General features: G+C 41.9%; 9 non-coding genes across 9 annotated transcripts; 3 read left to right on the top strand and 6 right to left on the bottom strand.

Moving 5' to 3' along the window:
- Positions 1-2,115: 2,115 nt before the first annotated feature.
- LOC140317142 (U2 spliceosomal RNA) lies at positions 2,116-2,299 on the bottom strand. The gene has a single exon (XR_011917485.1). It is a non-coding gene; the product is annotated as a U2 spliceosomal RNA (small nuclear RNA).
- Positions 2,300-2,607: 308 nt separating this feature from the next.
- Positions 2,608-2,721, bottom strand: LOC140317376 (U5 spliceosomal RNA). The gene has a single exon (XR_011917696.1). It is a non-coding gene; the product is annotated as a U5 spliceosomal RNA (small nuclear RNA).
- A 16,874-nt stretch (positions 2,722-19,595) lies between these two features.
- Positions 19,596-19,709, top strand: LOC140317249 (U5 spliceosomal RNA). Its single transcript, XR_011917579.1, has one exon. It is a non-coding gene; the product is annotated as a U5 spliceosomal RNA (small nuclear RNA).
- Positions 19,710-22,956: 3,247 nt separating this feature from the next.
- Positions 22,957-23,140, bottom strand: LOC140317150 (U2 spliceosomal RNA). The gene has a single exon (XR_011917492.1). It is a non-coding gene; the product is annotated as a U2 spliceosomal RNA (small nuclear RNA).
- Positions 23,141-23,448: 308 nt separating this feature from the next.
- Positions 23,449-23,562, bottom strand: LOC140317239 (U5 spliceosomal RNA). Its single transcript, XR_011917570.1, has one exon. It is a non-coding gene; the product is annotated as a U5 spliceosomal RNA (small nuclear RNA).
- Positions 23,563-34,862: 11,300 nt separating this feature from the next.
- LOC140317229 (U5 spliceosomal RNA) lies at positions 34,863-34,976 on the top strand. The gene has a single exon (XR_011917561.1). It is a non-coding gene; the product is annotated as a U5 spliceosomal RNA (small nuclear RNA).
- Positions 34,977-35,284: 308 nt separating this feature from the next.
- On the top strand, positions 35,285-35,468 carry LOC140317155 (U2 spliceosomal RNA). The gene has a single exon (XR_011917497.1). It is a non-coding gene; the product is annotated as a U2 spliceosomal RNA (small nuclear RNA).
- A 3,249-nt stretch (positions 35,469-38,717) lies between these two features.
- On the bottom strand, positions 38,718-38,831 carry LOC140317251 (U5 spliceosomal RNA). The gene has a single exon (XR_011917581.1). It is a non-coding gene; the product is annotated as a U5 spliceosomal RNA (small nuclear RNA).
- Positions 38,832-56,920: 18,089 nt separating this feature from the next.
- On the bottom strand, positions 56,921-57,034 carry LOC140317252 (U5 spliceosomal RNA). Its single transcript, XR_011917582.1, has one exon. It is a non-coding gene; the product is annotated as a U5 spliceosomal RNA (small nuclear RNA).
- Between the last annotated feature and the right edge of the window lie 15,055 nt (positions 57,035-72,089).

Genomic DNA, 72,089 nt, shown 5'->3' on the forward strand with positions numbered 1-72,089 from the left:
GCTTTTAATGGTTCTCACCTTCTCAACACTAAATGTGAGAAGTGTGAAATCAAAGACAAGAGCCCAGAGTATTTTATCCTTCTTAGACTCCATAAAATCAGATGTGTTTTTAATACAAGAATGTGGACTACCTTCTTTAAAAAACCATAGACAATGGGAGGAAATGTGGCCCCATTTATCGATATGGAGTGGCTCAAATCAAAATAAAAATGATGGTGTGGCCATTCTAATTAAAAATCCGCATGTTCTGGTGAAAGGTAGCACAGTGGTGAGAGACGGACGGGCACTTTTAGCACACTTGAATTTTATGGGGCAAGACTTTAACCTCTTAAATATTTATGGTTTCAATGGAAAAAATGAAAGGTATGACCTTTTAGAAGATATACAGCTTTACATGCTAGGGCAAGTACCTTTAGTTGTAGGAGGGGATTTTAACTGTATCTTGAGCAGGAAAGATAGAAAAAGAGCAGGGGTAGATTTTAAAGTGGATAAGACTTCGATTTTACTTCAGGGCATATGCAGGGATTTTAAGCTTACTGACTGTTTTAAAACCATGCATCCCAAAGAGGAGGGCGTCACCTGGTTTAGTCATGATGGCACCAGAGCCTCTCGCATTGATTATTTCTTTACTAGAGATTGCCCATCCACTGATGTTAGATTAACCCCTGTTTTCTTTTCAGACCACCTTATGCTCTCCTGCACCCTTTCACCCCCTTCTGGTGTGACGGTAGGAAGTGGTCTGTGGAAACTCAACTGTCAGTACAGGGAATGTTATAAAGAGTGGCAGACCCTTCAAGACCTCTACGAAACACATGCACAATGGTGGGAAATGGTGAAGCAAGGTAAACGTAAAAAAAAGGAAAGAGAATAGATGTATGATGGGACTACATAAACGCTTACAGCGCTACTTTAAACTAAATCAGTGTGGCATAGACTTTAAAGAAGAAATCAAAGATGTCAAAAAGGAAATGTCAGTTTTAGCAGAAATAAAGAGTAAAGGAATTTTTGTAAGAAGCAGGGATCAGGAAATTGAGGAAGGTGAAAAAGAAAGAAAGTTATAAATAAAAAGGAGTGTATTCAAAATCTAAAAAGAGAAGATGGGTTTTTAACAAAATCCACACAAGAGATGATTGAAACTGTACATACCTTTTATAGTAACATGTACAAAGAGAAACCAGTGCACTTGGAAACATCGGCAGAAATCTTAAAATTCGTTGACAAAACCGTAAAAGAGAATGCACACTTGACACAGAATTTTACTGCTTTAGAGTTAAAAAAATGCCTAACAGGTTTTAAGAGAAGTCGAGCTCCGGGTTTAGACGGGCTTCCTGCAGAATTCTATCTGACCTATTGGGACCTTTTATCATCAGACATTTTAGATGTTTTTAAAGATTTTGAAAAACTCGACCGACTGCCTGACAGTTTTAGAGTGGGAATAGTGACTCTACTTTATAAAAAAAAATGATAAGACTGACCTAAAGAATTGGAGGCCCATCACACTTTTAAACTTTGACTGTAAACTTTTTAGCAAGGTTTTAGCGACACGGATGTCCTCTGTTTTAGAGGAGGTAATTCACCCAGACCAAGCTTGTGCCATCTCAGGGAGACAACTCACCGACAGCCTCGTACTGATTCGAGACATCATTGATTACGCTAGAGACAGAAACACCCGGCTTGTCATCTTAAATTTAGACTTTGAAAAAGCATTTGATCGGATCTCGCATCAATATCTCTTTCAGGTGTTGCAGCCATCGAAAAGGGCCCGATTGTTCCTACTTGGTGAGCTTTGCTTGGTTGAGACGCTTGCCCCCCCCCCCTGCTCCTCGGCTGACCAAGTAGAAACAATCTATTCGATGGCTGCCTTGTCTTTTACTCTGTGCAAAAGACAAGGCAGCCACAAACACCACGGGAACACCGTATTGAGGCTTTGTTCTGACCACTCATTCGGTGTCGCGTTTCTTTCAAGCAGTTCTCCCGCACTCGGCTCGCTCCCAGAGCCGTGTTAAAAATCACTTCGCATTCACTCTCTTTTCTCAGCAGATTAAAAGAAAGTTTCATCTTGGGCTCCCTGAAACTTCCATCCTGCACCGCTGTTTGCTTTTTCACAAGAGCAGAGGAGAGCGCACCGTTCCCAGCGGCCCTGCAGTACCGGGTCGAGGCTTGGAGTGAACGGAGCAAGCTTCTTTTTCAACTCCTATTCTTAAAAATCCATTTAATATGTTGTCCTCGTATAGAGGACATATTAAACTGATAAGAACAGATACTACACTTGATCTTAGCCAAAAGGCCGAGAAGCGATAACTGTCCACTGTTTCAGGTCCGAGGGCCCTTGCTGGCACAATGCGCACTTGTAGCAGTGTTCTTTTTATGGCCATAGGTGGCCAGAGTGTCACGTTGCACCTCCGCCCACCCGCTGCACTGAGCACTCTTCAGCCCTTTTAAATGGTATAACTTTGCACTCCCGCATGCTCCAGCAAGCACCATTCAAGCAACAACTTTGCACTCCAGCTTCGAACATCGGCACAGTCGCAACAAGTAAGGCGACTCTACTCAGAGAAGTCACTCTGCAAAGTAGCAAGATTTCTTTTGCACAGACAGAAAGGGCTTCACCCGCAAAGGTAAAGCCTGGCAATAATAGAAACAACTCATTAGTGCTGCTCTCCACGGAAGTCTTTAGTAAAAGGCGAAAGACTTGTATGTTATGAAGAGAAACCAGAGTACGATTATCCGTCACTGCGGGAGCAGGGCATCAGGCTAGTTGGTATAGCCACCTTCCCCATGGTGAGCTTTGCTTGGTTGAGACGCTTGCCCCCCTCCCTTGCTCCTCGGCTGACCAAGTAGGAACAATCGGGCCCTATTCGATGGCTGCCTTGTCTTTTACTCTATGCAAAAGACAAGGCAGCAACAAAAACACCACGAGAATCCCGTATTGAGGCTTTGTTCTGACCGCTCATTCGGTGTCGCGTTTCTTTCAAGCAATTCTCCCGGTTAGCCGACACTCGGCTCGCTCCCATAGCCGTGTTAAAGTCTACTTCGCATTCACTCTCTTTTCTCTGCAGACTCTTGGGATTTTATCTATAAAATGAATTCCTTCACTCAAACTATGTTAAAACTGCTTTGTCGTTCATATTTACCATGTCTAGAAAGATTTAAACAAAAAAAACAACGTTGTACTTTGCAGTAAAAGAAAGAGCAAATCTAAAGTTTCAGGAATCCGAGAATAAGCTTACTTTCATGAGTGCTTCACGATTTCGGATTTTGCTATAAAATGAATTCCTTCACTCAAACTAAATTAAAACTGCTAAACCGCTAATCTGTTACATGTAAGGCAGATGTCAAATTCACCGAAATAGGATCTAAGGGTATTCGGCCAATCGAGCTGTAGCAGCTTCGGTAAAAGAGTATAAGTTGAAGAGTTTGTGAATAAAGGTGTGCGCACACATAGTGAGCTGTAGGAAAATAGGCAGGGAGCAATGCCGGCTGGGGTATATGTTCTTGTATGTTGTCTGACTGTTTGATTTGAATGTGTTGTGTAAGTGTCCTGTTGAATGTTTGGGCTTTGACACTTCACTGTGGTTGTTAACTGTGTGGTGTGTCCTGAAATGTTATATGTTTGGGCTGTGTGACATGCTTAATGCTTGTCAGTAGCTACCCACTTATTCATATATAGCAACTGACAACATAAGAAGTCTGGACATACTTTGATAGTAGTTGTAGAAGTATCCTTATTGATAATAGATAAACTAATTCATAGTGATAGAACAGTAGATGAACAGGTGCCTGCACGTCTCACGAAAATAAAATGGGTGTATGATTGCTGACGGCAGAGCAATACTGCCAAACTTATGAGTTCTTGTGGCAAACTTGATTCAGTGTCTTGACGTGTATACGCTGTTTCGCTGACTTGATTGTCACAAGAAACAAAGTGTGTTTGATAAGATCCGACCATTTTATTACGGGAGGATCAGTATGTATGGATTCTGATGTGACTGATAAACCCATTCGTATCTTAAGCATAATCTAATACGTGAGACAACGCCCTGGCACACAATCAAAAAAAAAAAGAGAGAGCGGTTTTGTGTCCCCACAGTCCATAATGTAGAAAAGACAGAAAAAAGCCTTTCTGATTTGGTGTGTGTGCTCATAGTGCAGAGTGTAGAGAAAAGAGAGAAAAGAAAGCCGTTTTGGTGTCACGGGTGTTGTGACTTACACACACACATTTCTGAATTGAGAAAAGAAATTATTTTAGAGGAAGCAGTAGAGTTTAGATCCCACATTTGTTGATAGGCATTCATTTATTTCTTCACTTCTGATGAAGTTTCAACAATAAACAACAAACTTTGTATTATGAGAAAGAACCAGACTCATTCTTCAGGAATCCGAAAATAAGCACGAATTCGGATTCTCCTATAAAACGAATTAATTAACTCAAACCAAGTTAAGACTGCTTTGTCCTTCATATTTATTCATGTCTAATCAAGTTTCAACGATAAACAACGTTGTACTTTGTAGAATGAGAAAGAACTTCTTCAGCAATAAGCATCTCTCGACATATGACGAAATACAGATTTTGCTATAAAATTAATTTCTTCTATCAGCGTGACTTAAAACTGTTTGTCCTCCTTATTTATCCACTTCAAATCAAGTTTCAACAATTAAAAAAAAATTGTAGTTTGAGAAAGAACAACTTAATCTTCAGCAATCAGTATAAAAAGAGGGTAACAAAAGGTGCAAATGCCAACCATACATCACTAAAAGGTGGAGCGGAAGTATTCAGCTGCAAGTAGGTGTGAATGTTCGACCATAATTTGTAAAAAGTGGGTAAGAAAAGGTTCGAATGCCCGACTAAATATTAACAAAAGCGGGAGGAGAGGTCTTCGGATGAGAGTGGGTGAGAATTTCCTACCATACAAGTATGGTGGAGAGGAAGCTGTGATTGGCCGACAATAGTAAAAAGCAGGTGAGAAAAGGTGCGAATGTCAAAACATACATGATCAAAACAGGGAGCGGAGGTGTTTGGCTGCGACAAGGTGTGAATGTCCACCCATAATTAATGAAAAACGGGCAACAAGTAGGTTCGAATGCCCAACCATACATCATCAAAAGCAGGAGTGGATGTGTTCGGCTTCAAGAAGGTATGAATGTCCATCAATAATTGCTATAAAACATGAAAGAAAATTTTCGAATATCAAACCGCACATAATCATAAGCGGGAGAGGAGGTGTTCCGCTGCAAGAAGGTGTGAATATCCACCCATAATTACTGAAAAATGGGTAAGAAAAGGTGCGAATGCCCAACCATACATCATCAAAAGCAGGAGTGGATGTGTTCGGCTACAAGAAGGTTTGAATGTCCGACCATAGTTTGTAAAAAGCGGGTAAGAACAGGTTTGTATGCCCGACTGTACACAATCAAAAGAGGGAGCGGAGTTGTTCAGCTACAAGAAGGTGTGAAAGTCCGACCATGGTTTGTAAAAAGCGGGTAAGAACAGGTTCGTATGCCCGAATATACACCATCAAATGCGGGAGCGGAGGTGTTCGGCTGTGAGTAGGTGTGAATCTCCAACCATAATTGCTGAAAAATGTGTTAGAAAAGGTAAGAATGCCGGTCCATACATCATCAAAAGCGGGAGAGGTGGTGTTCGGCTGCAAGTAGGTGTGAATGTCCAGCCATAATTACTCACAAATGGGTAAGAAAAGGTAGTATTGCCAGACCATACATGATCAAAACAGGGAGCGGAGGTGGTTAAGCTGCAAGAAGGTGTTAATGTCCGACTAAAGTTTGTAAAAAGCGGGTAAGAAAAGGTGCAAATGCCCGACAATGTATGATCAAAAGAGGGAGCGGAGGTTTTCGGCTGAAAGAAGGTCTGAATGTCCAACCATAATTTGTAAAAACCGGGGAAGAAAAGGCTCGAAAGCCCGACTATACACCATCAAAAGCTGGAGCGGAGGTGTTCAGCTGCAAGAAGGTCTGAATGTCCATCAATAATTGCTAGAAAACATGAAAGAGAATTTTCGAATATCAAACCGCACATGATAAAAAGCGGGAGAGGAGGTGTTCAGCTGCAAGAAGGTGTGAATGTCCACCCATAATTACTGAAAAATGGGTAAGAAAAGGTGCGAATTCCCAACCATACATAATCAAATGCACGAGTGGATGTGTTCGGCTACAAGAAGGTTTGAATGTCCTACCATAGTTTGTAAAAAGCGGGTAAGAAAAGGATCGAATGCCCAAACATACACCATCAAAAGAGGGAGCGGAGGTGTTCCGCTGTAAGAAGGTGTGAATGTCCGACCATAGTTGGTAAAAAGCGGGTAAGAAAAGGTTAAAATACCCGACTGTACACAATCAATAGCGGGAGCGGAGTTGTTCGGCTACTAAAAGGTGTGAAAGTCCGACCCTGGTTTTAAAAAGCGGGTAAGAAAAGGTTCGAATGCCCGAACATACACCATCAAAAGAGGTAGCGGAGGTGTTCCGCTGTAAGACGGTGTGAATGTCCGATCATAGTTGGTAAAAAGCGGGTAAGAAAAGGTTAAAATACCCGACTGTACACAATCAAAAGAGGGAGCGGAGTTGTTCAGCTAAGAGAAGGTGTGAAAGTCCGACCATGGTTTGTAAAAAGCGGGTAAGAAAAGGTTCGTATGCCCCAATATACACTATCAAAAGCGGGAGCAGAGCTGTTCGACTGCAAGTAGGTGTGAATGTCAGAGAATAATTTGCAAAAAGCTGATGAGAAAGGGTGAGAAATCCCGACTATACACCATCAAATGCGGTAGCGGAGTTGTTCGGCTGTGAGTAGGTGTGATTCTCCAACCATAATTGCTGAAAAATGTGTTAGAAAAGGTAAGAATGCCGGTCCATACATCATCAAAAGCGGGAGAGGTGGTGTTCGGCTGCAAGTAGGTGTGAATGTCCATTAATAATTGCTTTAAAACATGAAAGAAAATTTTCGAATATCAAACCTTACATGATCATTAGCGGGAGAGGAGGTGTTCAGCTGCAAGAAGGTGTGAATATCCACCCATAATTACTGAAAAATGGGTAGGAAAAGATGCGAATGTCCAACCATAAATCATCAAAAGCAGGAGTGGAGTTGTTCAGCTACAAGAAGGTATGAAAGTCCAACCATGGTTTGTAAAAAGCGGGTAAGAGAAGGTTCGAATACCCGAATATATACCATCAAAAGCGGAAGCGGAGGTGTTCGGCTGCAAGAAGGTGTGAACGTCCGACCAAAGTTTGTAAAAAGCAGTTAAGAAAAGGTTTGAATATCCAATCGAACATAATCAAAAGCGGGAGCAGAGCTGTTCGACTGCAAGTAGGTGTGAATGTCAGATCATAATTGCTGAAAAATGTGATAGAAAAGACTAGAATGCCGGACAATACATCATCAAAAGCGGGAGAGGTGGTTTTTCGGCTGCAAGTAGGTGTGAATGTCCAGCCATAATTACTCACAAACGGGGGAAGAAAAGGTAGTATTTCCAGACCACACATGATCAAAACAGGGAATGGAGGTGGTTCTGCTGCAAGGTGTGAATTTCTGACTAAAGTTTGTAAAAACCGTGTAAGACAAGGGGCGAATGCCCGACAATGTATGATCAAAAGAGGGAGCGGAGGTTTTCGGCTGCAAGGTCTGAATGTCCAACCACAATTTGTAAAAATCGGGGAAGAAAAGGCTCGAAAGCTCGACTATACACCATCAAAAGCGGGAGCAGAGGTGTTCAGCTGCAAGAAGGTCTGAATGTCCGACCAAAAATTACTGAAAAATGGGTAAGAAAAGGTGCGAATGCCAAATCATACATCATCAAAAGCAGGAGCGGATGTGTTCGGCTACAAGAAGGTTTGAATGTCCAACCATAGTAAGTAATAGGCGGGTAAGAAAAGGCTCGAATGCCCGACTATATACCATCAAAAGCGGAAGCGGAGGTGTTCGGCTGCAAGACGGTGTGAACGTCCGACCAAAGTTTGTAAAAAGCAGTTAAGAAAATCTTCGAATATCCAACCAAACATAATCAAAAGCGGGAGCAGAGCTGTTCGACTGCAAGTAGGTGTGAATATCAGATCATAATTTGCAAAAAGCTGATGAGAAAGGGTGAGAATGCCCGACTATACATCATCAAATGCGGGAGCGGAGTTGTTCGGCTGTGAGTAGGTGTGAATCTCCGACCATAATTGCTGAAAAATGTGTTAGAAAAGGTAAGAATGCCGGACCATATATCATCAAAAGCGGGAGAGGTGGTGTTCGGCTGCAAGTAGGTGTGAATGTCCAGCCATAATTACTCACAAACGGGTAAGAAAAGGTACTATTATCAGACCATATATGATCAAAACAGGGAGCGGAGGTGGTTCAGCTGCAAGAAGGTTTGAATGTCCGACTAAAGTTTGTAAAAAGCGGGTAAGACAAGGTGTGAATGCCCGACAATGTATGATCAAAAGAGGAGCGGAGGTTTTCGGCTGCAAGAAGGTCTGAATGTCCACCCATAATTACTGAAAAATGGGTAAGAAAAGGTGCGAAAGCCCAACCGCACATGATCATAAGTGGATGAGAAGGTGTTCGACTGCAAGTAGGTGTGAATGTAAGATCATAATTTGTAAAAAGCGGGCAAGAAAAGGTAAGAATGCCCAACCATAAATTATCAAAAGCGGCAGCAGAGTTTCGGCTGGTATTTATCAATGTCTAGATAGATTTCAACAAAAAACAACGTTGTACTTTGCAGTAAAAGAAAGTGCAAATCAAAAGTTTTAGGAATCCGAGAATAAGCTTCTTTTCATGAGTTCTGCACGGTTTCGGATTTTATGTATAAAATGAATTCCTTCACGCAAACTAAGTTAACACTGCTTTGTCCTTCATATGTACCCATTTCTACATATATTTCAAGCATAAACTTCCTCATACTACCCTGAATGAGAAAGAGCCACACTTGTGATTAAGCCATAAGCCCCTTTTGAGGAGTTCTGCATGGTTTGGGATTTTATCTATAAAATTAATTCCTTCACTCAAACTATGTTAAAACGGCTTTTACCTTAATATTTATCAATGTCTCGATAGATTTAAACAAAAAAACAACGTTGTACTTTGCAGTAGAAGAAAGAGCAAAACTGAAGGATCAGGAATCCGAGAATAAGCTTCTTTTCATGAGTTCTGCACGATTTCGGATTTTATGTATAAAATGAATTCATTCACTCAAACCAAGTAAAAACTGCTTTTTCCTTCATATTTATCAATGTCTAGATCGACTTCAACAAAGAACAACATTGTATTTTGCAGTAGAAGAAAGAGCAAAACTGAAGGATCAGGAATCCGAGAATAAGCTTCTTTTCATACGTTCTGCATTATTTGGGATTTTATGTATAAAATGAATTCCTTCACTCAAACTAAGTTAACACTGCTTTGTCCTTCATATGTACCCATTTCTACATATATTTCAAGCATAAACTTCCTCATACTACCCTGAATGAGAAAGAGCCACACTTGTGATTAAGCCATACGCCCCTTTTGAGGAGTTCTGCATGATTTGGGATTTTATCTATAAAATCAATTCCTTCACTCAAACTATGTTAAAACGGCTTTTACCTTCATATTTATCAATGTCTCGATAGATTTAAACAAAAAAACAACGTTGTACTTTGCAGTAAAAGAAAGAGCCAATCAAAAGTTTTAGGAATCCGAGAATAAGCGTATTTTCATGAGTTCTGCACGATTTCGGATTTTATGTATAAAATGAATTCATTCACTCAAACCAAGTTAAAACTGCTTTTTCCTTCATATTTATCAATGTCTAGATCGACTTCAACAAAGAACAACATTGTATTTTGCAGTAGAAGAAAGAGCAAAACTGAAGGATCAGGAATCCGAGAATAAGCTTATTTTCTTATGGGCAAGTGGGAACTGCTTTGTCCTTCATATTTATCAATGTGTAGATGGATTTCAACTTCTTCTACTGCAAAGTCCAATGTTTTTCTTTGTTGAAGTCGATCTAGACATTGATGAATATGGAAGGACAAAGCAGTTTTAACTTGGTTTGAGCAAAGCAATTCATTTTATAGCAAAATCCGAAATCGTGCAGAACTCATGAAAGCAGGCTTATACTCGGATTCCTGAAACTTTAGATTTGCTCTTTCTTTTACTGCAAAGTACAACGTTGTTTTTTTGTTTAAATCTTTCTAGACATGGTAAATATGAAGGACAAATCAGTTTTAACATAGTTAAACAGAGTGAAGTAATGCATTTTATAAGCAAAATCCCAAATCATGCAGAGCTCACGAAAAGCTTTTTCTCGCTTTTCACTGTTTTTTACAAACTTTGGTCGGACGTTCACACCTTCTTGCATCCGAACACCTCCGCTTCCGCTTTTGATGATGTATATTCGGGCATTCGAACCTTTTATTACCCGCTTTTTACAAACCATTGTCGGACTTTTACACCTTCTTGCAGCCGAACACCACCTCTCCCGCTTTTGATGATGTATGGTCCAGTATTCTTACCTTTTCTAACACATTTTTCAGCAATTATGGTCGGACATTCACACCGTCTTACAGCGGAACACCTCTGCTCCCGCTTTTGATGGTGTATAGTTGGGCTTTCGAGCCTTTTCTTACCCGGTTTTTACAAATTATGGTTGGACATTCAGACCTTGCAGCCGAACACTTCCGCTCTCTCTTTTGATCATACATTGTCGGGCATTCGCACCTTGTCTTACCCGCTTTTTACAAACTATAGTCAGACATTCACACCTTGCAGCTGAACCTCCGCTCCCTATTTTGATCATGTATGGTCTGGCAATACTACCTTTTCTTCCCCCGTTTGTGAGTAATTATGGCTGGACATTCACACCTACTTGCAGTCGAACAGCTCTGCTCCCGCTTTTGATTATGTTTGGTTGGATATTCGAACCTTTTCTTAACTGCTTTTTACAAACCATGGTCGGACTTTCACACCTTCTTGTAGCCGAACAACTCCGCTCCCGCTATTGATTTTGTACAGTCGGGTATTTTAACCTTTTCTTACCCGCTTTTTACCAACTATGGTCGGACATTCACACCGTCTTACAGCGGAACACCTCCGCTCCCGCTTTTGATGGTGTATAGTCGGGCATTCGAACCTTTTCTTACCCGCTATTTACAAACTATGGTAGGACATTCAAACTTTCGTGTATCCGAAAACCTCCGCTCTCTCTTTTGATCATACATTGTCGGACATTCGCACCTTTTCTTACCCGCTTTTTACAAACCATGGTCGGACTGTCACACCTTCTTGTAGCCGAACACATCCGCTCCCGCTATTGATTGTGTACAGTCGGGTATATTAACCTTTTCTTACCCGCTTTTTACCAAGTATGGTTGGACATTCACACCTTCGTACAGCGGAACACCTCCGCTCCCTCTTTTGATGGTGTATGTTCGGGCATTCAAACCTTTTCTTACCCGCTTTTTCCAAACTATGGTCGGCTATTCACAGCTTCCTCTCCACCATACTTGTATGGTGGGATATTCACACCCACTTGCATCCGAAGACCTCCGCCCCAAATTTTGTTGATATTTAGTCAGACATTCGCACCTTACCCGCTTTTGGCAAACTATGGCCTTCTTGCAGCCAAACAACTCTGATCTTGCTTTTGATGATGTAAGGTTGGGCATTCAGACCTTGCTTCACCTGCTTTTCACCAAATATAGTCGGACATTCACACCTTCTTGCAGCCGAACACTTCCGCTCCACCTTTTAGTGTTCTATCACACCTTTTTTTTCACCGCATTTTATACATTATGGTTGGAAATTTTCAACCACTCTCATCCGAAGACCTCTCCTCCCGCTTTTGTTAATATATTTGAACTTTAGTTTGACATTCAAACCTTCTTGCAGCTGAACCACCTCCGCTCCCTGTTTTGATCATATATGGTCTGACTACTACCTTTTCTTACCCGTTTGTGAGTAATTATGGCTGGACATTCACACCTACTTGCAGTCGAACACAACCTCTCTCGCTTTTGATGATGTATGGACCGGCATTTTTACTTTTTCTAACACATTTTTCAGCAATTATGGTCGGAGATTCACACCTACTCACAGCCGAACAACTCCGCTACCGCATTTGATGGTGTATAGTCGGGTATTTTAACCTTTTCTTACCCGCTTTTTACCAACTATGCTCGGACATTCACACCGTCTTACAGCGGAACACCTCTGCTCCCGCTTTTGATGGTGTATAGTCGGGCATTCGAACCTTTTCTTACCCGCTTTTTACAAACTATGGTGGGACATTCAAACCTTCTTGTATCCGAAAACCTCCGCTCTCTCTTTTGATCATACATTGTCGGACATTCGCACCTTTTCTTACCCGCTTTTTACAAACCATGGTCGGACTTTCACATCTTCTTGTAGCCGAACACATCCGCTCCCGCTATTGATTGTGTACAGTCGGGTATTTTAACCTTTTCTTAACCGCTTTTTACCAAGTATGGTCGGACATTCACACCTTCGTACAGCGGAACACCTCCGCTCCCTCTTTTGATGGTGTATGTTCGGGCATTCAAACCTTTTCTTACCCGCTTTTTCCAAACTATGGTCGGCTATTCACAGCTTCCTCTCCACCATACTTGTATGGTGGGATATTCACACCCACTTGCATCCGAAGACCTCCGCCCCAAATTTTGTTGATATTTAGTCGGACATTCGCACCTTACCCGCTTTTGGCAAACTATGGCCTTCTTGCAGCCAAACACCTCTGATCTCGCTTTTGATGATGTAAGGTTGGGCATTCAGACCTTGCTTCACCTGCTTTTCACCAAATATAGTCGGACATTCACACCTTCTTGCAGCCAAACACTTCCGCTCCACCTTTTAGTGTTCTATCACACCTTTTTTTCACCGCATTTTATACATTATGGTTGGAAATTTTCAACCACTCTCATCCGAAGACCTCTCCTCCCGCTTTTGTTAATATATTTGATCTTTAGTTGGACATTCAAACCTTCTTGCAGCTGAACCACCTCCGCTCCCTGTTTTGATCATATATGGTCTGGCAATACTACCTTTTCTTACCCGTTTGTGAGTAATTATGGCTGGACATTCACACCTACTTGCAGCCGAACACAACCTCTCTCGCTTTTGATGATGTATGGACCGGCATTCTTACCTTTTCTAACACATTTTTCAGCAATTATGGTCGGAGATTCACACCTACTCACAGCCGAACAACTCCGCTCCCGCATTTGATGGTGTATAGTCGGGCATTCTCACCCTTTCTCATCAGCTTTTTGCAAATTATGATCTGACATTCACACCTACTTGCAGTCGAACAGCTCTGCTCCCGCTTTTGATTATGTATGGTTGGATATTCGAACCTTTTCTTAACTGCTTTTTACAAACTTTGGTTGGACGTTCACACCTTCTTGTAGCCGAACACATGCACTCCTGCTTTTGATGATGTATGGTTGGGCATTCGCACCTTTTTTTTTACCCATTTTTCAGGTATTATGGGTGGACATTCACACCTTCTTGCAGCTGAACACCTCCTCTCCCACTTATGATCATGTGTGGTTTGATTTTCGAAAATTTTCTTTCATGTTTTCTAGCAATTATTGATGGACATTTAGACCTTCTTGCAGCTGAACACCTTCTCTCCCGATTTTGATTATGTATGGACCGGCATTTTTACCTTTTCTAACACATTTTTCAGCAATTATGGTTGGAGATTCACACCTACTCACAGCCGAACAACTCCGCTACCGCATTTGATGGTGTATAGTCGGGCATTCTCACCCTTTCTCATCAGCTTTTTGCAAATTATGATCTGACATTCACACCTACTTCTAGTCGAACAGCTCTGCTCCTGCTTTTGATTATGTTTGGTTAGATATTCGAACCTTTTCTTAACTGCTTTTTACAAACTTTGGTCGGACGTTCACAATATCTTGCAGCCGAACACCTCCGCTTCCGCTTTTGATGGTGTATATTCGGGCATACGAACCTTTTATTACCCGCTTTTTACAAACCAAGGTCGGACTTTCACACCTTCTCTTAGCTGAACAACTCCGCTCCCTCTTTTGATTGTGTACAGTCGGGTAATTTAACCTTTTCTTACCCGCTTTTTACCATCTATGGTCGGACATTCACACCGTCTTACAGCGGAACACCTCCGCTCCCTCTTTTGATGATGTATGGTTAGGCATTCGCACCTTTTCTTACCCATTTTTCAGTAATTATGGGTAGACATTCACACCTTCTTGCAGCTGAACACCTCCTCTCCCACTTATGATCATGTGCAGTTTGATATTCGAACATTTTCTTTCATGTTTTCTAGCAATTATTGATGGACATTCAGACCGTCTTGCAGCTGAACACCTCCGCTCCCACTTTTGATGGTGTATAGTCGGGCTTTCGAGCCTTTTCTTCCCCGGTTTTTACAAATTATGGTTGGACATTCAGACCTTCTTGCAGCCGAAAACCTCCACTCCCTCTTTTGATCATACATTGTCGGGCATTCGCACTTTTTCTTACCCGCTTTTTACAAACCATGGTTGGACTTTCACACCTTTTAATAGCCGAACAACTCCGCTCCCGCTATTGATTGTGTACAGTCGGGTATTTTAACCTTTTCTTACCCGCTTTTTACCAACTATGGTTGGACATTCACACCTTCTTACAGCAGAACACCTCAGCTCCCTGTTTTGATTATGTATGGTTTGACATTCGCACCTTCTCTCACCCGCCTTTTACTATGGTCGGCCATTCACAGCTTCCTCTCCACCATACTTGTATGGTGGGATATTCACACCCACTTGCATCCGAAGACCTCCGCCCCCACTTTTGTTGATATTTAGTCGGTCATTCGCACCTTACCCGCTTTTGGCAAACTATGGCCTTCTTGCAGCCAAACACCTCTGATCTCGCTTTTGATGATGTAAGGTTGGGCATTCAGACCTTGCTTCACCTGCTTTTCACCAAATATAGTCGGACATTCACACCCACTTGCATCCGAAGACCTCCGCCCCAAATTTTGTTGATATTTAGTCGGACATTCGCACCTTGCCCGCTTTTGGCAAACTATGGCCTTCTTGCAGCCAAACACCTCTGATCTCGCTTTTGATGATGTAAGGTTGGGCATTCAGACCTTGCTTCACCTGCTTTTCACCAAATATAGTCGGACATTCACACCTTCTTGCAGCCGAACACTTCCGCTCCACCTTTTAGTGTTCTATCACACCTTTTTTTCACCGCATTTTATACATTATGGTTGGAAATTTTCAACCACTCTCATCCGAAGACCTCTCCTCCCGCTTTTGTTAATATATTTGAACTTTAGTCGGACATTCAAACCTTCTTGCAGCTGAACCACCTCCGCTCCCTGTTTTGATCATATATGGTCTGGCAATACTACCTTTTCTTACCCGTTTGTGAGTAATTATGGCTGGACATTCACACCTACTTGCAGCCGAACACAACCTCTCTCGCTTTTGATGATGTATGGACCGGCATTCTTACCTTTTCTAACACATTTTTCATGAATTATGGTCGGAGATTCACACCTACTCACAGCCGAACAACTCCGCTACCGCATTTGATGGTGTATAGTCGGGCATTCTCACCCTTTCTCATCAGCTTTTTGCAAATTATGATCTGACATTCACACCTACTTGCAGTCGAACAGCTCTGCTCCCGCTTTTGATTATGTATGGTTGGATATTCGAACCTTTTCTTAACTGCTTTTTACAAACTTTGGTTAGACGTTCACACCTTCTTGTAGCCGAACACATGCACTCCTGCTTTTGATGATGTATGGTTGGGCATTCGCACCTTTTTTTTACCCATTTTTCAGGTATTATGGGTGGACATTCACACCTTCTTGCAGCTGAACACCTCCTCTCCCACTTATGATCATGTGTGGTTTGATTTTCGAAAATTTTCTTTCATGTTTTCTAGCAATTATTGATGGACATTTAGACCTTCTTGCAGCTGAACACCACCTCTCCCGATTTTGATTATGTATGGACAGGTTTTTTTACCTTTTCTAACACATTTTTCAGCAATTATGGTTGGAGATTCACACCTACTCACAGCCGAACAACTCCGCTACCGCATTTGATGGTGTATAGTCAGGCATTCTCACCCTTTCTCATCAGCTTTTTGCAAATTATGATCTGACATTCACACCTACTTCCAGTCGAACAGCTCTGCTCCCGCTTTTGATTATGTTTGGTTAGATATTCGAACCTTTTCTTAACTGCTTTTTACAAACTTTGGTCGGACGTTCACAATATCTTGCAGCCGAACACCTCCGCTTCCGCTTTTGATGGTGTATATTCGGGCATACGAACCTTTTCTTACCCGCTTTTTACAAACCAAGGTCGGACTTTCACACCTTCTCTTAGCTGAACAACTCCGCTCCCTCTTTTGATTGTGTACAGTCGGGTAATTTAACCTTTTCTTACCCGCTTTTTACCATCTATGGTCGAACATTCACACCGTCTTACAGCGGAACACCTCCGCTCCCTCTTTTGATGATGTATGGTTAGGCATTCGCACCTTTTCTTACCCATTTTTCAGTAATTATGGGTAGACATTCACACCTTCTTGCAGCTGAACACCTCCTCTCCCGCTTATGATCATGTGCAGTTTGATATTCGAAAATTTTCTTTCATGTTTTCTAGCAATTATTGATGGACATTCAGACCGTCTTGCAGCTGAACACCTCCGCTCCCACTTTTGATGGTGTATAGTCGGGCTTTCGAGCCTTTTCTTCCCCGGTTTTTACAAATTATGGTTGGACATTCAGACCTTCTTGCAGCCGAAAACCTCCACTCCCTCTTTTGATCATACATTGTCGGGCATTCGCACCTTTTCTTACCCGCTTTTTACAAACCATGGTCGGACTTTCACACCTTTTAGTAGCCGAACAACTCCGCTCCCGCTATTGATTGTGTACAGTCGGGTATTTTAACCTTTTCTTACCCGCTTTTTACCAACTATGGTTGGACATTCACACCTTCTTACAGCAGAACACCTCCGCTCCCTGTTTTGAATATGTATGGTTTGACATTCGCACCTTCTCTCACCCGCCTTTTACTATGGTCGGCCATTCACAGCTTCCTCTCCACCATACTTGTATGGTGGGATATTCACACCCACTTGCATCCGAAGACCTCCGCCCCCACTTTTGTTGATATTTAGTCGGTCATTCGCACCTTACCCGCTTTTGGCAAACTATGGCCTTCTTGCAGCCAAACACCTCTGATCTCGCTTTTGATGATGTAAGGTTGGGCATTCAGACCTTGCTTCACCTGCTTTTCATCAAATATAGTCGGACATTCACACCTTCTTGCAGCCGAACACTTCCGCTTTTAGTGTTCTATGAGGCATTCACATATTTTTTTTCACCGTATTTTATAGATTATGGTTGGAAATTCTCACCCACTCTCATCCGAAGACCTCTCCTCCCGCTTTTGTTAATATATAGTCGGGCATTCGAACCTTTTCTTACCCGCTTTTTACAAATTATGGTCGAACATTCACACCTACTTGCAGCTGAATACTTCCGCTCCACCTTTTAGGTATGTATGGTTGGCATTTGCACCTCTTTTTATACTGATTGCTGAAGATTAAGTTGTTCTTTCTCAAACTACAAATTTTTTTTAATTGTTGAAACTTGATTTGAAGTGGATAAATAAGGAGGACAAACAGTTTTAAGTCAGGCTGATAGAAGGAATTAATTTTATAGCAAAATCTGTATTTCGTCATATGTCGAGAGATGCTTATTGCTGAAGAAGTTCTTTCTCATTCTACAAAGTACAACGTTGTGTATCGTTGAAACTTGATTAGACATGAATAAATATGAAGGACAAGGCAGTCTTAACTTGGTTTGAGTTAATGAATTCGTTTTATAGGAGAATCCGAATTCGTGCATAACTCATAAAATAGAGCTTATTTTCGGATTCCTGAAGAATGAGTCTGGTTCTTTCTCATAATACAAAGTTTGTTGTTTATTGTTGAAACTTCATCAGAAGTGAAGAAATAAATGAATGCCTATCAACAAATGTGGGATCTAAACTCTAGTGCTTCCTCTAAAATAATTTCCTTTCTCAATTTAGAAATGTGTGTGTGTAAGTCACAACACCCGGGACACCAAAACGGCTTTCTTTTCTCTACACTCTGCACTATGAGCACACACACCAAATCAGAAAGGCTTTTTTCTCTCTTTTCTACACTATGGACTGTGGGGACACAAAACCGCTCTCTCTCTTTTTCTTTTTTTTTATCGTGTGCCAGGGCGTTGTCTCACGTATTAGATTATGCTTAAGATACGAATGGGTTTATCAGTCACATCAGAATCCATACATACTGATCCTCCCGTAATAAAATGGTCGGATCTTATCAAACACACTTTGTTTCTTGTGACAATCAAGTCAGCGAAACAGCGTATACACGTCAAGACACTGAATCAAGTTTGCCACAAGAACTCATAAGTTTGGCAGTATTGCTCTGCCGTCAGCAATCATACACCCATTTTATTTTCGTGAGACATGTGCAAATACCTGTTCATCTACTGTTCTATCACTATGAATTAGTGATCTATTATCAATAAGGATACTTCTACAACTACTATCAAAGTATGTCCGGACTTCTTATGTTGTCAGTTGCTATATATGAATAAGTGGGTAGCTACTGACAAGCATTAAGCATGTCACACAGCCCAAACATATAACATTTCAGGACACACCACACAGTTAACAACCACAGTGAAGCGTGTCAAAGCCCAAACATGTAACATTCAACAGGACACTTACACAACACATTCAAATCAAACAGTCAGACAACATACAAGAACATATACCCCAGCCGGCATTGCTCCCTGCCTATTTTCGTACAGCACACTATGTGTGCGCACACCTTTATTCACAAACTCTTCAACTTATACTCTTTTACCGAAGCTGCTACAGCTCGATTGGCCGAATACCCTTTGATCCTATTTCGGTGAATTTGACATCTGCCTTACATATAACAGATTAGCGGTTTAGCAGTTTTAATTTAGTTTGAGTGAAGGAATTCATTTTATAGCAAAATCCGAAATCGTGAAGAACTCATGAAAGTAAGCTTATTCTCGGATTCCTGAAACTTTAGATTTGCTCTTTCTTTTACTGCAAAGTACAACGTTGTTTTTTTTGTTTAAATCTTTCTAGACATGGTAAATATTAAGGACAAAGCAGTTTTCACATAGTTTGAGTGAAGGAATTCATTTTATAGATAAAATCCCAAGAGTCTGCTGAGAAAAGAGAGTGAATGCGAAGTAGACTTTAACACGGCTATGGGAGTGAACCGAGTGTGGGCTAACCGGGAGAATTGCTTGAAAGAAACGCGACACCGAATGAGCGATCAGAACAAAGCCTCAATACGGGATTCTCGTGGTGTTTTTGTTGCTGCCTTGTCTTTTGCACAGAGTAAAAGACAAGGCAGCCATCGAATAGGGCCCGATTGTTCCTAGTTGGTCAGCCGAGGAGCAAGGGGGGGGGGGGGGGGGCAAGCGTCTCAACCAAGCAAAGCTCACCATGGGGAAGGTGGCTATGCCAACTAGCCTGATGCCCTGCTCCCGCAGTGACGGATAATCGTACTCTGGTTTCTCTTCATAACGTACAAGTCTTTCGCCTTTTACTAAAGATTTCTGTGGAGAGCAGCACTAATGAGTTGTTTCTATTTTTGGCAGGCTTTACCTTTGCGGGTGAAGCCCTTTCTGTCTGTGCAAAAGAAATCTTCTTACTGTGCAGAGTGACTTCTCTGAGTAGAGTCGCCTTACTTGTTGCGACTGTGCCGATGTTCGAAGCTGGAGTGCAAAGTTGTTGCTTGAATGGTGCTTGCTGGAGCATGCGGGAGTGCAAAGTTATACCATTTAAAAGGGCTGAAGAGTGCTCAGTGCAGCGGGTGGGCGACACTCTGGCCACCTTGAAAACCGAGGTTACATCCACTACCAGGGGCAGCCCAAGTTCTGCCGCAAGTGTGGTGAGCATGGGCACCTGGTTGAGGCTTGTACCAAGGTGTTATGTGGGAAGAGCAGAGAAATTGGGCAAACTTTTGGAGATTGTCCAAATGGCAGGAAATGTAATCTCTGTGGAGAATTAAATCACCTCTTCAGAGATTGCCCTAAATCTTTTGCCAACAAATTAAAGACGGTAAAGCCACAGTCAAGCCAACAAAGAGAAGGACCAAAGGTGGCAGTTGGTGAAAAAAGTGAAGAGGTTGACCCAATAAATTCAAACTTCCCGCCAAAAGCTTGGATTGGAAGTGAGGAGCAAAAAGGGGAGGGGCCTGTAGAGGCCTCACCACTCAGTGTTGAAGTCTGTGAGAATTCACAGGCAGAGGGTGGAGCTACGCTAAATGAGGAGGAAGAGCAGACAGGTGAGTCTAGTGAAGATACTCACCTCCCCGAAGGTCAACAGCCGAAGAGGACGGCATCTGAGCCTCTGATTCCCCAGTGGTATCAGAGAAGAGGGGAAGGGTTAGGTCCCTTTCAGACAGTTCTTCAGTGGAAAAACCTAGAGTCTTCCCCTCCGACTCACCAAATGAGGTCTCCTTTTTAACTTCAGCTCTGCAATCAACCCCCAGGGACTCAAAGTTAAATGCAACATTGCGTCAGAGGCCAACACCGAGAGTCCGAAAAGGAAATATAGATCACCCTACTCACTTTTCACCTAAAGAAATGAAGGAAGAGCTAGTTTCCCAAGAAATAACCTGTGTGTAATTTGTTTTGATAACTTAGAAAAACGAAAATGACATACCTACTTTCCTTTATGCTTTTAATGGTTCTCACCTTCTCAACACTAAATGTGAGAAGTGTGAAATCAAAGACAAGAGCCCAGAGTATTTTATCCTTCTTAGACTCCATAAAATAAGATGTGTTTTTAATACAAGAATGTGGACTACCTTTTTTAAAAAAACCATAGACAATGGGAGGAAATGTGGCCCCATTTATCGATATGGAGTGGCTCAAATCAAAATAAAAATGATGGTGTGGCCATTCTAATTAAAAATCCGAATGTTCTGGTGAAAGGTAGCACAGTGGTGAGAGACGGACGGGCACTTTTAGCACACTTGAATTTTATGGGGCAAGACTTTAACCTCTTAAATATTTATGGTTTCAATGGAAAAAATGAAAGGTATGACCTTTTAGAAGATATACAGCTTTACATGCTAGGGCAAGTACCTTTAGTTGTAGGAGGGGATTTTAACTGTATCTTGAGCAGGAAAGATAGAAAAAGAGCAGGGGTAGATTTTAAAGTGGATAAGACTTCGATTTTACTTCAGGGCATATGCAGGGATTTTAAGCTTACTGACTGTTTTAAAACCATGCATCCCAGAGAGGAGGGCTTCACCTGGTTTAGTCATGATGGCACCAGAGCCTCTCGCATTGATTATTTCTTTACTAGAGATTGCCCACCCACTGATGTTAGATTAACCCCTGTTTTCTTTTCAGACCACCTTATGCTCTCCTGCACCCTTTCACCCCCTTCTGGTGTGACGGTAGGAAGTGGTCTGTGGAAACTCAACTGTTCCCTGTTGGAGGATGAAATCATAGTCAGTCAGTACAGGGAATGTTATAAAGAGTGGCAGACCCTTCAAGACCTCTACGAAACACATGCACAATGGTGGGAAATGGTGAAGGAAACGACCCAGACTTTTTTTAAACAGCAAGGTAAACGTAAAAAAAGGAAAGAGAATAGATGTATGATGGGACTACATAAACGCTTACAGCGCTACTTTAAACTAAATCAGTGTGGCATAGACTTTAAAGAAGAAATCAAAGATGTCAAAAAGGAAATGTCAGTTTTAGCAGAAATAAAGAGTAAAGGAATTTTTGTGAGAAGCAGGGAGCAGGTAATTGAGGAAGGTGAAAAAGAAAGAAAGTTATAAATAAAAAGGAGTGTATTCAAAATCTAAAAAGAGAAGATGGGTTTTTAACAAAATCCACAAAAGAGATGATTGAAACTGTACATACCTTTTATAGTAACATGTACAAAGAGAAACCAGTGCACTTGGAAACATCGGCAGAAATCTTAAAATTCGTTGACAAAACCGTAAAAGAGAATGCACACTTGACACAGAATTTTACTGCTTTAGAGTTAAAAAAATGCCTAACAGGTTTTAAGAGAAGTCGAGCTCCGGGTTTAGACGGGCTTCCTGCAGAATTCTATCTGACCTATTGGGACCTTTTATCATGAGACATTTTAGATGTTTTTAAAGATTTTGAAAAACTCGACCGACTGCCTGACAGTTTTAGAGTGGGAATAGTGACTCTACTTTATAAAAAAAATTATAAGACTGACCTAAAGAATTGGAGGCCCATCACACTTTTAAACTTTGACTGTAAACTTTTTAGCAAGGTTTTAGCGACACGGATGTCCTCTGTTTTAGAGGAGGTAATTCACCCAGACCAAGCTTGTGCCATCTCAGGGAGACAACTCACCGACAGCCTCGTACTGATTCGAGACATCATTGATTACGCTAGAGACAGAAACACCCGGCTTGTCATCTTAAATTTAGACTTTGAAAAAGTATTTGATCGGGTCTCGCATCAATATCTCTTTCAGGTGTTGCAGCCATCGAAAAGGGCCCGATTGTTCCTACTTGGTGAGCTTTGCTTGGTTGAGACGCTTGCCCCCCCCCCCCCTGCTCCTCGGCTGACCAAGTAGAAACAATCTATTCGATGGCTGCCTTGTCTTTTACTCTGTGCAAAAGACAAGGCAGCCACAAACACCACGGGAACACCGTATTGAGCCTTTGCTCTGACCGCTCATTCGGTGTCGCGTTTCTTTCAAGCAATTCTCCCGGTTAGCCCGCACTCGGCTCGCTCCCAGAGCCGTGTTAAAGTCCACTTCGCATTCACTCTCTTTTCTCAGCAGATTAAAAGAAAGTTTCATCTTGGGCTCCCTGAAACTTCCATCCTGCACCGCTGTTTGCTTTTTCACAAGAGCAGAGGAGAGCGCACCGTTCCCAGCGGCACTGCAGTACCGGGTCGAGGCTTGGAGTGAACGGAGCAAGCTTCTTTTTCAACTCCTATTCTTAAAAATCCATTTAATATGTTGTCCTCGTATAGAGGACATATTAAACTGATAAGAACGGATACTACACTTGATCTTAGCCAAAAGGCCGAGAAGCGATAACTGTCCACTGTTTCAGGTCCGAGGGCCCTTGCTGGCACAATGCGCACTTGTAGCAGTGTTCTTTTTATGGCCATAGGTGGCCAGAGTGTCACGTTGCACCTCCGCCCACCCGCTGCACTGAGCACTCTTCAGCCCTTTTAAATGGTATAACTTTGCACTCCCGCATGCTCCAGCAAGCACCATTCAAGCAACAACTTTGCACTCCAGCTTCGAACATCGGCACAGTCGCAACAAGTAAGGCGACTCTACTCAGAGAAGTCACTCTGCAAAGTAGCAAGATTTCTTTTGCACAGACAGAAAGGGCTTCACCCGCAAAGGTAAAGCCTGCCAATAATAGAAACAACTCATTTGTGCTGCTCTCCACGGAAGTCTTTAGTAAAAGGCGAAAGACTTGTATGTTATGAAGAGAAACCAGAGTACGATTATCCGTCACTGCGGGAGCAGGGCATCAGGCTAGTTGGTATAGCCACCTTCCCCATGGTGAGCTTTGCTTGGTTGAGACGCTTGCTCCCCCCCCCCTTGCTCCTCGGCTGACCAAGTAGGAACAATCGGGCCCTATTCGATGGCTGCCTTGTCTTTTATGCAAAAGACAAGGCAGCAACAAAAACACCACGAGAATCCCGTATTGAGGCTTTGTTCTGACCGCTCATTCGGTGTCGCGTTTCTTTCAAGCAATTCTCCCGGTTAGCCGACACTCGGCTCGCTCCCATAGCCGTGTTAAAGTCTACTTCGCATTCACTCTCTTTTCTCTGCAGACTCTTGGGATTTTATCTATAAAATGAATTCCTTCACTCAAACTATGTTAAAACTGCTTTGTCGTTCATATTTCCCATGTCTAGAAAGATTTAAACAAAAAAAACAACGTTGTACTTTGCAGTAAAAGAAAGAGCAAATCTAAAGTTTCAGGAATTCGAGAATAAGCTTACTTTCATGAGTGCTTCACGATTTCGGATTTTGCTATAAAATGAATTCCTTCACTCAAACTAAATTAAAACTGCTAAACCGCTAATCTGTTACATGTAAGGCAGATGTCAAATTCACCGAAATAGGATCTAAGGGTATTCGGCCAATCGAGCTGTAGCAGCTTCACTAAAAGAGTATAAGTTGAAGAGTTTGTGAATAAAGGTGTGCGCACACATAGTGAGCTGTAGGAAAATAGGCAGGGAGCAATGCCGGCTGGGGTATATGTTCTTGTATGTTGTCTGACTGTTTGATTTGAATGTGTTGTGTAAGTGTCCTGTTGAATGTTTGGGCTTTGACACTTCACTGTGGTTGTTAACTGTGTGGTGTGTCCTGAAATGTTATATGTTTGGGCTGTGTGACATGCTTAATGCTTGTCAGTAGCTACCCACTTATTCATATATAGCAACTGACAACATAAGAAGTCTGGACATACTTTGATAGTAGTTGTAGAAGTATCCTTATTGATAATAGATAAACTAATTCATAGTGATAGAACAGTAGATGAACAGGTGCCTGCACGTCTCACGAAAATAAAATGGGTGTATGATTGCTGACGGCAGAGCAATACTGCCAAACTTATGAGTTCTTGTGGCAAACTTGATTCAGTGTCTTGACGTGTATACGCTGTTTCGCTGACTTGATTGTCACAAGAAACAAAGTGTGTTTGATAAGATCCGACCATTTTATTACGGGAGGATCAGTATGTATGGATTCTGATAAACCCATTCGTATCTTAAGCATAATCTAATACGTGAGACAACGCCCTGGCACACAATCAAAAAAAAAAGAGAGAGCGGTTTTGTGTCCCCACAGTCCATAATGTAGAAAAGAGAGAAAAAAGCCTTTCTGATTTGGTGTGTGTGCTCATAGTGCAGAGTGTAGAGAAAAGAGAGAAAAGAAAGCCGTTTTGGTGTCACGGGTGTTGTGACTTACACACACACATTTCTGAATTGAGAAAAGAAATTATTTTAGAGGAAGCAGTAGAGTTTAGATCCCACATTTGTTGATAGGCATTCATTTATTTATTCACTTCTGATGAAGTTTCAACAATAAACAACAAACTTTGTATTATGAGAAAGAACCAGACTCATTCTTCAGGAATCCGAAAATAAGCACGAATTCGGATTCTCCTATAAAACGAATTAATTAACTCAAACCAAGTTAAGACTGCTTTGTCCTTCATATTTATTCATGTCTAATCAAGTTTCAACGATAAACAACGTTGTACTTTGTAGAATGAGAAAGAACTTCTTCAGCAATAAGCATCTCTCGACATATGACGAAATACAGATTTTGCTATAAAATTAATTTCTTCTATCAGCGTGACTTAAAACTGTTTGTCCTCCTTATTTATCCACTTCAAATCAAGTTTCAACAATTAAAAAAAAATTTGTAGTTTGAGAAAGAACAACTTAATCTTCAGCAATCAGTATAAAAAGAGGGTAACAAAAGGTGCAAATGCCAACCATACATCACTAAAAGGTGGAGCGGAAGTATTCAGCTGCAAGTAGGTGTGAATGTTCGACCATAATTTGTAAAAAGTGGGTAAGAAAAGGTTCGAATGCCCGACTAAATATTAACAAAAGCAGGAGGAGAGGTCTTCGGATGAGAGTGGGTGAGAATTTCCTACCATACAAGTATGGTGGAGAGGAAGCTGTGATTGGCCGACAATAGTAAAAAGCAGGTGAGAAAAGGTGCGAATGTCAAAACATACATGATCAAAACAGGGAGCGGAGGTGTTTGGCTGCGACAAGGTGTGAATGTCCACCCACAATTAATGAAAAACGGGCAACAAGTAGGTTCGAATGCCCAATCATACATCATCAAAAGCAGGAGTGGATGTGTTCGGCTTCAAGAAGGTATGAATGTCCATCAATAATTGCTATAAAACATGAAAGAAAATTTTCGAATATCAAACCGCACATAATCTTAAGCGGGAGAGGAGGTGTTCCGCTGCAAGAAGGTGTGAATATCCACCCATAATTACTGAAAAATGGGTAAGAAAAGGTGCGAATGCCCAACCATACATCATCAAAAGCAGGAGTGGATGTGTTCGGCTTCAAGAAGGTATGAATGTCCATCAATACTTGCTATAAAACATGAAAGAAAATTTTCGAATATCAAACCGCACATAATCTTAAGCGGGAGAGGAGGTGTTCCGCTGCAAGAAGGTGTGAATATCCACCCATAATTACTGAAAAATGGGTAAGAAAAGGTGCGAATGCCCAACCATACATCATCAAAAGCAGGAGTGGATGTGTTCGGCTACAAGAAGGTTTGAATGTCCGACCATAGTTTGTAAAAAGCGGGTAAGAACAGGTTTGTATGCCCGACTGTACACAATCAAAAGAGGGAGCGGAGTTGTTCAGCTACAAGAAGGTGTGAAAGTCCGACCATGGTTTGTAAAAAGCGGGTAAGAACAGGTTCGTATGCCCGAATATACACCATCAAATGCGGGAGCGGAGGTGTTCGGCTGTGAGTAGGTGTGAATCTCCAACCATAATTGCTGAAAAATGTGTTAGAAAAGGTAAGAATGCCGGTCCATACATCATCAAAAGCGGGAGAGGTGGTGTTCGGCTGCAAGTAGGTGTGAATGTCCAGCCATAATTACTCACAAATGGGTAAGAAAAGGTAGTATTGCCAGACCATACATAATCAAAACAGGGAGCGGAGGTGGTTAAGCTGCAAGAAGGTGTTAATGTCCGACTAAAGTTTGTAAAAAGCGGGTAAGAAAAGGTGCAAATGCCCGACAATGTATGATCAAAAGAGGGAGCGGAGGTTTTCGGCTGAAAGAAGGTCTGAATGTCCAACCATAATTTTTAAAAACCGGGGAAGAAAAGGCTCGAAAGCCCGACTATACACCATCAAAAGCTGGAGCGGAGGTGTTCAGCTGCAAGAAGGTCTGAATGTCCATCAATAATTGCTAGAAAACATGAAAGAGAATTTTCGAATATCAAACCGCACATGATAATAAGCGGGAGAGGAGGTGTTCATATGCAAGAAGGTGTGAATGTCCACCCATAATTACTGAAAAATGGGTAAGAAAAGGTGCGAATTCCCAACCATACATCATCAAATGCACGAGTGGATGTGTTCGGCTACAAGAAGGTTTGAATGTCCGACCATAGTTTGTAAAAAGCGGGTAAGAAAAGGTTCGAATGCCCAAACATACACCATCAAAAGAGGGAGCGGAGTTGTTCGGCTACAAGAAGGTGTGAAAGTCCGACCATGGTTTGTAAAAACCGGGAAGAAAATGCTCGAAAGCCCGACTATACACCATCAAAAAGAAGGTTTGAATGTCCATCAATAATTGCTTTAAAACAAGAAAGTAAATTTTCGAATATCAAACTGCACATGATCATAAGCGGGAGAGGAGGTGTTCGGCTGCAAGAAGGTGTGAATGTTCGACTAAAGTTTGTAAAAAGCTGGTAAGACAAGGAGCGATGTCCCGACATTGTATGATCAAAAGCGGGAGCGGAGGTGTCCAGCTGTGAGTAGGTGTGAATGTCCGACCATAATTGCTGAAAAATGTGTTAGAAAAGGTAAGAATACTGGACCATACATCATCAAAAGCGGTAGAGGTGGTGTTCGGCTGCAAGAAGGTGTGAAAGTCCGACAATGGTTTGTAAAAAGCGGGTAATAAAAGGTTCGAATGCCCGAATATACATCATCAAAAGCGGAAGCGGAGGTGTTCGGATGCAAGAAGGTGTGAACGTCCGACCAAAGTTTGTAAAAAGCAGTGTAAAGCGAGAAAAAGCTTTTCGTGAGTTCTGCATGATTTGGGATTTTGCTTATAAAATGCATTACTTCACTCAAACTATGTTAAAACTGATTTGTCCTTCATATTTACCATGTCTAGAAAGATTTAAACAAAAAAAACGTTGTACTTTGCAGTAAAAGAAAGAGCAAATCTAAAGTTTCAGGAATCCGAGTATAAGCCTGCTTTCATGAGTTCTGCACGATTTCGGATTTTGCTATAAAATGAATTGCTTTGCTCAAACCAAGTTAAAACTGCTTTGTCCTTCCATATTCATCAATGTCTAGATCGACTTCAACAAAGAAAAACATTTGACTTTGCAGTAGAAGAAGTTGAAATCCATCTACACATTGATAAATATGAAGGACAAAGCAGTTCCCACTTGCCCATAAGAAAATAAGCTTATTCTCGGATTACTGATCCTTCAGTTTTGCTCTTTCTTCTACTGCAAAATACAATGTTGTTCTTTGTTGAAGTCGATCTAGACATTGATAAATATGAATGAAAAAGCAGTTTTAACTTGGTTTGAGTGAATGAATTCATTTTATACATAAAATCCGAAATCGTGCAGAACTCATGAAAATAAGCTTATTCTCGGATTCCTAAAACTTTTGATTGGCTCTTTCTTTTACTGCAAAGTACAACGTTGTTTTTTTGTTTAAATCTATCGAGATATTGATAAATATGAAGGTAAAAGCCGTTTTAACATAGTTTGAGTGAAGGAATTAATTTTATAGATAAAATCCCAAACGATGCAGAACTCCTCAAAAGGGGCGTATGGCTAAATCACAAGTGTGGCTCTTTCTCATTCAGGGTAGTATGAGAAAGTTTATGCTTGAAATATATGTAGAAATGGGTACATATGAAGGACAAAGCAGTGTTAACTTAGTTTGCGTGAAGGAATTCATTTTATACATAAAATCCGAAATCGGTCAGAACTCATGAAAATAAGCTTATTCTCGGATTCCTAAAACTTTTGATTTGCTCTTTCTTTTATTGCAAAGTACAACGTTGTTTTTTTGTTTAAATCTATCGAGATATTGATAAATATGAAGGTAAAAGCCGTTTTAACATAGTTTGAGTGAAGGAATTAATTTTATAGATAAAATCCCAAACGATGCAGAACTCCTCAAAAGGGGCGTATGGCTAAATCACAAGTGTGGCTCTTTCTCATTCAGGGTAGTATGAGAAAGTTTATGCTTGAAATATATGTAGAAATGGGTACATATGAAGGACAAAGCAGTGTTAACTTAGTTTGCGTGAAGGAATTCATTTTATACATAAAATCCGAAATCGGTCAGAACTCATGAAAATAAGCTTATTCTCGGATTCCTAAAACTTTTGATTTGCACTTTCTTTTACTGCAAAGTACAACGTTGTTTTTTGTTGAAATCTATCTAGACATTGATAAATACCAGCCGAAACTCTGCTGCCGCTTTTGATAATTTATGGTTGGGCATTCTTACCTTTTCTTACCCGCTTTTTACAAATTATGATCTTACATTCACACCTACTTGCAGTCGAACACCTTCTCATCCACTTATGATCATGTGCGGTTGGGCTTTCGCACCTTTTCTTACCCATTTTTCAGTAATTATGGGTGGACATTCAGACCTTCTTGCAGCCGAAAACCTCCACTCCTCTTTTGATCATACATTGTCGGGCATTCACACCTTGTCTTACCCGCTTTTTACAAACTTTAGTCGGACATTCAAACCTTCTTGCAGCTGAACCACCTCCGCTCCCTGTTTTGATCATATATGGTCTGGCAATAGTACCTTTTCTTACCCGTTTGTGAGTAATTATGGCTGGACATTCACACCTACTTGCAGCCGAACACAACCTCTCCCGCTTTTGATGATATATGGTCCGGCATTCTTACCTTTTCTAACACATTTTTCAGCAATTATGGTCGGACATTCACACCTACTCACAGACGAACACCTCCGCTCCCACATTTGATAGTGTATAGTTGGGCATTCTCACCCTTTCTCAACAGCTTTTTGCAAATTATGATCTGATATTCACACCTACTTGCAGTCGAACCGCTTTTGATTATGTTTGGTTGGATATTCGAACATTTTCTTAACTGCTTTTTACAAACTTTGGTCGGACGTTCACACCGTCTTGCAGCCGAACACCTCCGCTTCCGCTTTTGATGGTATATAGTCGGGCATTCGAGCCTTTTCTTACCCGCCTATTACTTACTATGGTTGGACATTCAAACCTTCTTGTAGCCGAACACATCCGCTCCTGCTTTTGATGATGTATGATTTGGCATTCGCACCTTTTCTTACCCATTTTTCAGTAATTTTTGGTCGGACATTCAGACCTTCTTGCACCTGAACACCTCTGCTCCCGCTTTTGATGGTGTATAGTCGGGCTTTCGAGCCTTTTCTTCCCCGATTTTTACAAATTGTGGTTGGACATTCAGACCTTGCAGCCGAAAACCTCCGCTCCCTCTTTTGATCATACATTGTCGGGCATTCGCCCCTTGTCTTACACGGTTTTTACAAACTTTAGTCAGACATTCACACCTTGCAGCTGAACCACCTCCATTCCCTGTTTTGATCATGTGTGGTCTGGAAATACTACCTTTTTTTCCCCCGTTTGTGAGTAATTATGGCTGGACATTCACACCTACTTGCAGCCGAAAAACCACCTCTCCCGCTTTTGATGATGTATTGTCCGGCATTCTAGTCTTTTCTATCACATTTTTCAGCAATTATGATCTGACATTCACACCTACTTGCAGTCGAACAGCTCTGCTCCCGCTTTTGATTATGTTCGGTTGGATATTCAAACCTTTTCTTAACTGCTTTTTACAAACTTTGGTCGGACGTTCACACCTTCTTGCAGCCGAACACCTCCGCTTCCGCTTTTGATGGTATATATTCGGGTATTCGAACCTTCTCTTACCCGCTTTTTACAAACCATGGTTGGACTTTCATACCTTCTTGTAGCTGAACAACTCCACTCCTGCTTTTGATGATTTATGGTTGGACATTCGCATCTTTTCCTACCCATTTTTCAGTAATTATGGGTGGATATTCACACCTTCTTGCAGCTGAACACCTCCTCTCCCGCTAATGATCATGTAAGGTTTGATATTCGAAAATTTTCTTTCATGTTTTAAAGCAATTATTAATGGACATTCACACCTACTTGCAGCCGAACACCACTTTTCCCGCTTTTGATGATGTATGGTCCGGCATTCTAGTCTTTTCTAACACATTTTTCAGCAATTATGGTTGGAGAATCACACCTACTCACAGCCGAACAACTCCGCTACCGCATTTGATGGTGTATAGTCGGGATTTCTCACCCTTTCTCATCAGCTTTTTGCAAATTATTCTCTGACATTCACACCTACTTGCAGTCAAACAGCTCTGCTCCCGCTTTTGATTATGTTTGGTTAGATATTCGAACCTTTTCTTAACTGCTTTTTCACAAACTTTGGTCGGACGTTCACACCTTCTCGCAGCCGAAAACCTACGCTTCCGGTTTTGATAGTGTATATTCGGGCATACGAACCTTTTCTTACCCGCTTTTTACAAACCATGGTCGGAATTTCACACCTTCTCTTAGCTGAACAACTCCGCTCCCTCTTTTGATTGTGTACAGTCGGGTATTTTAACCTTTTCTTACCCGCTTTTTACCAACTATGATCGGACATTCACACCGTCTTACAGCGGAACACCTCCGCTACCTCTTTTGATGGTGTATGTTCGGGCATTCGCACCTTTTCTTACCCGCTTTTTAAAACCAGGGTCGGACTTTCACACCTTTTAGTAGCCGAACAACTCCGCTCCCGCTATTGATTGTGTACAGTCGGGTATTTTAACCTTTTCTTACCCGCTTTTTACCAACTATGGTCGGAAATTCACACCTTCTTACAGCGGAACACCTCCGCTCCCTCTTTTGATGGTGTATGTTTGGGCATTCGAACCTTTTCTTACCCGCTTTTTACAAACTATGGTCGGACATTCAAACCTTCTTGTAGCCGAACACATCCACTCGTGCATTTGATGATGTATGGTTGGGAATTCGCACCTTTTCTTACCCATTTTTCAGTAATTATGGGTGGACATTCACACCTTCTTGCAGCTGAACACCTCCTCTCCCGCTTATTATCATGTGCGGTTTGATATTCGAAAATTCTCTTTCATGTTTTCTAGCAATTATTGATGGACATTCAGACCTTCTTGCAGCTGAACACCTCCGCTCCAGCTTTTGATGGTGTATAGTCGGGCTTTCGAGCCTTTTCTTCCCCGGTTTTTACAAATTATGGTTGGACATTCAGATCTTCTTTCAGCCGAAAACCTCCGCTCCCTCTTTTCTTCATACATTGTCGGGCATTCGCACCTTTTCTTACCCGCTTTTTACAAACTTTAGTCGGACATTAACACCTTCTTGCAGCTTAACCACCTCCGCTCCCTGTTTTGATCATGTATGGTCTGGCAATACTACCTTTTCTTACCCATTTGTGAGTAATTATGGCTGGACATTCACACCTACTTGCAGCCGAACACCACCTCTCCCGCTTTTGATGATGTATGGACCGGCATTCTTACCTTTTCTAACACATTTTTCAGCAATTATGGTTGGAGATTCACACCTACTCACAGCCAAACACCTCCGCTCCCGCATTTGATGGTGTATATTCGGGCATACGAACCTGTTCTTACCCGCTTTTTACAAACCATGGTCGGACTTTCACACCTTCTTGTAGCTGAACAACTCCGCTCCCTCTTTTGATTGTGTACAGTCGGGCATACAAACCTGTTCTTACCCGCTTTTTACAAACTATGGTCGGACATTCAAACCTTCTTGTAGCCGAACACATCCACTCCTGCTTTTGATGATGTATGGTTGGGCATTCGCACCTTTTCTTACCCATTTTTCAGTAATTATGGGTGGATATTCACACCTTGCAGCGGAACACCTCCTCTCCCGCTTATGAATATGTGCGGTTTGATATTCGAAAATTTTCTTTCATGTTTTATAGCAATTATTGATGGACATTCATACCTTCTTGAAGCGGAACACATCCACTCCTGCTTTTGATGATGTATGGTTGGGCATTCGAACCTACTTGTTGCCCGTTTTTCATTAATTATGGGTGGACATTCACACCTTGTCGCAGCCAAACACCTCCGCTCCCTGTTTTGATCATGTATGTTTTGACATTCGCACCTTTTCTCACCTGCTTTTTACTATTGTCGGCCAATCACAGCTTCCTCTCCACCATACTTGTATGGTAGGAAATTCTCACCCACTCTCATCCGAAGACCTCTCTTCCCGCTTTTGTTAATATTTAGTCGGGCATTCGAACCTTTTCTTACCCACTTTTTACAAATTATGGTCGAACATTCACACCTACTTGCAGCTGAATACTTCCGCTCCACCTTTTAGTGATGTATGGTTGGCATTTGCACCTTTTGTTACCCTCTTTTTATACTGATTGCTGAAGATTAATTTGTTCTTTCTCAAACTACAATTTTATTTTAATTGTTGAAACTTGATTTGAAGTGGATAAATAAGGAGGACAAACAGTTTTAAGTCACGCTGATAGAAGGAATTAATTTTATAGCAAAATCTGTATTTCGTCATATGTCGAGAGATGCTTATTGCTGAAGAAGTTCTTTCTCATTCTACAAAGTACAACGTTGTTTATCGTTGAAACTTGATTAGACATGAATAAATATGAAGGACAAAGCAGTCTTAACTTGGTTTGAGTTAATTAATTCGTTTTATAGGAGAATCCGAATTCGTGCTTATTTTCGGATTCCTGAAGAATGAGTCTGGTTCTTTCTCATAATACAAAGTTTGTTGTTTATTGTTGAAACTTCATCAGAAGTGAAGAAATAAATGAATGCCTATCAACAAATGTGGGATCTAAACTCTACTGCTTCCTCTAAAATAATTTCTTTTCTCAATTCAGAAATGTGTGTGTGTAAGTCACAACACCCGTGACACCAAAACGGCTTTCTTTTCTCTCTTTTCTCTACACTCTGCACTATGAGCACACACACCAAATCAGAAAGGCTTTTTTCTCTCTTTTCTACATTATGGACTGTGGGGACACAAAACCGCTCTCTCTTTTTTTTTTTTGATTGTATGCCAGGGCATTGTCTCACGTATTAGATTATGCTTAAGATACGAATGGGTTTATCAGTCACATCAGAATCCATACATACTGATCCTCCCGTAATAAAATGGTCGGATCTTATCAAACACACTTTGTTTCTTGTGACAATCAAGTCAGCGAAACAGCGTATACACGTCAAGACACTGAATCAAGTTTGCCACAAGAACTCATAAGTTTGGCAGTATTGCTCTGCCGTCAGCAATCATACACCCATTTTATTTTCGTGAGACGTGCAGGCACCTGTTCATCTACTGTTCTGTCACTATGAATTAATTTATCTATTATCAATAAGGATACTTCTACAACTACTATCAAAGTATGTCCAGACTTCTTATGTTGTCAGTTGCTATATATGAATAAGTGGGTAGCTACTGACAAGCATTAAGCATGTCACACAGCCCAAACATATAACATTTCAGGACACACCACACAGTTAACAACCACAGTGAAGTGTCAAAGCCCAAACATTCAACAGGACACTTACACAACACATTCAAATCAAACAGTCAGACAACATACAAGAACATATACCCCAGCCGGCATTGCTCCCTGCCTATTTTCCTACAGCTCACTATGTGTGCGCACACCTTTATTCACAAACTCTTCAACTTATACTCTTTTACCGAAGCTGCTACAGCTCGATTGGCCGAATACCCTTAGATCCTATTTCGGTGAATTTGACATCTGCCTTACATGTAACAGATTAGCGGTTTAGCAGTTTTAATTTAGTTTGAGTGAAGGAATTCATTTTATAGGGGGGGGCAAGCGTCTCAACCAAGCAAAGCTCACCATGGGGAAGGTGGCTATACCAACTAGCCTGATGCCCTGCTCCCGCAGTGACGGATAATCGTACTCTGGTTTCTCTTCATAACATACAAGTCTTTTGCCTTTTACTAAAGACTTCCGTGGAGAGCAGCACTAATGAGTTGTTTCTATTATTGGCAGGCTTTACCTTTGCGGGTGAAGCCCTTTCTGTCTGTGCAAAAGAAATCTTGCTACTTTGCAGAGTGACTTCTCTGAGTAGAGTCACCTTACTTGTTGCGACTGTGCCGATGTTCGAAGCTGGAGTGCAAAGTTGTTGCTTGAATGGTGCTTGCTGGAGCATGCGGGAGTGCAAAGTTATACCATTTAAAAGGGCTAAAGAGTGCTCAGTGCAGCGGGTGGGCGGAGGTGCAACGTCACACTCTGGCCACCTATGGCCATAAAAAGAACACTGCTACAAGTGCGCATTGTGCCAGCAAGGGCCCTCGGACCTGAAACAGTGGACAGTTATCGCTTCTCGGCCTTTTGGCTAAGATCAAGTGTAGTATCCGTTCTTATCAGTTTAATATGTCCTCTATACGAGGACAACATATTAAATGGATTTTTAAGAATAGGAGTTGAAAAAGAAGCTTGCTCCGTTCACTCCAAGCCTCGACCCGGGACTGCAGTGCCGCTGGGAACGGTGCGCTCTCCTCTGCTCTTGTGAAAAAGCAAACAGCGGTGCAGGATGGAAGTTTCAGGGAGCCCAAGATGAAACTTTCTTTTAATCTGCTGAGAAAAGAGAGTGAATGCGAAGTGGACTTTAACACGGCTCTGGGAGCGAGCCGAGTGCGGGCTAACCGGGAGAATTGCTTGAAAGAAACGCGACACCGAATGAGTGGTCAGAACAAAGCCTCAATACGGTGTTCCCGTGGTGTTTGTGGCTGCCTTGTCTTTTGCACAGAGTAAAAGACAAGGCAGCCATCGAATAGATTGTTTCTACTTGGTCAGCCGAGGAGCAGGGGGGGGGGGGGGGGGCAAGCGTCTCAACCAAGCAAAGCTCACCAAGTAGGAACAATCGGGCCCTTTTCGATGGCTGCAACACCTGAAAGAGATATTGATGCGAGACCCGATCAAATGCTTTTTCAAAGTCTAAATTTAAGATGACAAGCCGGGTGTTTCTGTCTCTAGCGTAATCAATGATGTCTCGAATCAGTACGAGGCTGTCGGTGAGTTGTCTCCCTGAGATGGCACAAGCTTGGTCTGGGTGAATTACCTCCTCTAAAACAGAGGACATCCGTGTCGCTAAAACCTTGCTAAAAAGTTTACAGTCAAAGTTTAAAAGTGTGATGGGCCTCCAATTCTTTAGGTCAGTCTTATCCTTTTTTTTATAAAGTAGAGTCACTATTCCCACTCTAAAACTGTCAGGCAGTCGGTCGAGTTTTTCAAAATCTTTAAAAACATCTAAAATGTCTCATGATAAAAGGTCCCAATAGGTCAGATAGAATTCTGCAGGAAACCCGTCTAAACCCGGAGCTCGACTTCTCTTAAAACCTGTTAGGCATTTTTTTAACTCTAAAGCAGTAAAATTCTGTGTCAAGTGTGCATTCTCTTTTACGGTTTTGTCAACGAATTTTAAGATTTCTGCCGATGTTTCCAAGTGCACTGGTTTCTCTTTGTACATGTTACTATAAAAGGTATGTACAGTTTCAATCATCTCTTGTGTGGATTTTGTTAAAAACCCATCTTCTCTTTTTAGATTTTGAATACACTCCTTTTTATTTATAACTTTCTTTCTTTTTCACCTTCCTCAATTTCCTGCTCCCTGCTTCTTACAAAAATTCCTTTACTCTTTATTTCTGCTAAAACTGACATTTCCTTTTTGACATCTTTGATTTCTTCTTTAAAGTCTATGCCACACTGATTTAGTTTAAAGTAGCGCTGTAAGCGTTTATGTAGTCCCATCATACATCTATTCTCTTTCCTTTTTTTACGTTTACCTTGCTGTTTAAAAAAGTCTGGGTCGTTTCCTTCACCATTTCCCACCATTGTGCATGTGTTTCGTAGAGGTCTTGAAGGGTCTGCCACTCTTTATAACATTCCCTGTACTGACTGACTATGATTTCATCCTCCAACAGGGAACAGTTGAGTTTCCACAGACCACTTCCTACCGTCACACCAGAAGGGGGTGAAAGGGTGCAGGAGAGCATAAGGTGGTCTGAAAAGAAAACAGGGGTTAATCTAACATCAGTGGGTGGGCAATCTCTAGTAAAGAAATAATCAATGCGAGAGGCTCTGGTGCCATCATGACTAAACCAGGTGAAGCCCTCCTCTCTGGGATGCATGGTTTTAAAACAGTCAGTAAGCTTAAAATCCCTGCATATGCCCTGAAGTAAAATCGAAGTCTTATCCACTTTAAAATCTACCCCTGCTCTTTTTCTATCTTTCCTGCTCAAGATACAGTTAAAATCCCCTCCTACAACTAAAGGTACTTGCCCTAGCATGTAAAGCTGTATATCTTCTAAAAGGTCATACCTTTCATTTTTTCCATTGAAACCATAAATATTTAAGAGGTTAAAGTCTTGCCCCATAAAATTCAAGTGTGCTAAAAGTGCCCGTCCGTCTCTCACCACTGTGCTACCTTTCACCAGAACATGCGGATTTTTAATTAGAATGGCCACACCATCATTTTTATTTTGATTTGAGCCACTCCATATCGATAAATGGGGCCACATTTCCTCCCATTGTCTATGGTTTTTTAAAAAAGGTAGTCCACATTCTTGTATTAAAAACACATCTGATTTTATGGAGTCTAAGAAGGATAAAATACTCTGGGCTCTTGTCTTTGATTTCACACTTCTCACATTTAGTGTTGAGAAGGTGAGAACCATTAAAAGCATAAAGGAAAGTAGGTATATCATTTTCGTTTTTCTAAGTTATCAAAACAAATTACACACAGGTTATTTCTTGGGAAACTAGCTCTTCCTTCATTTCTTTAGGTGAAAAGTGAGTAGGGTGATCTATATTTCCTTTTCGGACTCTCGGTGTTGGCCTCTGACGCAATGTTGCATTTAACTTTGAGTCCCTGGGGGTTGATTGCAGAGCTGAAGTTAAAAAGGAGACCTCATTTAGTGAGTCGGAGGGGAAGACTCTAGGTTCTTCCACTGAAGAACTGTCTGAAAGGGACCTAACCCTTCCCCTCTTCTCTGATACCACTGGGGAATCAGAGGCTCAGATGCCGTCCTCTTCGGCTGTTGACCTTCGGGGAGGTGAGTATCTTCACTAGACTCACCTGTCTGCTCTTCCTCCTCATTTAGCGTAGCTCCACCCTCTGCCTGTGAATTCTCACAGACTTCAACACTGAGTGGTGAGGCCTCTACAGGCCCCTCCCCTTTTTGCTCCTCACTTCCAATCCAAGCTTTTGGCGGGAAGTTTGAATTTATTGGGTCAACCTCTTCACTTTGTTCACCAACTGCCACCTTTGGTCCTTCTCTTTGTTGGCTTGACTGTGGCTTTACCGTCTTTAATTTGTTGGCAAAAGATTTAGGGCAATCTCTGAAGAGGTGATTTAATTCTCCACAGAGATTACATTTCCTGCCATTTGGACACTCTCCAAAAGTTTGCCCAATTTCTCTGCTCTTCCCACATAACACCTTGGTACAAGCCTCAACCAGGTGCCCATGCTCACCACACTTGCGGCAGAACTTGGGCTGCCCCTGGTAGTGGATGTAACCTCGGTTTTCAAGGTGGCCAGAGTGTCGCCCACCCGCTGCACTGAGCACTCTTCAGCCCTTTTAAATGGTATAACTTTGCACTCCCGCACGCTCCAGCAAGCACCATTCAAGCAACAACTTTGCACTCCAGCTTCGAACATCGGATCAGTCGCAACAAGTAAGGCAACTCTACTCAGAGAAGTCACTCTGCACAGTAAGAAGATTTCTTTTGCACAGACAGAAAGGGCTTCACCCGCAAAGGTAAAGCCTGCCAAAAATAGAAACAACTCATTAGTGCTGCTCTCCACAGAAATCTTTAGTAAAAGGCGAAAGACTTGTACGTTATGAAGAGAAACCAGAGTACGATTATCCGTCACTGCGGGAGCAGAGCATCAGGCTAGTTGGCATAGCCACCTTCCCCATGGTGAGCTTTGCTTGGTTGAGACGCTTGCTCCCCCCCCCCCTTGCTCCTCGGCTGACCAACTAGGAACAATCGGGCCCTATTTGATGGCTGCCTTGTCTTTTACTCTGTGCAAAAGACAAGGCAGCAACAAAAACACCACGAGAATCCCGTATTGAGGCTTTGTTCTGATCGCTCATTCGGTGTCGCGTTTCTTTCAAGCAATTCTCCCGGTTAGCCCACACTCGGCTCGCTCCCATAGCCATGTTAAAGTCTACTTCGCATTCACTCTCTTTTCTCAGCAGACTCTTGGGATTTTATCTATAAAATGAATTCCTTCACTCAAACTATGTGAAAACTGCTTTGTCCTTAATATTTACCATGTCTAGAAAGATTTAAACAAAAAAAACAACGTTGTACTTTGCAGTAAAAGAAAGAGCAAATCTAAAGTTTCAGGAATCCGAGAATAAGCTTACTTTCATGAGTTCTTCACGATTTCGGATTTTGCTATAAAATGAATTCCTTCACTCATACTAAATTAAAACTGCTAAACCGCTAATCTGTTATATGTAAGGCAGATGTCAAATTCACCGAAATAGGATCAAAGGGTATTCGGCCAATCGAGCTGTAGCAGCTTCGGTAAAAGAGTATAAGTTGAAGAGTTTGTGAATAAAGGTGTGCGCACACATAGTGAGTTGTAGGAAAATAGGCAGGGAGCAATGCCGGCTGGGGTATATGTTCTTGTATGTTGTCTGACTGTTTGATTTGAATGTGTTGTGTAAGTGTCCTGTTGAATGTTACATGTTTGGGCTTTGACACGCTTCACTGTGGTTGTTAACTGTGTGGTGTGTCCTGAAATGTTATATGTTTGGGCTGTGTGACATGCTTAATGCTTGTCAGTAGCTACCCACTTATTCATATATAGCAACTGACAACATAAGAAGTCCGGACATACTTTGATAGTAGTTGTAGAAGTATCCTTATTGATAATAGATCACTAATTCATAGTGATAGAACAGTAGATGAACAGGTGCTTGCACATGTCTCACGAAAATAAAATGGGTGTATGATTGCTGACGGCAGAGCAATACTGCCAAACTTATGAGTTCTTGTGGCAAACTTGATTCAGTGTCTTGACGTGTATACGCTGTTTCGCTGACTTGATTGTCACAAGAAACAAAGTGTGTTTGATAAGATCCGACCATTTTATTACGGGAGGATCAGTATGTATGGATTCTGATGTGACTGATAAACCCATTCGTATCTTAAGCATAATCTAATACGTGAGACAACGCCCTGGCACACGATAAAAAAAAAAAAAGAGAGAGAGCTGTTTTGTGTCCCCACAGTCCATAATGTAGAAAAGAGATAAAAAAGCCTTTCTGATTTGGTGTGTGTGCTCATAGTGCAGAGTGTAGAGAAAAGAAAGCCGTTTTGGTGTCACGGGTGTTGTGACTTACAAACACACATTTCTAAATTGAGAAAGGAAATTATTTTAGAGGAAGCACTAGTGTTTAGATCCCACATTTGTTGATAGGCATTCATTTATTTCTTCACTTCTGATGAAGTTTCAACAATAAACAACAAACTTTGTATTATGAGAAAGAACCAGACTCATTCTTCAGGAATCCGAAAATAAGCTCTATTTTATGAGTTATGCACGATTTCGGATTCTCCTATATAACGAATTCATTAACTCAAACCAAGTTAAGACTGCTTTGTCCTTCATATTTATTCATGTCTAATCAAGTTTCAACGATAAACAACGTTGTACTTTGTAGAATGAGAAAGAACTTCTTCAGCAATAAGCATCTCTCGACATATGACGAAATACAGATTTTGCTATAAAATTAATTCCTTCTATCAGCCTGACTTAAAACTGTTTGTCCTCCTTATTTATCCACTTCAAATCAAGTTTCAACAATTAAAAAAATGTTGTAGTTTGAGAAAGAACAACTTAATCTTCAGCAATCAGTATAAAAAGAGGTGCAAATGCAAACCATACATACCTAAAAGGTGGAGCGGAAGTATTCAGCTGCAAGTAGGTGTGAATGTTCGACCATAATTTGTAAAAAGCGGGTAAGAAAAGGTTCGAATTCCCGACTATATATTAACAAAAGCGGGAGGAGAGGTCTTCGGATGAGAGTGGGTGAGAATTTCCAACCATAATCTATAAAATACGGTGAAAAAAAATATGTGAATGCCTCATAGAACACTAAAAGCGGAAGTGTTCGGCTGCAAGAAGGTGTGAATGTCCGACTATATTTGGTGAAAAGCAGGTGAAGCAAGGTCTGAATGCCCAACCTTACATCATCAAAAGCGAGATCAGAGGTGTTTGGCTGCAAGAAGGCCATAGTTTGCCAAAAGCGGGTAAGGTGCGAATGACCGACTAAATATCAACAAAAGTGGGGGCGGAGGTCTTCGGATGCAAGTGGGTGTGAATATCCCACCATACAAGTATGGTGGAGAGGAAGCTGTGAATGGCCGACCATAGTAAAAGGCGGGTGAGAGAAGGTGCGAATGTCAAACCATACATAATCAAAACAGGGAGCGGAGGTGTTCTGCTGTAAGAAGGTGTGAATGTCCAACCATAGTTGGTAAAAAGCGGGTAAGAAAAGGTTAAAATACCCGACTGAACACAATCAATAGCGGGAGCGGAGTTGTTCGGCTACTAAAAGGTGTGAAAGTCCGACCATGGTTTGTAAAAAGCGGGTAAGAAAAGGTGCGAATGCCCGACAATGTATGATCAAAAGAGGGAGTGGAGGTTTTCGGCTGCAAGAAGGTCTGAATGTCAAACCATAATTTGTAAAAACCGGGGAAGAAAAGGCTCGAAAGCCCGACTATACACCATCAAAAGTGGGAGCGGAGGTGTTCAGCTGCAAGACGGTCTGAATGTCCATCAATAATCCCCTTGCAAGTAAAATTCTGAGGCCTCTGAGGGATTTCTTGGTTTCATACCGTTGTCTGTTAGTTAATTTTTCTAACAGTGTGTTTGTGCTATCACCCATTAGTGGAGGCTCCGCTACCGCGTGACGTCCAGAACCTGCCTCCCACCCTCAGTCAGCCTTTTGCCCAATTTCATCACTTTTCAGCTGTGGACAGTCCTTCTTCCAGTGTCCAGTCTGGCCACAGTAAAAACAAATATTCGGATCATAGCTCTGGCGTGGCCCATTTCGACCTCCTCTCCCACACGTCCACGTCTTCGACTTCGGCCTCGTCCTCTGTTTACACCAACTGCGTAATACATGGTCATGGCTGCCAAAAGCAGCTCCTTTTCACACTTGTCCCTTTTGGTTGTCTTACGCGTCTCAACTTGGTTATGAGCATGGCGAGCATATCGGCGAACGTCAGCCAAACGAGGACCCTCACACCATCCCACGTAAATGTTCTTTACTTCAGTGGCGACATCTGGCATGAGGCCTTTAATTATTGCATTGCATGCAATACTCTCCCATGGTCCTGATTCATTACCCAAATCCCTTGGTCTCTGATGACCGCTGTGCTTGCTGACTTCCTCAAGGATGCGGTGTACAAAATCATCAGTCCCTTCACCGGGTTTCTGTTTGCAGGTGTAAATGTGGGACATATTGATTTTGGTTGGAAATTGAGTGGTGATGGCTTGACACAGTCTTTGGATGGCTGCTTCATATTGAGCGTTATCATTATGTCCTCGTTCACTGTTGGTAGGTCGCAAATCCAGTTGTAGCATACTGGCCTCTATTTTGCAGAGGTCAGTCGGTTTGAACTTTTTTGCCAATATGCAACGCAATTCAACCCCAGTCGGGCGGAATTGTGCGCAGAAATCTCGCAACTCGTCAGCAAAATGGAGTCCAGAAATCTCGGGATCTGGTAAGCATTGTTATGCTTCGAGGAGCTATATAATATCCTTATCCAGTTGATGAAGTGTGACCCAAACCCGAATTTGTTTTATGCTGCGAATAAAAATTTCCAGTTCACTCCAAATGCTTTTTCTGCATCTAGAGAGTCGATTGTGGTTTCCAAGTTGTTGATGGTAGAATAGTCTATGAGATTAATGATCCGGTTTGTGAACGAACTGTTGTGCCTACTGCTCTTCAGCCTGTCAAATGAAACGTAGAATTTAAAACGTGACAAATGAACGAAGACCCAAGGAGTTGAGTCGTAAACTAATCAATACTGTTTCCTGTGCGAGGACCCGTCAGTCGAGGAGTTGAGTCATGAACGAATCAATACTGTTTCCTGTCCTGCTGACTGAGCTTATGAAGCTGCCGCCTGCCATGTGGTGAGGAAGGGTACTGCATGAAAATGAACGAATCACTCACTGAGACAACTCGTTACTCCCGAGTCATATAAAAAATTTGTTCATATCGAACGAATCGCTCACGAACGACACATCACTATCTATTTGACGAGTTATGCATGAATTCGGAGTTTGCAATAAAATTAATTCCTTCTCTCAAACCAAGTTCAAACTGCTTTGTCCTTCATATTTATCTACTTCTAATCTAGTTTCAACAATAAACAACCCCACATCATATTTGCTCTTCGCCCAAAGATCATTGGGCACTTCAGCCAACATGGGTATCAAAGACAAATCTTTTTCAGATTAAAAACATGCTTCAAAATGTGATTCTGTGGTAGGAATTAATTCCACAGTTCTTTGACAATGCATTGTACTCAAAAATGTTTTTTTGTATGCTGACAATCGTTCAGAAAACATCAAATTTGGATCAGCAGGTGAAACGGTCCAATCTGTTTCTTTCTGACATGTAGCAACAAACTCTCCCACACCTTGTCAATGCCAGTGTGTAGGTTTGGCCAAGGAAATGTGAGGGCGAGTACCACAAACATTAAAAAAATCGAATTGCTCTGGAGTGAGCGACACAGCCAATAAAGTAGGCGCACATATTTTTTCACTTCTTCTCATAGTCATTGTCAGGCCCCAAAGAAATGTGTGATGTGCAGTGCAAATCAGTAGGTTGCATGAAATCAGAAAGGGGTGAAACTAACGCTTTTGCTTCTTCCACTAGTTGTTGTGAAAAAGGAGAGCTGGGAAGTTTCCACTCATAAGCATATGTAAGTGCAGATGAATCAAACTGCACTGCTGTGAAAACTTTGTCAGGCTGTAACATAACGTTAACACCCTCTGGTGTAGAAGTTAAAATAATGCCTAATTTACACATGAGATCACAGCCCATCAGGTTAATGGGACACAACTCTGATAACAAAAATGAGTGTTTGAAGGAGAGCCCATCTGGAGTGACACACGCAATGGGCGATGTCATTTTCTCCTTCACAACCTGGCCTGATGCAGACATAGAGTAAACGTGGTTTCCACTTAACTTTGGAAGACAATCAAACTCCCCTGACGTCACTACTGATGAACATAAGTTCCTATATTCTGAGAGAAATATCTTTGCTCTAGGACGGAAATAGCATGCAAAACTTTACTACGTGAATCACAGTCGGCAAGCGTTTCTTCACTACACAGAGCAGGAAAAATGTGTGAGTGTGTTTGTGCTATCACCCATTAGTGGAGGCTCCGCTGCCGCGTGACGTCCAGAACCTGCCTCCCACCCTCAGTCAGCCTTTTGCCCAATTTCATCACTTTTCAGCTGTGGACAGTCCTTCTTCCAGTGTCCAGTCTGGCCACAGTAAAAACAAATATTCGGATCATAGCTCTGGCGTGGCCCATTTCGACCTCCTCTCCCACACGTCCACGTCTTCGACTTCGGCCTCGTCCTCTGTTTACACCAACTGCGTAATACATGGTCATGGTTGCCAAATGCAGCTCCTTTTCCCACTTGTCCCTTTTGGTTGTCTTACGCGTCTCAACTTGGTTCTGAGCATGGCGAGCATATCGGCGAACATCAGCCAAACGAGGACCCTCACACCATCCCACGTAAATGTTCTTTACTTCAGTGGCGACATCTGGCATGAGGCCTTAAATTATTGCATCGCAAACTGTGGCCTTCTCTCAGCCAAACACCTCTGATCTCGCTTTTCATGATGTAAGTTCCTGCGTATGCTGCCGCTTACCTGGATGACGTCATCATCCATAGCAACAGCTGGGCGGAGCATGTTCAGCAGATGGCGGCAGTGCTGGAGTCACTGCGGCAGGCGGGGCTCACGGCCAACCCAAAGAAGTGTGCAGTTGGATGGAGGGAGGTACGGTATCTGGGGTACCACTTGGGCGGCGGACAGGTGCGTCCACAGGTAGACAAGACAGCAGCGATTGCAGCCTGCCCAAAACCTAAGACCAAGAACAAGATGAGGCGGTTTTTGGGGCTGGCCGGATATTACCGGCGATTTATTCCCAACTTCGCGGAGCTGACCAGCCCTTTGACCGACCTTACCCGAAAAGGTGCCTCTGATCCGGTCCGGTGGACGAAGCAGTGCCAGGTGTCACTTGAGAGGATAAAGCAGACCCTCTGTGGGGAGCATGCAAAACTTTACTACGTGAATCACAGTCGGCAAGCGTTTCTTCACTACACAGAGCAGGAAAAATGTGTGAGTGTGTTTGTGCTATCACCCATTAGTGGAGGCTCCGCTGCCGCGTGACGTCCAGAACCTGCCTCCCACCCTCAGTCAGCCTTTTGCCCAATTTCATCACTTTTCAGCTGTGGACAGTCCTTCTTCCAGTGTCCAGTCTGGCCACAGTAAAAACAAATATTCGGATCATAGCTCTGATCCCACACGTCCACGTCTTCGACTTCGGCCTCGTCCTCTGTTTACACCAACTGCGTAATACATGGTCATGGCTGCCAAATGCAGCTCCTTTTCACACTTGACCCTTTTGGTTGTCTTACGCGTCTCAACTTGGTTATGAGCATGGCGAGCATATCGGCGAACGTCAGCCAAACGAGGACCCTCACACCATCCCACGTAAATGTTCTTTACTTCAGTGGCGACATCTGGCATGAGGCCTTTAATTATTGCATTCCATGCAAAACTCTCCCATGGTCCTGCTTCATTACCCAAATCCCTTGGTCTCTGATGACCGCTGTGCTTGCTGACTTCCTCAAGGATGCGGTGTACAAAATCATCAGTCCCTTCACCGGGTTTCTGTTTGCAGGTGTAAATGTGGGACATATTGATTTTGGTTGGAAATTGAGTGGTGATGGCTTGACACAGTCTTTGGATGGCTGCTTCATATTGAGCGTTATCATTATGTCCTCGTTCACTGTTGGTAGGTCGCAAATCCAGTTGTAGCATACTGGCCTCTATTTTGCAGAGGTCAGTCGGTTTGAACTTTTTTGCCAATATGCGACGCAATTCAACCCCAGTCGGGCAGAATTGTGCGCAGAAATCTCGCAACTCGTCAGCAAAATGGGGTCCAGAAATCTCTGGATCTGGTAAGCATTGTTATGCTTCCATGATGTCAGTCTCGGTCCAGGGTCGATAAACCAGTAATGGTCCAATGGGAACTGCAACTTTAACCATAGGCATGGTTTGAATCTGGTTTTGTTTTTTCTCACGTTTAGATCTCTGAAGTCCAGATTGTGGGTAAAGGATTTTTGTCACTTGCGTTAAAAGTTCTTGGGCAGGTACGCTGGAGAACCAAACGTCTTCCTTTTCATCATCATCAGACCTATGTAACTGATGTTGTGAGAATGATGGAATTTCTTCCCGAGGGAGGATGGAAGAAGTCCCTTCTTCCCGAGAGCCAGAGGCTTGTGGCAGGGCTGGCTGTTGTTGTTACAGGCGTCGTGGAGGGCAGGAGTCCAGGTCTGGATCCGGCACAGCTAATACTAAATTATTATCATCATTCCGTCATGGCATTTGTTTAACATTTTCCTTTCTTTCTCTTAATACACTTTATTTTTTCCAAAATTCTATACCTTTCTTACTTCTTATTTAAACTTAATTTTCTTTTTTTGCTTCATCTCTTTCTCATATTTGCAAAACTTTTCTTCTAATTTTCTTATTTCTAACATACTAAAAGAACCTTCAGGTGGAAAACCTCTGGACCATATGTCTTTTTCATTTCATCATGCTTAGGTCCCCCGGTAGGGTCAAAAGTCTGAGACCTACTGTTTCCAATTCTCAGACTTGGAATGGGGAAATATATTCCTTCACTCAAAGGACATCTCCAATGAGGACCTTAATCTGTACTCACACTTCTTCGGAGTACTTCACACTTCTTCGGACTGCTTCAAAAGTTTCACTTACCCATGAAATCTCTGTCTCACTAATGACACAACCGGGAAACCCTCTTTTATTCAAATAAAAACTAAAAAGCAGTCCTATCGTCTCAGACTATCATATTTCAAAAATGATCCCAGCGCTGGTATTCAAGAAAAGGACCTGCCAGTCCTCTCTCTCAGAAAAGGCCTTGGAGGTATGAGGCTGGAACAGCTACTTCAGTCCAGGCTGGCCATGCACTGCGATCCGGTCCAGAGACACCAGTCGAGGGATCCTGTTCGTGACGCCAAAATTGTGGTGGAAATTTAGTAACGCACAGAGTCAGTTATTTTCTTCTGAGGAGATAAGAGGCTTTAATAATAATATCTTGAAAGAGAGAACAACACAGTACAGAATACAGAGTTGCTCTGACCACTGAAGCAAAAACACACAGTTATATTGCCCGCTCATCACGTCATCTGTCTTTGGTTGATAGTTGATTGTTCTTCTAACTTTCCTCCCCAACCATCAGTTTAGGTTACCCAAAAGGAGTGTATTGCTCCATCACAAGTATGCTTCTTTCACATACAGGGTAATATGAAGAATTTTATGCCTGAAACCTATTTAGACATGGATAAATATGAAGGACAAAGCAGTTTTAACTTGGTTTGAGTGAAGGAATTCATTTTATAACAAAATCTGAAATTGTGTAGAACTCGTCAAACGACGCTTATTCTCGGATTCCTGAAAAGGTTTAGTGTTGTTCTTTCCTATCCTGCAAAGTACAATGTTCTTTTTTGTTTAAAGCTATTTAGACATGGATAAATATGAAGGACAAAGCAGTTTTAACTTGGTTTGAGTGAAGGAATTCATTTTATATCAAAATCCGAAATTGTGTAGAACTCGTGAAAATAAGCTTATTCTCGGATTCCTAAAGGTTTAGTGTTGTTGTTTCCTATCCTGCAAAATACAACGTTCTTTTTTGTTTAAAGCTATTTAGACATGGATAAATATGAAGGAAAAAGCAGTTTTAACTTGGTTTGAGTGAAGGAATTCATTTTATATCAAAATCCGGAATTGTGCATTATGGCAGCAGAATTGTAGTCTGAATACCTTTATGCCAAACAGATTTGCTTTGCCAAGGGAAGTTTTATAAATGTTTATTGTTTATGTTTACAATATATAAACTAGCAGAATAATTAATTCATCCTCCTGGTCCCTCCCACCCCGGAGAGGGCAGCCAGAGACTGGCTGCAATAGGCATCCCCGCTACCTGGGACCCAACACAGGGCAGGAGGGCCTGATGTCCACCAGGCTCGGGGCCTGCAGTCACCATATTCCGGGAGCTACTGTACCCCCAGAAGGAACCCATCCCGCCCAACCCCACTCAACCCAACCCCACCCCGGAGGACCTCTACAAAAACAAACAAACAACAACAAATATCAAACAAACAAACAAACAAATCACCCGGTTACACCAGTCGCAGCAGCCCGGGCCTGAGACCCACCATCACCCAGGCCCCCCAGGCCCCCCCCCAACAGGGGAAAAGCACACCCCCATACAGACCCCCTCCTCCTCACCGCACGCCCCAACACCCTAAAAAAAACAACTACCTGCGGACACCTTGGAGTTCCCAGAGCAACAAGGCCGGCACCAGGACCTGCACCAACCCACGCATACTGTGGCATATCCAGGGCAACCCAGACCCCCCAGGCACAGGCAGGGCCCCGCCCCGGGCACAAGGCAGCGGCAAGCCACCAGGTCCAGGCCCAGCTCCACCACCTACGCCAGAGCGGCCCCGTCACCCGGTACAGAGCCAGCAGCCACCACCCCAAGGCCCCTAAGGGACCCCGCCCCACACCGCAAGACAGCCCCACCCGCAAGCCCCCAAAACTGCCCTCCAAGCCCGACACACAGTCCCCCCCAGCAATGACCCACCCGGTCCCCACGACCCGAGAGACCACCAGACGCCCGAAGCCACACAGCCCCCCCCAGCACACACCCAACCGCCCAGAGCTACGGGACAGCAACCCACCACCAACACTATGTGATCAAGCTAATCAGAGGGGACCAGAGAGAATTAAATTCAGCCAATTGATGTTTTGAGGAGGCAGACATTGTTTCCATGCTAATATAATCTAAAAGAAAATTTCTAAACTGGTTAATACACAGATTATTCTTCGCTTTCCAGTTCATGAGAATAGTTTTCTTTGCTATACATAACACTGTGAGGATCATGTGTGCGAAGCTAAATTCCACGTTGATGTTGTCTAAGTCACCCAGTATGCACAGTGTGGGGCATGCAGGAATGCTACGCCATGTTGATAGGTCCGCACAGACTTTCAAGCCAGAACTTCTGGACAGGCGCACAAAACCACAAAGCGTGTGCATAATCATCAGGTGTGTTATCTGTGCAATGTGAGCAGATGTTTGAGTGTGTTAGACCCATCCTGAACATCCTTTGTCCTGTATAGTGTGTTCTATGAAGACTTTTGTATTGTATGAGCTGTAAATTAGGATTTCGAGTCATTGTGAAGGTGTTCAAACATATTTGTGGCCAGAAGCTATGACTAGAACTGATGGATATATCTGCCTCCCATTTTGAGGACGGTAGAGACATTGTGTCATCTATCTTAGACAATAATTTATATATTTTTGATAGTAGTTTTGGGGTGCAGATGCATAGAAATTCTGCTACCCTAATCGGGAGTTGTAAGTCTGGTTGGTGGAGGATATATTTCTTTGTTATTATAGACTTAAGTTGTTGATATTCTAGGAATTTATTGCTGCCTATCTCATGTTGTGATATGAGCTCATCAAATGAAATAAAATGTCCATTTTGGATTATATGTTCCAGATGTTTGATTCCTTTGATCTTCCACAGAGTAAAGTTTAGCATTTTTTTGTTTTGCAGGATGTCAGGATTGTTCCAGATGGGTGTAAGCTTACACGGGACAAGTGAAGACTTTGTTATTTTAAGAAATTCCCACCAGGCTGTCAGAGAGGTGCTGATGTTAATGCTTTTGAAACATTTGTGATTTTTCACGTTTTGACTAATAAGTGGCAGAGATTTCCAGATTATCACACAATGCTTGTTCTATACTTATCCATGTTCATCTATTGGGCTAGGTTTAAACCATTTTGATATATACTGTAACCTATTGGCTAAGGAATAGTGCTGAAAATTAGGTAAATCTAATCCACCCTGTCCTTGGTCTTCTGTAGGGTTTTTAAACTAATACGTGGTGGTTTGTTTTTCCACAGAAATTTAGAGATGCATGAATCTAGTGACTTAAACCAAGTAGCAGGTGTTTTTATGGGGATCATTGAAAACAAATAGTTAACTTTTGGTAGTATCATCATTTTAATGGTTGTAACTCTCCCCATAAGTGATATAGGTAAGGACTTCCAACGAGAGAGATCGTCCTTTACTGTCTTTAATAATTGCACATTGAGGCGGCCTGTTGCCACTGCGGGTTCTTTCAGAGAGACTCAGAGACAGAGGACGGTTCAACGTAGAGTTTATTTAACCCTTTTTCATGTATGTGGAGTCGTTCGCAGGCCTTCCCTCCCGGTTCGTGCTGCCGACTCCACTTCAATCCTCCTTCCAGCTCTGAGTTTTTAAAAGAGGAGAGTGATTAGACAAGTGACTGCCGGTGTACTAATCACTCACCTAGTCCTGCTCCCCAGAGCTCTCTCCACAGCTCTCTCCTGCAGCTGATGCACCACGCCCCCTCCACATACCTCCATTGCCTGACCTTGGCCGGGGAGCGGTCCGGCCTAACCTACTCCCCCCCCCCACCTCGCCATGCGAGCTGTAAAGAAAGTCGGCCACCGCCATCTGTGCCCCCGGCCTATGGACCACTTTGAATTTAAAAGGCTGTAGTGCCAGATACCAGCGGGTGATCCGTGCATTGGCATTTTTCATTTGGTGGAGCCACTGGAGGGGAGCAAGGTCCGAGCAAAGGGTGAATGGGCGCCCCAGCAATTAATACCGCAGAGCGCCGACCACCAACCAGATGGCCAGGCACTCCCTCTCCACCGTGTTGTAAGTGTCAGGACAAATGATCAAACTTCTCCAAGCTTCAGTCTGCAGAGAGGTACAAGACAGGGTTGCTCACTTTCTCCCTCACTTTTTGCTATTTTCATCAAATCTTTAGCAGCTGCTATCAGACAAGATAGAAATATTAAAGGCATCCAACCCCAAAATATTGAGCATAAAATAAGTCTTTATGCTGATGATGTATTATTTTTCCTTCAGAACTCAGAGACGTCTCTCACTCACACGATCACACTCATAAATAAATTCTCGGCACTTTCTGACTACTCTATCAACTGGTCTAAGACCACAGTTCTGCCCATTAACTGTAGGGTCCAGAATATACCTGCGATCACTTTACAGTCAGGAAATATTAGATATTTAGGCATAAAAATTTCCTCCAGTTCTCTCAGAGCTAACAAAGCTAATTTATGTGCAATTATTAAAGAGAGTAGAGGACGATCTCTCTCGTTGGAAGTCCTTACCTATATCACTTATGGGGAGAGTTACAACCATTAAAATGATGATACTACCAAAAGTTAACTATTTGTTCTCAATGATCCCCATAAAACCATCTGCTACTTGGTTTAAGTCACTAGATTCATGCATCTCCAAATTTCTGTGGAAAAACAAACCACCACGTATTAGTTTAAAAACCCTACAGAAGACCAAGGACAGTGGTGGATTAGATTTACCTCATTTTCAGCACTATTCCTTAGCCAATAGGTTACAATATATATCAAAATGGTTTAAACCTTGTTGTTGTCACAGTTCCCAGAGACGTTGTAATCGTTGAGGATTCTATATTCACCCCCTCATTAGAGGCACGTGTTGCAGATTGATGACACTGAATCTTCTTCTCTGTTCATTGCTGGCATCATTCCCAGCATCGTAAGTGTTCGTGGCATTGTTAGCCTCTTCTTCTGGATCTTGATATCGAGCATCCTTTTGTATTTCTGGTTTGTAAGTCCTCTCTCTTCGTTCACCGGAGTCTTCGTCTCTTTGTCCTTGAGTTTGGTGATTTTTTCTTCTTTTGATGCCTTGACACAGTGTGACAGGTGATACCACGTGGGAGATCCTTTAACTTGGACTGCTGTCCCTGTGCTGCGAAATGGCTGTGCTGCTCAAATGGTCTCTCCTTCATCATATACACAGTTATTTATACATCACCTTCCACCATGAAGCGTTGTCCCTTTTTGTTTCTCTCTTTGTTCTTAAAATGCTGTTATGCATGTCTAAACCAATCCATTAAACTAGATCATTTTGGCAGTAAAGCGATCTACAATGTGCTTGGTCGCAAAGCTGCTACTCTGTGGTAAACAGCTCTTCAGAAAGGCATTCTTCAATTGATTTCACTAATTTTATGTAATAATTTTGTGATTTCCTACAAAACTACACTTCTTCTCCCATCTGTCTGAGTATTTAATATTGTCTGGGTCCCGTTAAAACATGTATTTTTCCCATCTAATTCCTTGTTTGCTTTAAAACAAGTATTCCCCATTTTCTATCCCTTCAGTAGCCAACCAGTTTGTATGGAGTACACTGGAGCAACTTGACTGATCAGTAAAACACTGCTTTTGTTGTCACCGCAAGGCTTCCCCCGTCGGTTGTTTCACTGAGACACTACTGAGTAACTACAACTCAACACAGTTTATACACATAACATTCATATACATACTAACAAACAAACAAACAATAATTTATCGCAATTTTCTCATCTCTGTTTGAACGTACACCCAGGTAAATATTCCTGTAGTCTTCTCATACCGACTATGGACCCATTCATTGTTTAACTTCACTGTTTTGCAAATCCTAATTGAATATTACACATTGACATTGAACTTTACTGGATAAGCAGGTCTTCATTGCATTCAGCAGCCTATATGTGAGCATTTATGTGTAAGCTGTTCTTCTTTGCATTTATCAGCAGCAAGCAATTCTTCACTGCACATGCATATGTAAATAGTAAAACAATTCCAATGTGTTAGCGAAACCTTCTATATCACAGTGGTTTCTAAGGTCTATTTTAAGTTCTTTGCCATCAGTGAGATGACATTGTTTACAAAGTGTGTCAAATTATCACTGAAGATCTTTTCAGGAATTTCAAATCTAGAAATGAGTTATTTTACGCGTGATTTTGCTACTGAGAGTGCATCTGCTTGTGCACATGGAAATATTTCAGACCATTTGGTAAAAACCTCTGTTGTCACTGAGCAGAATCGTTTCCCTTAACATTAATTTAGTTCAATGAAATCTACAAAATAATGAAATAATGAAATCCAAACAAATATGTTGAAAAAGATACACTGGCTTAGGGAATTATCTTCGTTTTGGTCTTAGATTGCCCTGTGGAATGTATTTTGCACATATTTGACCTGCTAGACAAAACTTTATTCATTTATTTATTCTAAAATATTTTTTTTAATAATTAGTAAAACCATATGCTGTAAAAACCTGGTTCATTATTGCTTCCATCCCTCCTGTTGAGACATGACATGGTCCGTGGCTCAATACTGCAGCATATTTAAACAAATTCTTTGGCAGTATGGTTTTCCTTCCGGTCATTCATACGAGTCTATTGTAGATGGCAATTGAATAACATCTAATAATGCTAAAATATTTGTAGTTTATACATTTAGCTGTGGATGTCAACATACCTGTTTTTCCAATGCTGTGTTAACACATGTACAGTTGAGAAGGCATACTGACTGTCAGTGTAAACGTTCACAACCTTTTTGTTATTTAATTTACAAGCTTCAGTTAAAGCTACCAATTCGACTGCTTGAACAGAGTAATTTTTTGGTAGTGGTTGTTTTAAGAAAACTTCAGTTTCTGTTACTACTGCAAATCCTGTAGCATTTGTGCCATCAGGGTTTTTTTCCTTGATCTGTTGAATAAATATAGTTATTTCTGCATTTTCATAACGTATATCAGTTAAGTCTGGCCTGGGTAAAACACTGATGGTTATTTCTGACATGCAATCATGAGGCTTTCCATCTGTGGGGTAGGTAGCAGTGTGGATGGATTAAGTGTAGCACATCTCTCGACAACAAGGTGTGGCTGTGAAAGAAGAACTGTTATGTAGGAGAGATGTCTGGTAAAGATATTTTGTTAAGTAACCATACCACAGCCACTGCATGAGGTACCTTAAGTGTTAATGGGTGAAATAACACCATTATTGTTGATGCCTGCACTGCCAATGGCTTCTGGCCATTGATTCAAAAGTACGATCTCGTCCCTTTTTCCCCCTTTCAGTGGACACTGGCCCCTAATTACCGCAATTCAGCAGGGGGTCTTTCATTAGGAGTACTGGACTCCCCCGTGCACGGTTTCAGCTCCGACCCTGGACAGCGGAAAAAACGTTGAGATCTGGTTTGAGGACCCAATTGTTGAGAAAAGTCTCTCAATGAGACTCAGAGTTGCTGGAGTAAGTTAATGCAAAGGTTTAATCTTGCAGCAAGTTCAAGAATGTGTGTGTGTATGGGTGTATGTGTGCGAACGTGTGTGAGTTTGTGTGTGTGAGAGTTTAAAGAACCTGTTATCCACAGGCAGGTCTTAACTAGTATGGCACGGGTCCAGCCTGTCTCATCTTTTTTGGAAGGTCCAGCGCTCCGCCGTAACCCTTCTGTCTGTTTGGACTCTCACATACATTCGGTTAATCATAGAAAAACGAGAACAAAACTTTTTAGCCCCTTAAATTCATAAAACAGACATGGTGCAGTTATTTCCATTCTAGAAAATAAGAGTAATCACCACCATTCCTATAAATTCTGGATATTCTAACAATCTGAATCTTTTTTAAATGTTCGATGAAGCCCTTTGCTGTTCTGTTTAGAGACTCAGCTGATCATAAACCAAGTTTTGCTCTTGAACCAAGCTTCTAAACTCTTCACCTTTTTCATTTCTCAGTTAGTATTCACTTTAAAAATGATTAAAAGAAAAATTAAATGAATGCCTATCAACAAATGTGGGATCTAAACTCTAGTGCTTCCTCTAAAATAATTTCCTTTCTCAATTCAGAAATGTGTGTGTGCACAACACCCGTGACACCAAAACGGCTTTCTTTTCTCTCTTTTCTCTACACTCTGCACTGTGAGCACACACACCAAATCAGAAAGGCTTTTTTCTCTCTTTTCTACATTATGGACTGTGGGGACACAAAACCGCTCTCTCTTTTTTTTTTTTGATTGTGTGCCAGGGCGTTGTCTCACGTATTAGATTATGCTTAAGATACGAATGGGTTTATCAGTCACATCAGAATCCATACATACTGATCCTCCCGTAATAAAATGGTCGGATCTTATCAAACACACTTTGTTTCTTGTGACAATCAAGTCAGCGAAACAGCGTATACACGTCAAGACACTGAATCAAGTTTGCCACAAGAACTCATAAGTTTGGCAGTATTGCTCTGCCGTCAGCAATCATACACCCATTTTATTTTCATGAGACATGTGCAGGCACCTGTTCATCTACTGTTCTATCTCTATGAATTAGTTTATCTATTATCAATAAGGATACTTCTACAACTACTATCAAAGTATGTCCGGACTTCTTATGTTGTCAGTTGCTATATATGAATAAGTGGGTTGCTACTGAAAAGCATTAAGCATGTCACACAGCCCAAACATATAACATTTCAGGACACACCACACAGTTAACAATCACAGTGAAGCGTGTCATAGCCCAAACATGTAACATTCAACAGGACACTTACACAACACATTCAAATCAAACAGTCAGACAACATACAAGAACCTATACCCCAGCCGGCATTGCTCCCTGCCTATTTTCCTACAACTCACTATGTGTGCGCACACCTTTATTCACAAACTCTTCAACTTATACTCTTTTACCGAAGCTGCTACAGCTCGATTGGCCAAATACCCTTAGATCCTATTTTGGTGAATTTGACATCTGCCTTGCATGTAACAGATTAGCGGTTTAGCAGTTTTAATTTAGCTTGAGTGAAGGAATTCATTTTATAGCAAAATCCGAAATCGTGAAGAACTCATGAAAGTAAGCTTATTCTCGGATTCCTGAAACTTTAGATTTGCTCTTTCTTTTACTGCAAAGTACAACGTTGTTTTTTTTGTTTAAATCTTTCTAGACATGGTAAATATTAAGGACAAAGCAGTTTTCACATAGTTTGAGTGAAGGAATTCATTTTATAGATAAAATCCCAAGAGTCTGCTGAGAAAAGAGAGTGAATGCGAAGTAGACTTTAACACGGCTATGGGAGCGAGCCGAGTGTGGGCTAACCGGGAGAATTGCTTGAAAGAAACGCGACACCGAATGAGCGATCAGAACAAAGCCTCAATACGGGATTCTCGTGGTGTTTTTGTTGCTGCCTTGTCTTTTGCACAGAGTTAAAGACAAGGCAGCCATCGAATAGGGCCCGATTGTTCCTGTTCACCAACTGCCACCTTTGGTCCTTCTCTTTGTTGGCTTGACTGTGGCTTTACCGTCTTTAATTTGTTGGCAAAAGATTTAGGGCAATCTCTGAAGAGGTGATTTAATTCTCCACAGAGATTACATTTCCTGCCATTTGGACACTCTCCAAAAGTTTGCCCAATTTCTCTGCTCTTCCCACATAACACCTTGGTACAAGCCTCAACCAGGTGCCCATGCTCACCACACTTGCGGCAGAACTTGGGCTGCCCCTGGTAGTGGATGTAACCTCGGTTTTCAAGGTGGCCAGAGTGTCGCCCACCCGCTGCACTGAGCACTCTTCAGTCCTTTTAAATGGTATAACTTTGCACTCCCGCACGCTCCAGCAAGCACCATTCAAGCAACAACTTTGCACTCCAGCTTCGAACATCGGCACAGTCGCAACAAGTAAGGCGACTCTACTCAGAGAAGTCACTCTGCACAGTAAGAAGATTTCTTTTGCACAGACAGAAAGGGCTTCACCCGCAAAGGTAAAGCCTGCCAAAAATAGAAACAACTCATTAGTGCTGCTCTCCACAGAAATCTTTAGTAAAAGGCGAAAGACTTGTACGTTATGAAGAGAAACCAGAGTACGATTATCCGTCACTGCGGGAGCAGGGCATCAGGCTTGTTGGCATAGCCACCTTCCCCATGGTGAGCTTTGCTTGGTTGAGACGCTTGCTCCCCCCCCCTTGCTCCTCGGCTGACCAAGTAGGAACAATCGGGCCCTATTCGATGGCTGCCTTGTCTTTTACTCTGTGCAAAAGACAAGGCAGCAACAAAAACACCACGAGAATCCCGTATTGAGGCTTTGTTCTGACCGCTCATTCGGGGTCGCGTTTCTTTCAAGCAATTCTCCTGGTTAGCCCACACTCGGCTCGCTCCCATAGCCGTGTTAAAGTCTACTTCGCATTCACTCTCTTTTCTCAGCAGACTCTTGGGATTTTATCTATAAAATGAATTCCTTCACTCAAACTATGTGAAAACTGCTTTGTCCTTAATATTTACCATGTCTAGAAAGATTTAAACAAAAAAAACAACGTTGTACTTTGCAGTAAAAGAAAGAGCAAATCTAAAGTTTCAGGAATCCGAGAATAAGCTTACTTTCATGAGTTCTTCACGATTTCGGATTTTTCTATAAAATGAATTCCTTCACTCAAGCTAAATTAAAACTGCTAAACCGCTAATCTGTTATATGTAAGGCAGATGTCAAATTCACAGAAATAGGATCTAAGGGTATTCGGCCAATCGAGCTGTAGCAGCTTCGGTAAAAGAGTATAAGTTGAAGAGTTTGTGAATAAAGGTGTGCGCACACATAGTGTGCTGTACGAAAATAGGCAGGGAGCAATGCCGGCTGGGGTATATGTTCTTGTATGTTGTCTGACTGTTTGATTTGAATGTGTTGTGTAAGTGTCCTGTTGAATGTTACATGTTTGGGCTTTGACACGCTTCACTGTGGTTGTTAACTGTGTGGTGTGTCCTGAAATGTTATATGTTTGGGCTGTGTGACATGCTTAATGCTTGTCAATAGCTACCCACTTATTCATATATAGCAACTGACAACATAAGAAGTCCAGACATACTTTGATAGTAGTTGTAGAAGTATCCTTATTGATAATAGATCACTAATTCATAGTGATAGAACAGTAGATGAACAGGTGCTTGCACATGTCTCACGAAAATAAAATGTGTGTATCATTGCTGATGGCAGAGCAATACTGCCAAACTTATGAGTTCTTGTGGCAAACTTGATTCAGTGTCTTGACGTGTATACGCTGTTTCGCTGACTTGATTGTCACAAGAAACAAAGTGTGTTTGATAAGATCCGACCATTTTATTACGGGAGGATCAGTAAAAGAGAGAGCGGTTTTGTGTCCCCACAGTCCATAATGTAGAAAAGAGAGAAAAAAGCCTTTCTGATTTGGTGTGTGTGCTCATAGTGCAGAGTGTAGAGAAAAGAAAGCCGTTTTGGTGTCACGGGTGTTGTGACTTACACACACACATTTCTAAATTGAGAAAGGAAATTATTTTAGAGGAAGCACTAGAGTTTAGATCCCACATTTGTTGATAGGCATTCATTTATTTCTTCACTTCTGATGAAGTTTCAACAATAAACAACAAACTTTGTATTATGAGAAAGAACCAGAATCATTCTTCAGGAATCCGAAAATAAGCTCTATTTTATGAGTTATGCACGAATTCGGATTCTCCTATAAAACGAATTCCTTAACTCAAACCAAGTTAAGACTGCTTTGTCCTTCATATTTATTCATGTCTAATCAAGTTTCAACGATAAACAACGTTGTACTTTGTAGAATGAGAAAGAACTTCTTCAGCAATAAGCATCTCTCGACATATGACGAAGTACAGATTTTGCTATAAAATTAATTCCTTCTATCAGCCTGACTTAAAACTGTTTGTCCTCCTTATTTATCCACTTCAAATCAAGTTTCAACAAATAAAAAAATGTTGTAGTTTGAGAAAGTACAACTTAATCTTCAGCAATCAGTATAAAAAGAGGTGCAAATGCCAACCATACATACCTAAAAGGTGGAACGGAAGTATTCAGCTGCAAGTAGGTGTGAATGTTCAACTATAATTTGTAAAAAGCGGGTAAGAAAAGGTTCAAATGCCCGACTATATATTAACAAAAGCGGGAGGAGAGGTCTTCGGATGAGAGTGGGTGAGAATTTCCAACCATAATCTATAAAGTACGGTGAAAAAAAATATGTGAATGCCTCATAGAACACTAAAAGCGGAAGTGTTCGGCTGCAAGAAGGTGTGAATGTCCGACTATATTTGGTGAAAAGCAGGTGAAGCAAGGTCTGAATGCCCAACCTTACATCATCAAAAGCGAGATCAGAGGTGTTTGGCTGCAAGAAGGCCTTAGTTTTCCAAAAGCGGGTAAGGTGCGAATGTCCGACTAAATATCAAAAAAATTTGGGGCGGAGGTCTTCGGATGCAAGTGGGTGTGAATATTCCACCATACAAGTATGGTGGAGAGGAAGCTGTGAATAGCCGACCATAGTTTGGAAAAAGCGGGTAAGAAAAGGTTTGAATGCCCGAACATACACCATCAAAAGAGGGAGCGGAGGTGTTCCGCTGTACGAAGGTGTGAATGTCCAACCATACTTGGTAAAAAGCGGGTAAGAAAAGGTTAAAATACCCGACTGTACACAATCAATAGCGGGAGCGGATGTGTTCGGCTACAAGAAGATGTGAAAGTCCGACCATGGTTTGTAAAAAGCGGGTAAGAAAAGGTGCGAATGTCCGACAATGTATGATCAAAAGAGAGAGCGGAGGTTTTCGGATACAAGAAGGTTTGAATGTCCCACCATAGTTTGTAAAAAGCGGGTAAGAAAAGGTTCGAATGCCCGACTATACACCATCAAAAGCGGGAGCAGAGGCGTTCCGTTGTAAGACGGTGTGAATGTCCGACCATAGTTGGTAAAAAGCGGGTAAGAAAAGGTTAAAATACCCGACTGTACACAATCAATAGCGGGAGCGGAGTTGTTCGGCTACAAGAAGGTGTGAAAGTCCGACCATGGTTTGTAAAAACTGGGAAGAAAAGGCTCGAAAGCCCGACTATACACCATCAAAAAGAAGGTTTGAATGTCCATCAATAATTGCTTTAAAACAAGAAAGTAAATTTTCGAATATCAAACCGCACATGATCATAAGCGGGAGAGGAGGTGTTCGGCTGCAAGAAGGTGTGAATGTCCACCCATAATTCATGAAAAATGGGTAAAAAAAAGGTGCGAATGCCTAACAATACATTATCAAAAGCAGGTGTGAATGTCAGATCATAATTTGTAAAAAGCTGATGAGAAAGGGTGAGAATGCCCGACTATACACCATCAAATGCGGGAGCGGAGGTGTTCGGCTCTGAGTAGGTGTGAATGTCCGACCATAATTGCTGAAGAATGTGTTAGAAAAGGTAAGAATGCTGGACCATACATCATCAAAAGCGGGAGAGGTGGTGTTCGGCTGCAAAAAGGTGTGACTGTTCGACTAAAGTTTGTAAAAAGTGGGTAAGACAAGGTGCGAATGCCTGACAATGTATGATCAAAAGCGGGAGCGGAGGTGTTCAGCTGCAAGAAGGTCTACATGTCCATCAATAATTGCTAGAAAACATGAAAGAAAATTTTCGAAAATCAAACCGCACATGATCATAAGTGGGATAGGAGGTGTTCAGCTGCAAGGTGTGAATGTCCACCCATAATTCCTGAAAAATGGGCAAAAAAAAGGTGTGAATGCCCAACCATACATCATCAAAAGCAGGAGTGGAAGTGTTCGGCTACAAGAAGGTTTGAACGTCCAACCAAAATATGTAAAAAGAAGTTAAGAAAAGGTTCGAATATCCAACCAAACATAATCAAAAGCGGGAGCAGAGCTGTTCGACTGCAAGTAGGTGTGAATGTCAGATCATAATTTGCAAAAAGCTGATGAGAAAGGGTGAGAATGCCCGACTATACACCATCAAATGCGGGAGCGGAGTTGTTCGGCTGTGAGTAGGTGTGAATCTCCGACCATAATTGCTGAAAAATGTGTTAGAAAAGGTAAGAATGCCGGTCCATACATCATCAAAAGCGAGAGAGGTTGTGTTCGGCTGCAAGTAGGTGTGAAAGTCCAGCCATAATTACTCACAAACGGGTAAGAAAAGGTAGTATTGCCAGACCATTTATGATCAAAACAGGGAGCGGAGGTGGTTCAGCTGCAAGAAGGTTTGAATGTCCGACTAAAGTTCAAATATATTAACAAAAGCGGGAGGAGAGGTCTTCGGATGAGAGTGGTTGAAAATTTCCGACCATAATGTATAAAATGCGGTGAAAAAAAGGTGTGATAGAACACTAAAAGGTGGAGCGGAAGTGTTCGGCTGCAAAAAGGTGTGAATGTCCGACTATATTTGGTGAAAAGCAGGTGAAGCAAGGTCTGAATGCCCAACCTTACATCATCAAAAGCGAGATCAGAGGTGTTTGGCTGCAAGAAGGCCATAGTTTGCCAAAAGCGGGTAAGGTGCGAATGTCCGACTAAATATCAACAAAATTTGGGGCGGAGGTCTTCGGATGCAAGTGGGTGTGAATATCCCACCATACAAGTATGGTGGAGAGGAAGCTGTGAATAGCCGACCATAGTTTGGAAAAAGCGGGTAAGAAAAGGTTTGAATGCCCGAACATACACCATCAAAAGAGGGAACGGAGGTGTTCCGCTGTACGAAGGTGTGAATATCCGACCATACTTGGTAAAAAACGGGTAAGAAAAGGTTAAAATACCCGACTGTACACAATCAATAGCGGGAGCGGATGTGTTCGGCTACAAGAAGATGTGAAAGTCCGACCATGGTTTGTAAAAAGCGGGTAAGAAAAGGTGCGAATGTCCGACAATGTATGATCAAAAGAAAGAGCGGAGGTTTTCGGATACAAGAAGGTTTGAATGTCCCACCATAGTTTGTAAAAAGCGGGTAAGAAAAGGTTCGAATGCCCGACTATACACCATCAAAAGCGGAAACAGAGGTGTTCCGCTGTAAGACGGTGTGAATGTCTGACCATAGTTGGTAAAAAGCGGGTAAGAAAAGGTTAAAATACCCGACTGTACACAATCAATAGCGGGAGCAGAGTTGTTCGGCTACAAGAAGGTGTGAAAGTCCGACCATGGTTTGTAAAAGCCGGGAAGAAAAGGCTCGAAAGCCCGACTATACACCATCAAAAAGATGGTTTGAATGTCCATCAATAATTGCTTTAAAACAAGAAAGTAAATTTTCGAATATCAAACCGCACATGATCATAAGCGGGAGAGGAGGTGTTCGGCTGCAAGAAGGTGTGAATGTCCACCCATAATTCATGAAAAATGGGTAAAAAAAAAGGTGCGAATGCCTAACAATACATTATCAAAAGCAGGTGTGAATGTCAGATCATAATTTGTAAAAAGCTGATGAGAAAGGGTGAGAATGCCCGACTATACACCATCAAATGCGGGAGCGGAGGTGTTCGGCTCTGAGTAGGTGTGAATGTCCGACCATAATTGCTGAAGAATGTGTTAGAAAAGGTAAGAATGCTGGACCATACATCATCAAAAGCGGGAGAGGTGGTGTTCGGCTGCAAAAAGGTGTGACTGTTCGACTAAAGTTTGTAAAAAGTGGGTAAGACAAGGTGCGAATGCCTGACAATGTATGATCAAAAGCGGGAGCGGAGGTGTTCAGCTGCAAGAAGGTCTACATGTCCATCAATAATTGCTAGAAAACATGAAAGAAACTTTTCGAAAATCAAACCGCACATGATCATAAGTGGGATAGGAGGTGTTCAGCTGCAAGGTGTGAATGTCCACCCATAATTCCTGAAAAATGGGCAAAAAAAAGGTGTGAATGCCCAACCATACATCATCAAAAGCAGGAGGGGAAGTGTTCGGCTACAAGAAGGTGTGAACGTCCAACCAAAATATGTAAAAAGAAGTTAAGAAAAGGTTCGAATATCCAACCAAACATAATCAAAAGCGGGAGCAGAGCTGTTCGACTGCAAGTAGGTGTGAATGTCAGATCATAATTTGCAAAAAGCTGATGAGAAAGGGTGAGAATGCCCGACTATACACCATCATATGCGGGAGCGGAGTTGTTCGGCTGTGAGTAGGTGTGAATCTCCGACCATAATTGCTGAAAAATGTGTTAGAAAAGGTAAGAATGCCGGTCCATACATCATCAAAAGCGAGAGAGGTTGTGTTCGGCTGCAAGTAGGTGTGAAAGTCCAGCCATAATTACTCACAAACGGGTAAGAAAAGGTAGTATTGCCAGACCATATATGATCAAAACAGGGAGCGGAGGTGGTTCAGCTGCAAGAAGGTTTGAATGTCCGACTAAAGTTCAAATATATTAACAAAAGCGGGAGGAGAGGTCTTCGGATGAGAGTGGTTGAAAATTTCCAACCATAATGTATAAAATGTGGTGAAAAAAAGGTGTGATAGAACACTAAAAGGTGGAGCGGAAGTGTTCGGCTGCAAAAAGGTGTGAATGTCCGACTATATTTGGTGAAAAGCAGGTGAAGCAAGGTCTGAATGCCCAACCTTACATCATCAAAAGCGAGATCAGAGGTGTTTGGCTGCAAGAAGGCCATAGTTTGCCAAAAGCGGGTAAGGTGCGAATGTCCGACTAAATATCAACAAAATTTGGGGCGGAGGTCTTCGGATGCAAGTGGGTGTGAATATCCCACCATACAAGTATGGTGGAGAGGAAGCTGTGAATAGCCGACCATAGTTTGGAAAAAGTGGGTAAGAAAAGGTTTGAATGCCCGAACATACACCATCAAAAGAGGGAGCGGAGGTGTTCCGCTGTACGAAGGTGTGAATATCCGACCATACTTGGTAAAAAGCGGGTAAGAAAAGGTTAAAATACCCGACTGTACACAATCAATAGCGGGAGCGGATGTGTTCGGCTACAAGAAGATGTGAAAGTCCGACCATGGTTTGTAAAAAGCGGGTAAGAAAAGGTGCGAATGTCCGACAATGTATGATCAAAAGAGAGAGCGGAGGTTTTCGGATACAAGAAGGTTTGAATGTCCCACCATAGTTTGTAAAAAGCGGGTAAGAAAAGGTTCGAATGCCCGACTATACACCATCAAAAGCGGAAACAGAGGTGTTCCGCTGTAAGACGGTGTGAATGTCTGACCATAGTTGGTAAAAAGCGGGTAAGAAAAGGTTAAAATACCCGACTGTACACAATCAATAGCGGGAGCAGAGTTGTTCGGCTACAAGAAGGTGTGAAAGTCCGACCATGGTTTGTAAAAGCCGGGAAGAAAAGGCTCGAAAGCCCGACTATACACCATCAAAAAGATGGTTTGAATGTCCATCAATAATTGCTTTAAAACAAGAAAGTAAATTTTCGAATATCAAACCGCACATGATCATAAGCGGGAGAGGAGGTGTTCGGCTGCAAGAAGGTGTGAATGTCCACCCATAATTCATGAAAAATGGGTAAAAAAAAAGGTGCGAATGCCTAACAATACATTATCAAAAGCAGGTGTGAATGTCAGATCATAATTTGTAAAAAGCTGATGAGAAAGGGTGAGAATGCCCGACTATACACCATCAAATGCGGGAGCGGAGGTGTTCGGCTCTGAGTAGGTGTGAATGTCCGACCATAATTGCTGAAGAATGTGTTAGAAAAGGTAAGAATGCTGGACCATACATCATCAAAAGCGGGAGAGGTGGTGTTCGGCTGCAAAAAGGTGTGACTGTTCGACTAAAGTTTGTAAAAAGTGGGTAAGACAAGGTGCGAATGCCTGACAATGTATGATCAAAAGCGGGAGCGGAGGTGTTCAGCTGCAAGAAGGTCTACATGTCCATCAATAATTGCTAGAAAACATGAAAGAAACTTTTCGAAAATCAAACCGCACATGATCATAAGTGGGATAGGAGGTGTTCAGCTGCAAGGTGTGAATGTCCACCCATAATTCCTGAAAAATGGGCAAAAAAAAGGTGTGAATGCCCAACCATACATCATCAAAAGCAGGAGTGGAAGTGTTCGGCTACAAGAAGGTGTGAACGTCCAACCAAAATATGTAAAAAGAAGTTAAGAAAAGGTTCGAATATCCAACCAAACATAATCAAAAGCGGGAGCAGAGCTTTTCGACTGCAAGTAGGTGTGAATGTCAGATCATAATTTGCAAAAAGCTGATGAGAAAGGGTGAGAATGCCCGACTATACATCATCAAATGCGGGAGCGGAGTTGTTCGGCTGTGAGTAGGTGTGAATCTCCGACCATAATTGCTGAAAAATGTGTTAGAAAAGGTAAAAATGCCGGTCCATACATCATCAAAAGCGAGAGAGGTTGTTTTCGACTGCAAGTAGGTGTGAATGTCCATCCATAATTACTCACAAACGGGTAAGAAAAGGTAGTAGCCAGACCATATATGATCAAAACAGGGAGCGGAGGTGGTTCAGCTGCAAGAAGGTGTGAATGTCAAACTAAAGTTCAAATATATTAACAAAAGCGGGAGGAGAGGTCTTCGGATGAGAGTGGTTGAAAATTTCCAACCATAATGTATAAAATGCAGTAAAAAAAAAAGGTGTGATAGAACACTAAAAGGTGGAGCGGAAGTGTTCGGCTGCAAGAAGGTGTGAATGTCCGACTATATTTGGTGAAAAGCAGGTGAAGCAAGGTCTGAATGCCCAACCTTACATCATCAAAAGCAAGATCAGAGTGGTTTGGCTGCAAGAAGGCCATAGTTTGCCAAAAGCGGGTAAGGTGCGAATGTCCGACTAAATATCAACAAAATTTGGGGCGGAGGTCTTCGGATGCAAGTGGGTGTGAATATCCCACCATGCAAGTATGGTGGAGAGGAAGCTGTGAATAGCCGACCATAGTTTGGAAAAAGCGGGTAAGAAAAGGTTTGAATGCCCGAACATACACCATCAAAAGAGGGAGCGGAGGTGTTCCGCTGTACGAAGGTGTGAATGTCCAACCATACTTGGTAAAAAGCAGGTAAGAAAAGATTAATATACCCGACTGTACACAATCAATAGCGGGAGCGGATGTGTTCGGCTACAAGAAGGTGTGACAGTCCGACCATGGTTTGTAAAAAGCGGGTAAGAAAAGGTGCGAATGTCCGACAATGTATGATCAAAAGAGAGAGCGGAGGTTTTCGGATACACGAAAGTTTGAATGTCCTACCATAGTTTGTAAATAGCGGGTAAGAAAAGGTTCGAATGCCCGACTATACACCATAAAAAGCGGGAGCGGAGGTGTTCCGCTGTAAGACGGTGTGAATGTCCGACCATAGTTGGTAAAAAGCGGGTAAGAAAAGGTTAAAATACTCAACTGTACACAATCAATAGCGGGAGCGGAGTTGTTCGGCTACAAGAAGGTGTGAAAGTCCGACCATGGTTTGTAAAAAGCGGGTAAGAAAAGGTTCGAATATCCAACCAAACATAATCAAAAGCGGGAGCAGAGCTGTTCGACTGCAAGTAGGTGTGAATGTCCAGCCATAATTACTCACAAACGGGGGAAGAAAAGGTAGTATTGCCAGACCATACATGATCAAAACAGGGAGCGGAGGTTCAGCTGCAAGGTCTGAATGTCCAACCATAATTTGTAAAAACCGGGTAAGAAAAGGCTCGAAAGCCCGACTATACATCATCAAAAGTGGGAGCGGAGGTGTTCAGCTGCAAGAAGGTGTGAATGTTCGACTAAAGTTTGTAAAAAGCTGGTAAGACAAGGAGCGATGTCCCGACATTGTATGATCAAAAGTGGGAGCGGAGGTGTCCAGCTGTGAGTAGGTGTGAATGTCCGACCATAATTGCTGAAAAATGTGTTAGAAAAGGTAAGAATGCTGGACCATACATCATCAAAAGCGGGAGAGGTGGTGTTCGGCTGCAAGAAGGTGTGAAAGTCCGACAATGGTTTGTAAAAAGCGGGTAATAAAAGGTTCGAATGCCCGAATATACATCATCAAAAGCGGAAGCGGAGGTGTTCGGATGCAAGAAGGTGTGAACGTCCGACCAAAGTTTGTAAAAAGCAGTGAAAAGCGAGAAAAAGCTTTTCGTGAGTTCTGCATGATTTGGGATTTTGCTTATAAAATGCATTACTTCACTCAAACTATGTTAAAACTGATTTGTCCTTCATATTTACCATGTCTAGAAAGATTTAAACAAAAAAACAACGTTGTACTTTGCATTAAAAGAAAGAGCAAATCTAAAGTTTCAGGAATCCGAGTATAAGCCTGCTTTCATGAGTTCTGCACGATTTCGGATTTTGCTATAAAATGAATTGCTTTGCTCAAACCAAGTTAAAACTGCTTTGTCCTTCCATATTCATCAATGTCTAGATCGACTTCAACAAAGAAAAACATTGGACTTTGCAGTAGAAGAAGTTGAAATCCATCTACACATTGATAAATATGAAGGACAAAGCAGTTCCCACTTGCCCATAAGAAAATAAGCTTATTCCTGATTCCTGATCCTTCAGTTTTGCTCTTTCTTTTACTGCAAAGTACAACGTTGTTTTTTTGTTTAAATCTATCGAGACATTGATAAATATGAAGGTAAAAGCCGTTTTAACATAGTTTGAGTGAAGGAATTGATTTTATAGATAAAATCCCAAATCATGCAGAACTCCTCAAAAGGGGCGTATGGCTTAATCACAAGTGTGGCTGTTTCTCATTCAGGGTAGTATGAGGAAGTTTATGCTTGAAATATATGTAGAAATGGGTACATATGAAGGACAAAGCAGTGTTAACTTAGTTTGAGTGAAGGAATTCATTTTATACATAAAATCCCAAATCATGCAGAACGTATGAAAAGAAGCTTATTCTCGGATTCCTGATCCTTCAGTTTTGCTCTTTCTTCTACTGCAAAATACAATGTTGTTCTTTGTTGAAGTCGATCTAGACATTGATAAATATGAAGGAAAAAGCAGTTTTAACTTGGTTTGAGTGAATGAATTCATTTTATACATAAAATCCGAAATCGTGCAGAACTCATGAAAATAAGCTTATTCTCGGATTCCTAAAACTTTTGATTTGCTCTTTCTTTTATTGCAAAGTACAACGTTGTTTTTTTGTTTAAATCTATCGAGACATTGATAAATATGAAGGTAAAAGCCGTTTTAACATAGTTTGAGTGAAGGAATTAATTTTATAGATAAAATCCCAAATCATGCAGAACTCCTCAAAAGGGACTTATGGCTTAATCACAAGTGTGGCTCTTTCTCATTCAGGGTAATATGAGGAAGTTTATGCTTGAAATATATGTAGAAATGGGTACATATGAAGGACAAAGCAGTGTTAACTTAGTTTGCGTGAAGAAATTCATTTTATACATAAAATCCGAAATCGTGCAGAACTCATGAAAATAAGTTTATTCTCGGATTCCTAAAACTTTTGATTTGCACTTTCTTTTACTGTAAAGTACAACGTTGTTTTTTGTTGAAATCTATCTAGACATTGATGAATACCAGCCGAAACTCTGCTGCCGCTTTTGATAATTTATGGTTGGGCATTCTTACCTTTTCTTACCCGCTTTTTACAAATTATGATCTTACATTCACACCTACTTGCAGTCGAACACCTTCTCATCCACTTATGATCATGTGCGGCTGGGCTTTCGCACCTTTTCTTACCCATTTTTCAGTAATTATGGCTGGACATTCACACCTTCTTGCAGCCGAACACAACCTCTCCCGCTTTTGATGATATATGGTCCGGCATTCTTACCTTTTCTGACACATTTTTCAGCAATTATGGTCGGACATTCACACCTACTCACAGACGAACACCTCCGCTCCCACATTTGATAGTGTATAGTCGGGCATTCTCACCCTTTCTCATCAGCTTTTTGCAAATTATGATCTGACATTCACACCTACTTGCAGTCGAACAGCTCTGCTCCCGCTTTTGATTATGTTTGGTTGGATATTCGAACATTTTCTTAATGCTTTTTACAAACTTTGGTCGGACGTTCACACCCTCTTGCAGCCGAACACCTCCGCTTCCGCTTTTGATGGTATATAGTCGGGCATTCGAGCCTTTTCTTACCCACCTATTACTTACTTTGGTTGGACATTCAAACCTTCTTGTAGCCGAACACATCCGCTCCTGCTTTTGATGATGTATGATTTGGCATTCAAACCTTTTCTTACCCATTTTTCAGTAATTATTGGTCGGACATTCAGACCTTCTTGCACCTGAACACCTCTGATCCCGCTTTTGATGGTGTATAGTCGGGCTTTCGAGCCTTTTCTTCCCCGATTTTTACAAATTATGGTTGGACATTCAGACCTTGCAGCCGAAAACCTCCGCTCCCTCTTTTGATCATACATTGTCGGGCATTCGCCCCTTGTCTTACACGGTTTTTACAAACTTTAGTCAGACATTCACATCTTGCAGCTGAACCACCTCCATTCCCTGTTTTGATCATGTGTGGTCTGGAAATACTACCTTTTCTTCCCCCGTTTGTGAGTAATTATGGCTGGACATTCACACCTACTTGCAGCCGAAAAACCACCTCTCCCGCTTTTGATGATGTATTGTCCGGCATTCTAGTCTTTTCTATCACATTTTTCAGCATTTATGATCTGACATTCACACCTACTTGCAGTCGAACAGCTCTGCTCCCGCTTTTGATTATGTTCGGTTGGATATTCAAACCTTTTCTTAACTGCTTTTTACAAACTATGGTCGGACGTTCACACCTTCTTGCAGCCGAACACCCCCGCTTCCGCTTTTGATGGTATATATTCGGGTATTCGAACCTTCTCTTACCCGCTTTTTACAAACCATGGTTGGACTTTCATACCTTCTTGTAGCTGAACAACTCCACTCCTGCTTTTGATGATTTATGGTTGGACATTCGCATCTTTTCCTACACATTTTTCAGTAATTATGGGTGGATATTCACATTTTTTCTGCAGCTGAACACCTCCTCTCCCGCTAATGATCATGTAAGGTTTGATATTCGAAAATTTTCTTTCATGTTTTAAAGCAATTATTAATGGACATTCACACCTACTTGCAGCCGAACACCACCTCTCCCGCTTTTGATGATGTATGGACTGGCATTCTTACCTTTACTAACACATTTTTCAGCAATTATGGTTGGAAAATCACACCTACTCACAGCCGAACAACTCCGCTACCGCATTTGATGGTGTATAGTCTGGATTTCTCACCCTTTCTCATCAGCTTTTTGCAAATTATTCTCTGACATTCACACCTACTTGCAGTCGAACAGCTCTGCTCCCGCTTTTGATTATGTTTGGTTAGATATTCGAACCTTTTCTTAACTGCTTTTTACAAACTTTGGTCGGACGTTCACACCCTCTTGCAGCTGAACACCTACGCTTCCGGTTTTGATAGTGTATATTCGGGCATACGAACCTTTTCTTACCCGCTTTTTACAAACCATGGTCGGACTTTCACACCTTCTCTTAGCTGAACAACTCCGCTCCCTCTTTTGATTGTGTACAGTCGGGTATTTTAACCTTTTCTTACCCGCTTTTTACCGACTATGATCGGACATTCACACCGTCTTACAGCGGAGCACCTCCGCTCCCTCTTTTGATGGTGTATGTTCGAGCATTCAAACCTTTTCTTACCCGCTTTTTACAAACCAGGGTCGGACTTTCACAACTTTTAGTAGCCGAACAACTCCGCTCCCGCTATTGATTGTGTACAGTCGGGTATTTTAACCTTTTCTTACCCGCTTTTTACCAACTATGGTCGGACATTCACACCGTCTTACAGCGGAACACCTCCTCTCCCGCTTATGATCATGTACGGTTTGATATTCGAAAATTTACTTTCTTGTTTTAAAGCAATTATTGATGGACATTCAAACCTTCTTTTTGATGGTGTATAGTCGGGCTTTCGAGCCTTTTCTTCCCGGTTTTTACAAACCATGGTCGGACTTTCACACCTTCTTGTAGCCGAACAACTCCGCTCCCGCTATTGATTGTGTACAGTCGGGTATTTTAACCTTTTCTTACCCGCTTTTTACCAACTATGGTCGGACATTCACACCGTCTTACAGCGGAACACCTCTGCTCCCGCTTTTGATGGTGTATAGTCGGGCATTCGAACCTTTTCTTACCCGCTTTTTACAAACTATGGTGGGACATTCAAACCTTCTTGTATCCGAAAACCTCCGCTCTCTCTTTTGATCATACATTGTCGGACATTCGCACCTTTTCTTACCCGCTTTTTACAAACCATGGTCGGACTTTCACACCTTCTTGTAGCCGAACACATCCGCTCCCGCTATTGATTGTGTACAGTCGGGTATTTTAACCTTTTCTTACCCGCTTTTTACCAACTATGGTCGGACATTCACACCTTCGTACAGCGGAACACCTCCGCTCCCTCTTTTGATGGTGTATGTTCGGGTATTCAAACCTTTTCTTACCCACTTTTTCCAAACTATGGTCGGCTATTCACAGCTTCCTCTCCACCATACTTGTATGGTTGGATATTCACACCCACTTGCATCCGAAGACCTCTGCCCCAAATTTTGTTGATATTTAGTCCGACATTCGCACCTTACCCGCTTTTGGCAAACTATGGCCTTCTTGCAGCCAAACACCTCTGATCTCGCTTTTGATGATGTAAGGTTGGGCATTCAGACCTTGCTTCACCTGCTTTTCACCAAATATAGTCGGACATTCACACCTTCTTGCAGCCGAACACTTCCGCTCCACCTTTTAGTGTTCTATCACACCTTTTTTTCACCGCATTTTATACATTATGGTCGGAAATTTTCAACCACTCTCATCCGAAGACCTCTCCTCCCGCTTTCTTTAATATATTTGAACTTTAGTCGGACATTCAAACCTTCTTGCAGCTGAACCACCTCCGCTCCCTGTTTTGATCATATATGGTCTGGCAATACTACCTTTTCTTACCCGTTTGTGAGTAATTATGGCTGGACATTCACACCTACTTGCAGCCGAACACAACCTCTCTCGCTTTTGATGATGTATGGACCGGCATTTTTCCCTTTTCTAACACATTTTTCAGCAATTATGGTCGGAGATACACACCTACTCACAGCCGAAAAACTCCGCTCCCGCATTTGATGATGTATAGTCGGGCATTCTCACCCTTTCTCATCAGCTTTTTGCAAATTATGATCTGACATTCACACCTACTTACAGTCGAAAAGCTCTGCTCCC

The sequence above is a fragment of the Leuresthes tenuis genome, unplaced genomic scaffold, assembly GCF_036924035.1.
Source record: "Leuresthes tenuis unplaced genomic scaffold, fLeuTen1.0.hap1 SCAF_10, whole genome shotgun sequence".
In the NCBI taxonomy this organism is placed as follows: domain Eukaryota; kingdom Metazoa; phylum Chordata; class Actinopteri; order Atheriniformes; family Atherinopsidae; genus Leuresthes; species Leuresthes tenuis.